Source organism: Camellia sinensis, chromosome 5 (genome assembly GCF_055761805.1).
Source record: "Camellia sinensis isolate YWXY chromosome 5, ASM5576180v1, whole genome shotgun sequence".
Classification (NCBI taxonomy): Eukaryota; Viridiplantae; Streptophyta; class Magnoliopsida; order Ericales; family Theaceae; genus Camellia; species Camellia sinensis.
In genome coordinates, this window is record NC_138965.1 from 175334840 (window position 1) to 175406928 (window position 72089).

Here is a 72089-nt window from a genome sequence, read left to right on the forward strand (position 1 = left end):
TTAGTATCACCGGTTGGTAATTTTTCTTTAAAACTTCACATTTTACGTGGCAGTAGTAAAATAGCTAGTTTTGAGAATGGAGAAAAGAAAAAAAGAAAAAAAAAAAAAAACGATATCAGGAAATTCTTACAGTTTGATAATCTGATACAAAAACTATAATTGAGGAAAACAGAATAGAAAATGATGATAGGAATCACATGGGTTTTGAACTGGAGTGCTGATCATGATTCTATTGCCATGAATGTAGCATACAGAGAGAGAGAGAGAATTACAAGGTTGCTTGACATGCAAGGAAAATGAGCAGTGTACTTGATGGACCACCACCACCCTTGTAATTAAATATAATTCTCTATCATATAAAAAAAAAAAATTCAACTAGACTTCAACAAGAAGCACCCAAATAAATTAGTTCATCTAAAAACCGAATTCAGGACCAAAAATACATGTATTGTCAACTTTTAAATGTATTAATTTAAATTATAAATATAGGTCATTTCAGTTTCTCTTTTGGTCTTGGCCTTGTATGTAGTTTTTAACTTGGATACAACTAATGCTAGGGGACACTCATACAATCATATGCAGTGTATACATGAAAGACTTAGACCCCACCACCACGTGGCCCCACCTAGAAGACTTTTCTTACATCCAAAAAAATAACAGCAATATTACACATTCATGATCTATATTTATTGGAGGTGTGACCAACATTTCACACTTATTTTATATAATATTTTTTAAAACAGTAGAAGCAGGATACCCTCCGCTCCATCAATTTGAGAAGACTGTGGGTTCACAACAAGTGCATCGTGATCCAAAAATTTTATCTTGTAGAGCTAATTAAATAGATTGTTTATGTATAATATTAGATTGATTAGATCTCAAGAGTCATATGATTAGAGTACATTTTTTTTATAAAATTTGATTGTCCATTTTTCATCAAATGTGATCCCCAATATGAATATTGATGCCTCATTAACTTAATTTTTTTAACTATCTACTTGGTTGAAACAATTGAACTAACTCAGTCGGCCACTCTACCGTTATATATTTTTATCTGTGAGATCAAAGGGTCAATTATTGTTATATGAAAAGATTGATAATTTCTTTCCCTTTATGGGACATTTTGTTGTATTTGCTCATTTGGTTTTTCTTTCTCCGTTATGAGACTGGTTGTTGAGTTTCTATAGTTATTAGACTATTGTTGTTTAGTTGTAATTATCTTCTTATTATAAATAATTTCTTGTTGATTGACCCCTAAAAAAAATTTCTTGATGAATGTTACAAAATAAACTATTTTAATCAGTGAAATGGGTTCGATTTTAATCCGCAATCCTTCAACTAGACCCTCCAACTCAATTAATAGACGGAGGAGAAGTCTGTCCAAAAAGTAATCCCATCAGATGATGATTAAACATTCATGTTTATAGCATACTTTTTGAATGGTCAAGAATAAATGATGAAGGGTCCAGGAAAATGTTTGTTGATTAACTTATGGCCATGATTGCTCATGTGTCTTTTTTATACCCTTTCTCGTTCGAGTGTAAAGAATTGCATGCTATCATTCATTGTAGAGAATAATATCTTAGGAGTGGACCATCGATCTATATATGTGAATCATGAAATGAATCAGATGGCTAAAAAAACCATTCAATTTGTGAACATACCTTTGATTAGATTTCTTCTTTTGTCCAAAGGAATGAGAGAATCAAATGGGTTGAGACTATATATATCTATGGGGGCCGAATATTGGGAGACGTAAAGAGGCCGAATGATTGGACCTGAAGAGTCGAAATATATGCATCGCATTCGGGCCCATCTTACACTTAAACCCTACCCTATTCGGCCAAATAGCCAGTTGAGTATGGGGCCGAGTGGAACGTGGTTTGCTACAAAAGTAGCCGAGTAAATAGTTATACGGCAAATCGAAAGTGGGCCCAGCCCCGAGGCCCAAGAAAGAAAATATATAAATAGAAGAATATCTGCCAGAAAGAGGTATGTGAAAATCAATACGCTTAACTTAAAATACAAGTAATCCAGAGAGTAGAGACTGACTTGTCCGTCGGAGTGCTAATTCCGGTACCCCCGACCGGAGTGTTTATTCCTTTTCAGATTGTTAGCTGAGGATCTCGAGCGCTCTAGTGGATCAAAAGAGTATTTCCAAACTACCTTCCCTACAATATCCAAATTAGTTGGCCCTTGACCAATATATATTAATAGTGTTTGTATGATAGTATTATTAAATGATAAATGACAAATTATACTAGTAGTCTCTATAATATTTTTTATGTTAATTTGATTCATGCATTTCTAATAATATTTAAAAAATATTAATTTTTCACAAGAAATCAAGGGGAAAATAGTTTATTTAAAAGAAAATGACTCATTTCAAATTGGACGTCAATCCTTTAATTATTTTGAAAAGAGTGAATGAACTATTTTATTCCTTAGGCCTCGTTTGGCAAGTGGTTGTTTTAGTCAAAAAATCAAAAAGTTATTAAAAAAATCAAAAAGCCAACAACCCATACCAAAAAGTCAAAGATTTCATTTTCCCTCTACTTTTTGCATATCTTTTCGTAAAAAGTCAAAAAGTCATTACAAACATTCTAGTTTTTTTTACATCACATTTTAGTCAAAAAGTTACTAAAAAAACTTGTTCCCAAACAAAGCCTTAATTTCAGTCAAATATCTAAAAATGTATCAATTGGACTAACTGACCCAATCACTACAAGAAATGTCACTTTTGGCTACCAAAATATTGGTCGCCAAAAGTCACTTATTTAGTCGTCAAAATGAATTAGCGACCAAAATTTTTCGTCGCTAAGCTCGTCGCCTTTACCCTGTCGGCGATAGTATTGGCGACTAAAATCTGTTTGGTCGCCGAAAGTGTACACATTTGGCTACTAAATTGGCTTTAGTCGCCAAAAGGTATGTTTCCCCTACTAAAATAATTGGTCGCCGATAATCACCATTTGGCTACGACTTTGAGTTTAGTCGGCAAAAGGTCTGTTTCTGCCACTAAAGAATTGGTCGCAGAATTAGGCTTTTTGGCTACCAACCTGTGGTGGTCGGGGAAGGTTCACTTTTAGCTACAAAAAAATTGGTCGCCGAAAGTGCATATTTGGCTACTACTTTGAGTTTAGTCGGCAAAAGGTCTGTTTCTGCCACTAAAGTATTAGTCACTAAAAGTGCTACCATAATTTAAGAATAACTATTATAGACCAAACATTTTTGTCACCAATAGAATACATATTTTTAGTGACTAAGCAATTTTTGTCATTGTTACTTTTGCCCACTAAAAGTTTTGTAGCCAAAAGCCTGCTCACATTTACTTCTTCATTTTTTGCCACCAAACGTTTTAGTCGCCAAATGACACCATATTTTTTCCGTGACTAAAACATTTAGTAGCCAATACTTTCTTTATCTCTTTCTCAATTTTTTTAGCTACTAATTATTTGGTCACAAAAAATTAATGGGTTATGTTTTTGCTACTAAATTCTTAGTCACCAAAACATTTGATTACATATTTAGCTACCAAAATATTTGGTGGCCAAATATGTTAACATTTTTTTTTTAATTAAAATATTTGGTGCACCTGTATCCATTATTAATCAGCATTCCTGTATCCATCAACAGTAAATATGTTATGAAGCATTCAATAACAATTACACACATTTCAGTTCCAACCATCCAAAAAATTAATATTGAACATCCACTTATATATATATATTACAAATTTCATAAGAACCAAGTCTAAGCCCACGTCAATAATTTAATTCAATACATAATACTGGAATAACCAAATTCTTTGTGCACCTACAACTTTTGTACCACAACAAAAATTATATTATGTACCACGTGCTATGTTAATTGCTACCACCAAAAAATTTTTTACAAACCACTATATATACGGATAGAGATATGAACAAAATGCCCTCCCGTACTTGTCAACAAAAACATATCCACATTTGTATGTCCAAAAACATCTGCAAAAAAGGGGGAAAAAATCATTAGTTCGGTGCATGTAATGGCACTTCTGGACGACATATATATATCGTAATAATTTCAAACATTAAAAGACAAAGACAGTGATATCTATTAACTAATGCAAGACATCCAAACATGAACCCATCACGAGTTCTTGTTCTAGCTTTTTTATCTCTAAATCTATCGAAGTAAATTTTAGTACTTAAATGTGAAAGTAAATTGTGTAGGTATTATGAAATTACCAAAATTTTGGGTGTACTTACCATTTAATCCAAAAATTATTTGGTATAAAAATGTAAGAAAACCCATCATTACAATTTGTCTGGTATCCATAAAACTCACTATGCTTATGCTTTTGTGACCTCCACGAAGCTTCCAGTTACGTTAGTTCAGTGTTTTTCTGACCTCCACGGATGGAAATTAATATGGTCTTTTTCTTCATAAAAGATTCTAATTTTCTCAATATAATCATTGAAATTTTGGAAACACTTTCCTTAAAGAATAAACTAATTAGTGGGTTTATAGATGTAGATATGCTTCTGTTTGTGAATGAGTAATGCCTTGGGTTCTTTATAGGCTTATGGGGACGAGCTATATAAGATTATGCTTAACTATTCTTCCATTACACTATCTAATTTTGATACGTACCTTCAATACTTAGCTTCTTTAGTCCTAAGTTCCCTATTCTGTTGCTGAGGAATTATCCTCCCTTCAGCCAAATCTTGAGGCCATGTTATGTATATGAACTATCTATTGTTCAACTGTTGCACATTTTGTAGTGGTGATAGTTAAACTTATCAAATACACAATTGCGCCTAAACCTTAGCTGAACTTTACAAATCCTTTGTTCCAATTTCCAAAGGACTACGTCAACAGGATATATCATTCGTCACATTTAGTTCTTGTCCTACTTACATATTGTGGACACCTACATGTCACATTTATCACCGGGAACCTTCCTATTACGGAAAAACAGTGGCTCGGGGGCTGTTTTGCATTTTCGGCCCCCGAACCCCTTTTTTCGACAAAGTTTATGACATTTTCAACTCTAATTCCCAAAGTAGCTGTCCTATTTATGTACCGTCTGTCCATAGATGTCACATTTATCACCGGGAAGCTTCCCGTTACCAGAAAATAAAATTTTGGGGGCTGCTTTGCATTTTCGCCCCTCGAACCACTATTTTCGACTAAGTTTATGACATTTTGAACTCTAATTCCCAACGTAGGCGTGCTATTTACGTACCGTCTGTCCCTACATGTCACATTTATCACCGGGAAGCTTCCCGTTACCAGAAAATAAAATTTTGGGGGCTGCTTTGCATTTTCGCCCCTCGAATCCCTATTTTCGACTAAGTTTATGACATTTTCAACTCTAATTCCCAACGTAGGCGTGCTATTTACGTACCGTCTGTCCCTACATGTCACATTTATCACCGGGAAGCTTCCCGTTATCAGAAAACAGTGTTTTGGGGGATGCTTTGTATTTTCGCCCCCCGAACCCCTTTTTCCGACTAAGTTTATGACATTTTCAACTCTAATTCCCAACGTAGGCGTGCTATTTACGTACCGTCTGTCCCTACATGTCACATTTATTACCGGGAAGCTTCCCGTTATGGGAAAATAGTGTTTCGGGGGCTATTTCGCATTTTCGCCCCCCAAACCCCTTTTTTCGTCTAAGTTTATGACTTTTTCAACTCTAACTCCCAACGTATGTGTCTTATTTACGTACCGTCTGTCCCAACGTGTCACTTTTGTCACCGGGAAGGTTACTATTACTTTTAAACACATATTCGAGTTACTATTCAAAATACCACTGTTGAAGTTTACATGTTACTGTAAACGAAGATTGAAATTCGCTATGTTTTTTTAACATGTTTCTACTATAGTTAATCTTAATCAAGTACATATTTTAAATACAAGTTCATTGTTAAGAAAACTCAATACCAAACTCTAGTAACTACACAAGAAATCATTAACCCCAAATAACTCACAAATTGATGACATTTTCAACTCTTCAAGCGAACATATTTAAACAAAGTAAGTGTGACATTAATGAAATTGTTCTTACCAAAAAACAAACGTCGGATGCCCAACTTAGATTCCCAAGAGTTGTGACAGTTTGGTGACTACGTTATTGAGATGCTCGACCTTTGTATTTGTCTCGTCCCTTGCCTTTTGTCCCTCCTCCCGCTCTTTCAACATCTCATTGGATAATTGAATGCGCTCCTCTCGTTCTTTCAACAACTCATTGTAACATCTCTCGCGCTCCTCTCGCTCTTTCATTAACTCGTCATGATCCTTTTGCCGCTCCTCACGAAGTGCCTCCACCTCAGCTCGCATTGCCTCCATGTCCTTATCGTGTGCTCGTGTTGCAAATATGGTAGACGGTTGTGGGCCACTCCCAAATCCAAGCAAGTACCTTTTCTTCTGTCCAAGCACTTGCCTTGAAATATCCTCTTGTGTCAATGGCGTCCCCGACTCGATGACAGCCGCTTGTACATTGACCATCTCTTGCTGTCATTTCAAATAAATAAGGGTTAAAAAACTTTGGCAACATATATGTATTATTGGGTACTAAGTACAAGAAAATATTGAATACATATATTTCCTTGTCACATACTTACATGCAGCTCACGGCATTTCGGATGGATCCAGTCATTCTTTTTCTTTGAAGTGTGGCTGTCCTCATAGAACTTTGGGAAATCCAACTCTCCATCTTTTGCTACCTGTTAACACATCAATGTATAAATCAATGACACTTTATGCACCAAACAGACAAATTTCCATGAACAGATTTTTAAACAAATTGCTGGACAGATTGGGAGACAGATTTGGAGACAAATTTTAAGACAGATTTTCTGCCAGATTTGAAGCCAGATTCGTATTCAATTTTAAAAATAAATTAAAATTGCTCTAAACACCAAACATGTAGGTTATTACCTAAATGGGATTGAATATGTGTACTTGTTGCAGTCCCTCATTGATTTTTAAATATGCGATATTGATATTTTAAGGATGAGCCCCAACCTAGCCTTAATGGGGAGTACGGTGCTAGGACTTTCATGGTGAATCATTTTGATCGGCACTATTGTGGCAAGTGTGGCTTCACCTATGTTTATCATAAGTCTGGTGGTGATTAATCCTTTGATTTCAACTTTGAATTACTGTTTGTGTTTTTGTTTTAGTGCAGAAGGTTATGGATTTGTGTTAAAGTTTGAATTTTGATGGCTTATTTCTATTCTACTGCTTTAGTTGTTAAACATGAGATGGATTTTTCTTAAATTAAACGAATCTTTGACATATGGTGTGGTATTATTTCTACTGGCCTTTTTTTGGTTTGTTGATGATTTATGCCCAAACTTTGTTTTCATCTATTTGATGCATATGTGTGAGTTGTCCTGAAACTTATGAAAAAAACTAATGAGAATGAAGTGGGTGTTTCTAAACTTTTTATGACAAATCAATTGATTAGATACTGATATCAAATGAATATTATTGTGGTTTTAGATTATACAACACACAATTCTTTAATAGATGTATCAAAAAAATGAATCCTCTACGCTGACACACTTTTCCTTTTCCAAATCCTTCAACCAACATAGTGGCAGTGAATTATAGGTGGAAATTGGTAGTATGACAACAGTTGGAAGTCCTATTTTGTATTTAAATAAATAAAAAAAAACCTAGAGAAAATATTTAGATGATCTTTTCCTTACTAGACTAATGATTGGGTGTTATTCTTAAGTATGAGATGATCTTTTCCTTATGGGCCAATTAAGTATAAGATATTTAGACTGTAGTACTTAGCGCCAAAGTTTGTCTTTCTCACTAAGAATTTTCCATCCCAGATTAATGAGAAGGGATGCATTGTCATCTTTAGCTTTTCTAATACCTAGTCCCCCTTCAACTTTTCTTTTACACACATTATCCCAACACACCAAATGAACTTTCTTCCTGCTATCAGTGTCCCTCTAGAGAAAATTTATGTTCAATCTGTCAATATCATTACAAAGGCTCCTACGAAGTTCCATAGTTTGCATGTTGTAACTGGGAATAATTGAGGTCACAGATTGAATGAGAGTGGTACTGCCAGCAAGAGATAGATTTCTAGCTTTCCACCCTGAGAGTCTACTCTTCATCTTTTCTATGATCTCATTGAACATTGGCTTGTTAACTCTCAATTGGAGAAGTAGGGATCCCAGGTATTTACCAAGATCTTACGTCAGGGGGATCCTACTTTGAAAGCTTAGGTCATAGCTTTATGTCTAGGAAGGTTAGAAGAGGCAAAAAGTTTAGATTTAGCATGGTTGACTTTCTGCCCAGACACATCACAAAATTCAATGAGAACATCCATGATAATTTCACAGTTGGGTTGATCAGCTTTGGCAAAGAGTATGAGGTCATCAGCAAAGAACAAGTGAGAAAGTGGGGGACTATTTCTAGAGGCTTTAATGCCCTTCCAAGTGCGATCTTTAACTTTCGAAGTGATCATGTTTGAGAGTCTTTCCATATAGAGTACAAAGAGGTAAGGTAAGGTAAGATTGGGTCACCTTCCCTTACGCCCCTTTCATTATGGATACCATTAATCACTTCTCCATTCCAAAGTATGGAGGAGTGGCTATTAGTAAAGGCGCTCATAATCAAATTAACCCAATCCTCATTGATTTTAAATTCAAACAGATTATGTCCACCAGATTTACATGAGCTATGTTACTAGAGATTATCAAACAGAATTTCTCAAACAGATTATGTCCAACAGATTTTGGCACATAGCCACTTATAATCACTTCAGATTATGTGTATTATAACATGTGTATGTACAGGAATATCTGTTTTTTGTGAATGTATTAACTTAAATCTAAAACACATAGCTACAAGACTAATGATCTTAAGTGAAAAACAGAGTATAGTTTAGATCTTGGGCTGTATATATAGTTCAGATTGTGTATGAATTAGTGTAGACAAATTTAGTAAAACTATTGTGTCTACTGTATTATAGTGTAGCATAGTGTACACAGATTTATAAATCTAAACTATACACAATATGTATTATAGTTTAGACAGATTTTTAGAGTATAGTTTACATTTTGTAGTATAGTGCAGTATATATTGTTCAGATTGGCTTTGATTTTTGCTGATCTGTTGGTTCTGAGTGGACTGCACTAATTTTGGTTTTCAGCTGCTGATCTGTCTGTTTTCCTTATCTGTTTTGAGGTATCCTTGGAAGGCTTCAGTTTGGTTCTGAGTGGATGCAGGGTTGGGCTCTGGAAATGAGATGGGTGAGGCTTGCAATCAGCTAGGCTGCTTCTTCATTCTGCTTCTGCGTTGAGCTGGTATTGTTTTGCATTCTATCAGATCTCAGCAGAGGTGTGGTCTACAGCAACAGAGAAACTATCTGCTTTTTTTGGCTTTTTCTCTGTTTTGTATACTCGTTGGCTTCTCACCAACTAGGAGGTTGGAGCTTGTTTTTAGCTCCAAGCTCCTCTTTATTGATGTAAATTTTCCTCTTCCATCAATAAAGTTTTTTTTGCCGTTCAAAAAAAAATATATATATATTGTTCAGATTGTGTATTATAGTGTAGACAGATTTATATATACTGTATTGTAGTGTTGACAGCTTGTGTATTATAGTGTATTATAGTGTAAACATAGTATAGTTTAGATTTTGTGAGACAGATTTCGAAAGAAAGACAGAGTATAGTGTAGGCAGATTTAGAATGCAAACATGTGGCAAGGGTAGATTTAACAGATTTTTTCCAGACGGATTTTTTGCAGACAGTACATGTTTACTAACAGAGTTTAAAAAAAAAAAAAATATATATATATATATATATATGTGTGTGTGTGTGTGTGTGTAGGAGAACATAACATTTTTCAAATCCAAACAACATATAATGGATTCAAGTTTAAAAAAAATCGAACTCACCATAGCAGCCATTGCGATAGGAAATGAGCGAGACCCATTGGTATGATTGTACGGCAATTGACTCCTATTACTCTTGCCAGCTTTTGACCGTTTCTAAAAATAAGTCAAGCAGATAAACAATATTTTTTGTCAATATTAAGGCATATCACATTTTCACATAGATGTATGTACTCTATCTAGTCTATTATTTTACCTGGTGAGATGCATCTTGCCATGCCACATCGATCAAATGCTTCCAATTATCTAAACTCACCCCTACGGGCGGATGACCATAGATCTCATCACGTGGAAGTCCTTCTAACAATTCGAACTCTTGCTTCAAGGTGTACCTCCAATCTTTGTACAACCCATAGGCCTTCTTATTCACAATCTCCTGTGCTTGTAAGTCATTGTGGAAATCGTCTCCAATTTGAAACTTGTCCTACATGCAAAACAAATTGAAATAGTAATCATTACATATTAGTCTTTCTTATTACTCACATAATACAATTACATATTGTGGACAAGTAATATTAGTTACAAGAACTCCTTGGATGACGGCAGCTTTAGTAGTCTCATCAAGATCCAGCCATGACTTCACATCTTTCAAAGGGCACAAGGTTCTAATTTGAATTCCTAACTCGTTAGTTGCTGGAGTGGCATACTTGCCAGTCATTGCATTCAACCCACGATCGATGTGAACATAACATTTTTCCCCTTTGTTGGCTCTAATTATTTTTTGTATGCCCTTGCCAAGTGTCGGTCCACGTACACGTAGGGGCTTCGAAGTCCCTGTTAACAACATAACATCATGAAAATTGCCTAAAATTTGGCTACAAAAAAACAATGGCAATGGCATGTGGTAATTGACAAATTTTATACACTTCATTCTTACCTACGCCACTCGGCTGCGTTTCGGATGGGGCTTGTGTCTCATCAGAATCATCCATTGGTTGGCTAGTGACATGATGAGATGGTCCCACATTTGATCGGACGGGTACAACAGGAGACGGAGCAACGGGTGATCCTAAAGGAATAGCAGCTGGCGAGTCTGTTTCTGGCTGCGTGAGTGTCTTCTTCCGAAGCCGACCAGTCTTTAAGCCATGAACCATTTTCCAATCTGCAATAACATAAGTAACACTATATACATGAACTAGACAAAAATAAGTCCGCTTGATTATTGCAGACAAAAATAATACATGAACTAGACAAAAATAACACAATAACAAAAATAATACATGAACTACACCATTTTCCATTTTCCATTTTCCTATATACATGAACTACACAAAAATAAGTCCGCTTGGTTCATGCATATAGCAATAAAGAACTGTTTGTAGTTCAAGCACGTGTCCGTTAGTGGTTCATCAGAGGTGCTTGAGCTCTGCACCCAGCTTTGATGACAGTGGGAAATTTTACTGCCCTTTTTGTGCATATTCTCATGCAATTTTGAAGTACTTTGAAGTCAAGAAAAAGGCGTCTTTAGCTAGGAAAGATCTCGCTGCTTTCATTGGATTGGAGAATGGACATCGGGCAAACAAACTTTGTAAGAGATTTCTTAGATCAGAGCAAAATCAGTTGAGACGAGATGACAACGTGAATGGAAACAATCAAACAAACTACAATGGAAACCATGTAGATGAAGTCAATAGTTCTCAATACAGAGAAAATGTAGAAGCTAAGAAACAAGCAGAACCTTCAGTATCAGGCTTTAATGGCAATCTATCTTGTCGAGAAGGTGGTGTGACCGTAAATGATGGAACACTTGCGGAGACACAACAGATTGATGAACGCTCTGGTTCTAAGCTTCATGAAGATAATCCATCTTGCAGAGATGCAGAGATTGTCGATGTGACCAAGATACTTGCTGGAGATAGAAAGCAACAGGAAGTTTTACAACAACCGATTACTGATTCAACCCAAAAAGCTGCATGTCCACCGAATGCTGACGCAGAGGAAAGTTCTGAAGAAGAAAATGATTAGTATTAAATTGGTATTAAAATGATTAGTTCTGAAGAAGAAAATGATTAGTATTAAATTGGTATTAAAGTTCTGAAGAAGAAAATGATTAGTATTAAAATGCTGCATGTCCACCGAATGCTGCATGAAAAACGTACAAATCTCGGGCTCTATCAAATTAGTATTAAATTGATTATATACCATGTGTTGCTTACTGTTGCTTGGCACCAAAGGACACGAGAAACCGTTGCAAAAGCACTTCAAATAGGATATCGTCCTACAAATCAACAGTAGACAAGTGTTTAAATGGATGTAATGGACATATTTTGTGTATTCTATTATGTAATTTGAATGTAGTGTTTGAACGAATCTGTTTTATTATGGATTGAACAATCATAACCTGGAGCATTTTATTATGAATCTGTTTGAATGGATCTGGAGCATGACAGATTGAGCTTTTAGGCAGATGCACAGAATGGATTTGTTTGAATGGATCTGTTAAAAATCTGGAGCATAACAGAATGAGCATTCAGGCAGATTCACAGAAGGGATTTGTTTGAATGGATCTGTTCAAAATCTGGAGCATAACAGATTGAGCATTCAGGCAGATTCACAGAATGGATCTGTTTGAATGGAGCATTCAAGCATACAAAATCTGGAGCATTCAAGCATTCAAATTCACAGACATACAAAATCTGTTATGCTTGAATGCTCATTCAACATACAGATTCAGCATTCAAAATCTGGCCCATTCAAAGACATTCAAAACCTGGAGCATTCAAGCAGATTCATAGACATACAAAACCTAGAGCATTCAGGCAGATTCATAGATTCATAGACATACATTCAAAACCTGGAATATTACCATAAAATATACCACTTAAACTCAGATTTGTACCACCTAAACTCAGATTTTACCATAGACTTTTATACCACTTAAACTCAGATTTGTTTTCTTAACAAGAGAAGAATGTCAAAGCCATAGGCTTTTTGACGCTCACAAATCATAATAGCGAGGGAGGGCCAATTGGAGAAGATGATGGACGAAGGAGGCTGCAATGGTTGACGACAAGGCTATAAAGGTGACGGAGCATTTTACAAATAGCATACTTACCGTGGGAAGTTAAAACTCCAAAATCCTATACATGCAAGTTTAAGTACTACTAGTCCTGCACTAACAGTGGCCACAAACATATATTATAATATGTGACCTAAAGCAGCTAATAATTAATATCCATTAAAAAAAAAAAAAACCAACCTGAATGACAATCCTGTGCTACAGGATTACCATTACGGGTAACTCCACAGAGTAGACCAGCAAGCTCTAGCAAGCAGCCTGGTTTTGGGTAGTTGGCAATGATGTATTTACCGACAATGAGAAAAGCGAGTGCAAACACCATAGAAAAGAAATTTTTAATTAACAAAGTTAAAATCCCTCATCTTGTTGGACAGTATAGGTTTGTAGGAAAGACTTGGATGTGAAACAAAAGTAAGAGGATGTCAACTTCGGGTACAAATCAATTGAGCCAAAGAGTTGTTTGGTGCAGAAAATCCCTATTCGTAAGTCCAAGATAAGCATCCCTTGTACAGTAATATGATTATATAAGTATATTTCAAATTACCACGTTGTCATGCAAAATGAAATGTTCCATTCTTCACACCTAACTGTTGGTATTAATATAAAAAACTACCCATGGTACATATCAGTGGTTCACCCCTAACTGTTAGTGTTAACATAAAAAATACCCAAGCTACATAATAGCAGCTGATCAGAGGATGACTGGATCTTCACTAGCAAACAATTTCCTTTAGCAATCAATATGCCTTAGTTAGTTGAAGAATTTATGTTAGAAAAGCAAACTAACCTCACATTGCCTACAACAGAAAACATTATTGTCATGTAAGATTGATGATCCACCATTTAACCAATAGAAAAATGCATTGCTACAGTCCAAACCAAATTAAAATTAAGGCTTGTATCCTATTCAAGTGAGATAGACTACATAAATCATTTTTCACTATTCTACTCTATCAATGTTTGTATACTTGATTAATTATACAAATTCACATGGATTACATAATATGCCAAAAGTACTCTTTCACTTGAGCTAACATATGTTAAAAAATTCCATATGTTACAAAATGGGTAATACTAGAATGAAGATGCCAAAAGTACTCTTTGCCCTAGTTTATGTAGCAAATGGGTTGATTCACCCCAAGCATTGCCCTAATTTTTCATTTGAAACACATTTCAATAACAATGCCCTAATTGAGGGCATTTCGTACTTCATATTCTGTGTGTTTTGACACACACACACACACACATATATATATATATATATATATATATGTATGTATGTGTGTGTGTGTAAACAGAGACAGATAGAAACTGAGGCAAATCGAGAGGGAGATACAGAGAGAGGGAGAGACAGATGCGAAATTCAAACATACCTGGGAGGGAGTTCGGGGGATGATCCAGTTCGGGGGAGTTCGGGCGATGGAGACTATTCCTGTACAGAAAAGGGCAGAGGCGTGAGTGTACATATGATTTGGGAAAATAATCCAGTATATATGGAATCAATGTTATGAATATATGATTCGTGTGTGTGTGTAAACAGAGAGAGAGAGAGAGAAAGAGGGAAACCGAAAGGCCGTGTGAGATGTTTAAGAAATGGAGAGGGAGATACAGAGAGAGAGAGGGAGATACCTGTACAGCAACTCTTGCGATGGAGACAGAGCAGTGATAGAGGCAGGAGTGCGAGAGGGAGGGAACTGGGATCCTTTTGCAATGCAAATAGAAGAAGTAATATTCCCTCCACAATTTCGTGGGACGTTTGGCGACCAAAATGAAATTAGTCGCCGAAACTAATTAATTCTAAAGCAACCTTTTGGCGACCAAAATTTTGGTCGCGAAAGGTATAAAAGTGAAAATTTTTTTTTTTTCTTTTCATTCGACAAAACAAATCGAAAAATTATAATTTTGTTCTAAAATTTCAAAAAAAATTCGGTAAAGATAAAAAATAACAAAAACAAATAGTAAATAAAAATAGTAAAATCGAACCAATGAGCAAATCGAACCGTAACATAACAAATATATTAAAATTATATTTAAATAAAAATATAAGTAATAAAATTTTAAATTATAAATATTAAATTATCTTAAATATTTGTCCTAATATTTTTTTCAAAATACAAAATTTAAAATTTTTTTCAAATACATAATTTAAAAATTTTCCCTATAATTCAATATTGTAAATATTTTTTTAAAAGACTAATACTATACAAATAGAAAAATTTATTGTGAATTTCTTATTTTAAAATAAATTAATATAAAAAACAAATTTATTTATAATAATCATATTATCGCATTATTGTCAAAATTTATTTATTAATTTTAAATTTTTTTTTTTGGGTGGTATGAATTAGAATAGAGATGAGATTGAGAAGTTTTTTTTCTTCCACAGGACTAATAAAAAAATAAAAGAAATCAAACACAAACTCAAACACAGGGAAGCCTTCAAATTGGTCCCAGATTTGAAACGGTCAACTGTGATCAAGATTTTGTCTGCTTTTGTCTTTCCAACTCTGTAATTCACTTCTTTCCAATACATAGGTCGATTGATATATACATATATACATATATATATATATATATACACATTTCCAGAGACACATGATTTTCATTTTTCTTCTTTTTTCTCTTCTCCAGGATCCCCAAATTCCTCATATATATACACACACATTTGCAGAGATATATTAATAGTGAAACTCACAACTGTTATGTTGCTGATAAAATCCACCCTTGTTCTGAGAGGCTTTATGAAATGCTGCATGAACTCTTTCTACTGATGAAGGGAGACACTAATTTTACAAATTTTGAATATTTTATGTAATCAGTACACTGCATTGTGCCTAAGTTATGTGGTGGTGCAACGGACGGAGTGAATTCAAATATAAGAATATTTGAGATTAAAGAAAATTGACTTATTATCTTCTTTAATTCAAGCTGTCATCATCAAAATTAAGGTCAATTAACTGTCATAATATTATCATCAGGATTGCCTCTAGTCTATAAAAGTGGATCAGGCATGCAGTGTTGCTATAGACTAAATTTGTTTTGGTAGTCAAAACTGGTCGCCAAAAATGTGTTTTCTTGTAGTGTTGTTATATAACTATTTTCCCAACTTTGAAAATATTTGTAGAAATGGTGTGGTGCAACCACAGTAGTAGTAGTTGTGGTGGTGGTGATGTGATGATAGTTATGAGGTGGTTTGATGATGTGATGCGGTGATGGTGATAGGATAGTGGTGACATAGACGGTGGTAGCATTGGGAATGATAGTGAATCTTCATCTACTAAGGCCTCTTTTGTGAAGACTAAAAAAATCAAAAATTCAGTTTTTAATCTATTTTCGGTCGCATCATTCTCTTTATTTTTAATCTACTAAGGCCTCACGGTAGTAGTAGTTGTGGTGGTGGTGATGTGATGATAAAAGTCAGATAAAGAAGAGAGATAGAGAGAGAGAGACAGGGATAGAGTGATGAGCGAGAGAGAGAGATAGACAACGTGGCTGCTAAAAGTGTATTTTCTTATAGTGGATTGATAAATCGAGAAGGAGCTCGATAAATTAAATTCATCAGACTGACCTGTAATTATGCCTTTAAATTTTTGCAATGTAAAACTATCGACAAACAGCCAATAACAAGTTGCCCATTTTAGCATACCTTTCGCGTGAGGGCCCAATTATTAAAAGATGTGTTCAACCATCAAATGAAAGCTGTCTACTTCTTCCATCTAAAAATAATAATCTATTTTCAGAATTTAATTTCTTTTTATAATACAATTATTACATTTTAAAAATATTAATTTTTCAAAATTACCTTTTGATAGTGTATTTTTTTAGACATATCAATTGTCATAATTGTACTTTTTGTATTATTAATGGACTAGCGTATGCCCGTGCCTGAAGGCACGGTATAAATAATGTTAGGACTATAATATAATTATAATCGCAACACTATTTAAATTTAAGATTAAAATACAATTATAAAAATATATTTAATAGACTATACTCTACAATTCCAAACAAATCAAATATTAAAAAAATTAAATATCAAATAATGCACACCTTTCAATAATTTTTTTGTTGGTAAACCATAACAGTAATAATTTTTCTCTGAATTTTATTTGTCATTTTTTTTAGTCTGTTGCAATTTGTTTCAACAATTTAAAAAAATTTAAAAAAAGAGGAGGAATTTGCTTGAATCTGAGCCTTGAACACATATATGAGCTCAAATCTTTTTTTTTTCTTTTATAAAAATTAAAAAAAAAATAAAAAAAGGCCTCAGATCTATCTTACTCTCTTTCTCTCTTATCTGTTGAAAATATCTAAGCAGCAAATAAAAAAATGATAAAAGAGAGGACCTCTCCTGTGAAGCAATTCATCAAGCATTTAGTAGACAAAGGAGAATAAGGTATATGTTGATCCAACTTACCAATTACCAATATTGCTTAACTAAACAAATTAAAATCACAAATCTAACAGAGAAGCAGCAATAAATTGTAAGCAACGTAAAATTAATTTTTATTGATACAATAGTCAAAAATAAACAATTTCTCTAAAAAGAATATTACTATATAACATTCTAATAATTTAATATAAGACTTATTCCACACTATATAAACAACGTAAAATTTATTATTTAAACTAATATATTAATTATTTGATTTTTTTTTTTAAAGATAAGGATAAATGGATTTATTTTTTTCCCACAATTTACATTACTTATTTATTCATATGTATAAAAACTTATTATTTCATATTTTCTCAATCATATATTATTTTCAATTTTTATTTTCGAGTCATTAAATTTCTAATTGATGCATATTTAAAAAATACAGGTTAATATATCTTACATAATTACAAAAATGTAAAAATAAATAAATATAGAAGTAAAAAAATCAAAATAAAAAATCTAATGGCCTTCCAATAAATTACAATTTTTGATAGAGAATGAAAGATTAAGAAATCATTTGACAATAATAAACAATTCAAACAATCTCTCATTTATTACACCTAAAATTAAAATTAATCTTTACTTGAATGGAGAAATTATTATACTAATATAATTGATGATTTGACAAATATTTTTCTGATACAGTAGAAGAGGCATGATCCACCATAAAGCTACATGACTCTGATAAGTCAAGATCAATGTTTTCAACTCCATTTGTGATTGCAGAACTGATCCACTGATCAATGTGAAGAGCAGAATCCTTGATCAAGGGAAATTGGACAGCAAAAGAGCCCACTTTTGTGCCTTTGCATCATTGGTGCATAAAGTGATTGACCCGCTTTATAAACTTACACCTCTGCAGTTTCCTATCCAACTCGGATTGACAATTAGATATGCTATTGGAGTAAACAATGCTCCCAAGTATATTAGCAGAATCAAAATAGAGGTCAGCATGATCAATCCAAATGAACTGCCATCGTTCTGATAGGACGCTAGTTCTCACAGCCTCTTTCAATGGCAGCATAGAAATGATTTTGGAAAGAATCCCATCTGGTAGTTGAATTTGGACACACATAAGTTAAAAAAATAAGCATACATCTGTAATTTTACTTAAGCATACATCTGTAAAAAAATCAATATCAGTACAGATTTGGGTTTTGAATTTGGACACACAAAAATTACAGATGCTTGCTTAACACATATATTACTTAAGCCAAATTCAAATACCCAAATCTTTTTATAACATATGTTTGTCATTATAAAAATTCAAAATTCCCAAAGCATGTTTTACTTCTTAAAAATGGATTCTGCACTCCATTTTTACTTCTTTAAGCATGTTTTTTATAAACAGATGTTTTTTACTTCTTATAAAATGGAGTATTTTTGTTCGAAAAAATCTGCTCATTATAGAGATATTACATTCCGTCATATTACTTCTTATGGATTGATGCTCATTATAAAGATGATTTGGGATTAGTAATATTTTATAAAGATTCAAAAACAGATTCAAATATTACTTATCACCACCTTTATCTGCATAAGCAATCAACAATGAGAACAAAGAACAAAGAGAACAATGGCAATACCAGAAAACCCGAACCAGAAAACCCAGAAAACACAGCAGCACAAACCCAGCAGCACAAACCCATGAAATGGACAGCTCAAGAAAACCCAACTGTCGATTCAGTTAAAAAATGGAACAACCTCTCAGACCCATTCAAACAAACACTTAATGGGTGTGAAGCCCTGGACTGAAAAAGAAGATTAGAATCAAAATGATAAAAAGAAAATCTGAAAGCAAGAAGAGATAGCAAGAATTAATCAGAACTAACCCATGAAATGGACAGCTCAAGAAAACCCAACTGTCGATTTAGTTAAAAAATGGAACAACCTCTCAAACCCATTCAAACAAACACTTATTGGGTGTGAAGCCCTGGACTGAAAAAGAAGATTAGAATAAGAGAAAGAGAAGCAAAATGATAATCAGAAAATCTGAAAGCAAGAACAGATAGCAAGAATTAATCAGAAGTGATAATTGAAGATCGCAAGAACAATTGAAAAGTGATAATCAAACAACAGAGCAATTAAAGCAATGGGTACGGAGAGAAAATAATAATTAAAAAATTTGAAAAATCAAACAACAGAGTGATAGAGACCACATTTATTTATGATCGCAAGAACAATTGAAAAGTGATAATCAAACAATAGAGCAATTGAAAAGTGATCTTACCTGGAGAGCAGAAGAAGAAGAACAGGACTGGAGAGCAGAGAGATAAAAGAGGGAATGGGGTGGGTGAGAACAAAGAGGGGAATAGATAAAGATTAATAGAGTGATCTTAAAGATAGAAGGAGATGAGACGTGGGTGAGTAGAATGGAGATGAGACGTGGGTGAGCAGGTACTTTAGTGTTTGGGCGGGAAGGGGATTGATATAAACTTAAGGGGGTTATTTGAGCCGTCCATGTGAATATACAAATGAATCATGACCCTTAAAATGTCCTAGTAGGACAAATGTCTCTAGGATAAATTCAAAATCCGTTCTACTTTATTATATAGATTTAAAAAAATGACAAAATAAGAAATTCATATTATTTTAATAATTAATTTTTTCAAAAAATTTATATTTTGAGATAATAAAAAAAAAGATATTAATATTTTTGGATGGTGGGTGTACAACCTCTTAATAAAAATAAAAAAAAATAATTAATTTTCTTATTTTCATTCGGCTACCAAACAATTTAGTAGCCGAAAGTAGAGGTACAGCGACTAAAAGAAATTTTGTCGCGGAAAGTTGACATTTGGCGACCAAAAGTTTGGTCGGGAAAGATTAAAAATCAATTTTTTTATTTTCATTCGGCTACCAAACAATTTAGTAGCCGAAAGTAGATATACAGCGACTAAAATAAATTTTGTCGCGGAAAGTTGACATTTGGCGACCAAAAGTTTGGTCGGGAAAGATTAAAAATCAATTTTTTTATTTTCATTCGGCTACCAAACAATTTAGTAGCCGAAAGTAGATATACAGCGACTAAAATAAATTTTGTCGCGGAAAGTTGACATTTGGCGACCAAAAGTTTGGTCGGGAAAGATTAAAAATCAATTTTTTTATTTTCATTCGGCTACCAAACAATTTAGTAGCTAAAGGTACCTCTACGGCTACTATATTTTTGTTTAGTCGCCAATTGTCATATGTTTAGCTACTAAAAATTGTTTTAGTCACCAATTGTAATATCTTTAGCTACTAAATTTTTTTTAGTAGCCAATAATCAACATTCCCCTACTAAAAAAAATTAGTAGCTAAAAATCTGACTTTTGCCGACTAATATTATTTTTGGTAGCCAATTCCGTGACTTTTGGCGACTAAATTAGTTTTGGTAGCTAAAAGTGGTCGGCAAAAATGCTTTTTCTTGTAGTGAATGTAAAAAAAATTTAAAAATAAAATTTAGAACTATAAAAATCAAATTAACACAAAAGATAAATTAAAATGACTACTGCTATAATTTGCTCAATAATAAATTATTACTTTGGATGGTAAACCACAATAAACTTAAACCTTTTGAAAAATACTTTTACCATGTAATTTTGAATGTTTATAAAAAAAAAAAAAAAAGTTTGCATTTTGGTCCCTTCAAAATATATATAATTTTACTTCAAGCTTTCCAAAATCTAAATTATTTTTGTTTTGCTATCCTAAATTTTGAAAATTGTCATTATTTTTATGCAATTTTTAGTAATTATAAAATAAATTAGTATTTTAGTCACCCCAAACCTTTGAAAAATCTCATTTCTTTCATGTCATTTTAAAATTTTTGTAAAATAAATTAATATTTTCATTTGCAAAATCTATATAATCTTACTTCAATATCTCTAAAATCTAAATAATTTTGTTTTAACCCCCCTTTTGCACAATTTATGTGCCTGCCACTGCTAGCAAGTGATTGGATGTTCATCTCCATGCCAACCTAGTTTGGATCGTTTTGTCTTACTTTGATACTCTCTGCACTCATCATTTTCTTTCTTTATTAATGTAACATCCTAAATTTTCATCAATAAAGCTCCTTTTTCTTTTGCTAATCCCAAAAAAAAAAAAGTTATTACAAAAAACATTGAAAGACTAATTTCAGTTATATCGTGAGTCGTCAAAAAAATGCCTTTTCAAAAAGTCCAAAGAAGTAACTTTACTGAATTTTATTTAATTTTTTTTAAAATGCCACACATAAATAAATGCACTTTTAAAAATTAAAAAAAAAAAATTGTGCCAAAAATTTTACTTTTTGATATCAAATTTTTGTATTCAAAATTATAGTAATTTATTATTAGATGTCCAATTTTATAGCTAAAAATACAATAACAACACTTTTAACAACTAAAATATTTCAACCATAAAAACTGATATCGTTTCTAAATATTTGTCTCTAAAAAATCTTAATTTCTATTTTTATATCATTACCTCATAAATTGTGGTAGCCTAGCAAGGTATTCTTTGCATAAAGTGTCACTAGTCTCGTGTCAATTCCATCTTTTGCCTCAAATAATTTGCTTTTTTATTCCTTTTTATTTTTTGTGCTAAGTTTGAATGGTTTTCCTCTATCTCTCTTTTTTATTTTTTCAAATTAAAACTAGAACAACAAAAGTTAGCAATTGATATAGGGACAAATGATGTACTGCTCAAAATAAGAAAATGTCAAAATAGTATTTTGGAATGGTCTGCTTTTTCTTGATGCATATTTGTCCAAGGTGTGTCCACAAAGAAAGACCTATTTATGTTATTATATGTATTCATGGATTAGACTTCAGAAAGCTCTTGGAAATTACCTTAGCATTCTATGTAATAATACAAGGACAAGAACATTTCATGAAGCCCTTGAAAATTGCTTGATTTTGTACTATACAATTGTAACTATCACTCCACAATCCTAATGTTTTATGCCATGTGACCTGTGTTTATGTTTGCCACAAACTTGTACATATGCGTTTGCATACATTTGTTTTTGATTGGCATGGATATTTAAAGGCTGAAGCCCTTGTCTCTTACTTGTTCTTTCAAATCTACTCTCTAGGGAAAGAGGCAGGCGCTTCTAACTTTTGTCTCCCTTCCATTTCTTCTTGGATTGTTTTTTCATTACTATTTTTTCTCTAGATAGATCTGATTCTTCTTTCATGTTTATCACCATACTAGCCACGATCATTCCTTCTATCTTCATCATCAGCCTGCCACTCAAGAAGTTTTTAGATTTAAACTCTAATTTAATTCATCACCAAGGTCCGATGTTGCTATAACACGTTTTTTTTTTTTTTTTTTTTTTTTTTTTTTTTTTTTTTTTAATGTTAGGCGACCACCTCATATCTAGAATAATTTATTTTGTAACATAAAGGCAGAGATTACGACACTACAGCTATCAATTATGACGATGGACAAATCGTGAAGATGTTTGGTGGTGTGATTGTTTTGGTTTTTTTTTATTTATTTGTAATAATGCTTCTCTATATGGAGGCTTCCTCCCTTAGTATAGATTTTCTCCTCCCTACATGGAGGTTTATTTTTCTCCTTGCATGGAGACTCTATTTATCCCTTTTGGAATCCATCTTGTATTTCGATGTATATTATTAAATAACCTATTGTTAAATATGTAATGTATTAAGTTCATACTTTTCAATAAATAAATAAGATATTTAAAGGCCTCGTTTGATTCGGTGTAACTTTTCACAAGTTAAAAGATAATAATTAAAATGCGTAAAATTAATAATATCCCCTCTTAGCTTTTTAAAAACAAATTTTAATTAGTTTTTCCCATAAATTTTAAACAGAAACAACAACTAATACTCACAGAGACTCTTAAAATAACAATATATAAGGTATTACCCTAACCATCCTTGATGTTTAGAAAAAAAATATAATAAATCCATCCAAATTGGCATAATTACATTAACCCCTCTTTTAGTAAGACAAAAACGATTGAAATTAATGCAAATTGTGTGTAAATAAGGGATAAATAAGAGAAAAATATTCATTTCAGTGTAAAAGATATAACAATAGTTTTCTATCCTTATGACTATCGAATTATTGATAAAAAAAGGGAGGCAAAGTGTTAAATGGATTAAAATCTCGAAAAAAACCCAATATAATTATGTTAGATTTGTTAAACTCAATGCATTTTTTTAAAACATCAAGGGAGATTAGTATAATTTATCCACACACACATATATATATATATATATATTTAAGATTAAAAAAAAATGTAATACAACCTAACAATTGTTATAAGCTTTTATTACAGACTAATATGGCATATAGTAATTAATAAAACTTTGGTATCTGAAATGAGACTTCACTACAGTAATATAATATATAGTAATTGGCTAAGTAATTTTTCAAATGCAATAAGCTTGATGGGGTTCATAGGGAAAGAAAGAAAGACAAGCAGGAGAGAGAGAGAGAGAGAGACAGTTGAAGGGCATGGAGCCAAAGTTGACATGTTTCAAAGGGGCAAGAAAGTAAGTAGGTAGCGTAGAAGTATGTATAAACTTTTTTGGGTCATGTGGGTTGGGTTGGGTTGGGTATGACCCCTCCTAAAATGCTATAAAGTAAAATTCATGTTAGGTTTATCTAATTTTGGCCCTCTTTGCTTCCTATTTACTCCATCTTCTTCTTCTTCAATTTTATTCGGTAAAAATGGTTGGTGTTGGTAACTGAATTGTGTATAATCCCAACAATTATAGGATTTTGAGGGGAAAAAACTACTAATCCAAAAATAAAATGAAAAACATGTTTTATCCACAATCAGTGATTGAAATTTAATTTGTGTATCATGATATTAAAATAAACAAAAATATTGATACTTCCAAATAAAATTTAGATAAAATTCTGAATACACAATATTACTACTTTGTGTTTTAGATGTGTATTACTGCTTTGTTGATCATATTTTGCTTTGTTAGTGTAATGACTATTTATTTTCACCATCTTATCCTATTCTATAACATTCTATCAGAGATTTACACTACAGATAGAATCCATTACACTAGCATTGTGTTGACAAATAAAATAATAAATATAATATAATATACTAATATTATAACATCATTAAAATAAATAGTTATATATACATACATATTTCATCTTGGAATGGACCGTAAGATCCATGATATCATGTGAATGCGATCGTTTGAACAAAACATATGATTGATTATTAAGTGTGAAAAAATAAATTTAAAAAGGACAATTACACCCAAGTGGTAGTCCCAAAAAAAAAGAAAATTTAAAAAAAAAAAATACATGATCATAAAAAAATTATAATTATAATTATTAGAAGTTATAAAATTTCTTACTGATTTATAATTATTTTTTCAAAACTCCACTAATGTTATAGGTCCCCCCCCCAACCCAACACACACACACACACACACACACACACACAAAAGGAAAGAAAAATTACTACTCAGGTGAGATTTTCAGAAATTATTATGCATTCATGAAATAATTTATAATTTTAATTATTAATATTTATAATATTTACCATTTTTTTTGTAAATATTTTTTCTCATGACCAGGTAATTCCCCCGCAAAAAAATCCAGCTTCCTCAATAGCTGTCTTATCAGATCAAATGTCACGCAGTTTCAGATTAGGCTCCAAGGCATGCTGGAATCACTAACCAATTTTCTCAATGTGGCATAAAATATGCTTCGGGAAATTGCTAGGTAAATTTATAAAAATAAATAAATAAATAAAAAGTAAAAAATTATGAAAAACAAAAATTGAAAGCAAGAATATGAATCAATCGTCATCAAACAGAAACAGAATCTGCAATACTTCCCAGCAAACATGGAAATCAACAATTACACCATCGAACAAAAACCCATTTGTCATAAACAGAAAGGAAGGTGGGAAAAAAAAAATACAAGGCATACAAAAAAGAAATTGTGCCTCCAAATATTGCCTGCCTGAGTCATCAAATTATTTTTAAACTAAGTAAATTTTCTTTTTTTTTATTTTCCACAGAATTGGCCATAAGACAACTCAAAGGTTTGCTGCACGGGCCCAACAAATCAATGAGAATAAGGGGAGTGCCCGCCTAGCATGACGCAATTTCATTTTGAACAAAACTTGCTGCTGACTGAGTCGTAGCTTGGGACATGAATTACTGCCAAACAAGGATAGAAAATATTGAGGAATTCTATCACAAAATATCTGACAATTGTCAGTAAAAAAGTGTTCTCGTGAAACAGGGAATTTACCATCTCCGTAAGATGCCATTGTAAGAGGGGTAGAAATTAGCTTTTGAGCAATGGAGGCAATATCCTTCAGTGAAACTTCATCCACAGCCCTCAAGAAATGCTCCACAGGTTTCCTAAAAATCACAATTTAAAACTTAGAAGAAAGAGAACACAAGTCAAGTCTTTTGCAGTTCTTTTTTTTTTTCCCCACTCCAGAAATTTAACATCAGACTACTTTAGAAGTACAAAATGCAGATGCGCAAGCAAGACTGAAATATGTAGAGCATCCCTCAGTTAATCTACCATGGATCCTACTGAAAGTAAATCATGTTATCCTGATCACTTGATACGGAACAAAATCAGGATTGAGGTGTTAAAGCCTAAGTGCCCAGAAGATTTTCATATAATGTGATACAAAAGGAGAGACCCATATGTGAACCCACACCTTTATGTCATATCTATATCCCATTCTATAAAAAATCTTCCGTGTTACTAGCACAGCTGTTCTGTCACTCTAGGAAGACCGCCACAATTTCTTTAAAGCCAATCCCAAATAACAAGGCCAGCAATCTTTTCCATCTAAACCAAATTATAATTCCACTAGATTATGTTTGGAAAATATGGTGACAAAATTTTAGCAACACCACCAGATTCAATGAGGTGTGCCAGTCCTTGCATCAACTTCTAGATGGCAATACAACAATCAAAATTCACATTCTGTGAGAATGGGGAACAGTGGACAAAAAGATTCTCCAGATGTTTTTTGGTTCATTATTAAAACCACAATAACAAAACTTAGTTCCACGAAGTGGAAGCAGGAGCGGGGGCGAGAGCAGGAGCGGGGGCGAGAGCAGGAGCGAGGAAGCATGAGCATTTTTTAGGTTGGGAGCGTCTCAGGGAGTGGTAATATATATATATATATATATATTTTAATACACATTAGAATTTTTTTTATAAATATTTTGATTTTAATACACATTAATTATTTTATTTATTTATTATATTTTTTAAATAATGTGTTATTGTTAATTTATTTTTTTTATTTTAATTGATATATATATTATAAATAAAAAATTATAATAAATAAGGAATAATAAATTATGTTCAAATAAATAAAAAGAAATGTTAGATATTTTATTTTATAATTTTTTTATTATATGATAAATTATATATATTAATATGATCAATTAAAACATAGAGACGAAGAGAAAGAGAGAACAACAAACAGATTGAGAGATGAAGAGGGAGAGAAGCAAAGACGAAGAGAGGGAGAGAAGCACAGAGATAGAGAGAGAGAGACGAAGACGATTGAGGGAGTGACGAAGATGATCGAAGCCCTCAGAGACGAAGACGATCGTGATCGATAGTGAGAGAAGAGAGTAACAAAGGCAATCAAAGCCTTAATATCAGCCTTAATCCAATCCAACTACAAAGCTGCTACCACTGGTCCGCTGTAAGTTTCTCTCAACAACCACTCTTCTTTCTCCTCTCATGTCGACGTCGAAGGCTAGGGTTTCTCTCTCTATCTCTCTCCTCCCTTTATGATCCCATCTTCGACTGAATCGCGTTTCTCTCTCCACAGAAACGCGATTCTTACACGTTTCTTTCTAGGAAGCGCGTAATCGCGATTCTTACTCAAAATCGCCACCTAGTTGCACGATTCCTGCAACTAAGTAACAAAAATAAGAAAGTCCAGTCAAATCATGAGAAAGCAACTGCAATGATTTCTCAAGGTTGTGACAACAAGTGTGGGCTTGACTACAGTTTAGCATGACAGACAATCCGATGTCTTTCAATCAATTAGCAGACGAGAAAGCGCATATCCCATCAGATCATACTCTCTTTACAAAACATGCAGGTCCACCCAGTATCCAGAAACAGATTTTGTTCATATTATACTCTCTGAACACTTCTAAATACACCATTGGATTCCATAAACATGCAGATACAAACACAGTAAGAGATCATTTCGCATAGATGCATACTGCCAGGGTAACCTAATCCACAAGTCACTACAGAGAATTAAAAGCCATGACTCAAGCATTACCTCTCTCCATATGTCAAAATTTGTCTACCAATATCTTCTGATGCGACCACCTACATGATAAAACCCAATTGTAAGCCCATTAGAAAACATGCCTGATTCATTTTAAAATAGAGTCCAGCACAAAAACATTTAAAAAAAAAAAACAATTAAAGTTCATCAGATGTAGGAAAGAAGTTGCTTACTCTGGATTCGAGGTTCATAAGAATGGCAGACCTTGTTGACTGTTTGGCACGATCTAGCTGTACCTGGTCAACTGCCGGCCAGTAGAAGGGAAGGATGAAAAATAGAGGGAAAGAGTTGAGATGGGCGAGGCATGAATCACTAATACGCTCCTATGAATATTTTTTAATGCAAGTGGTAGTAATAAGCTCCTAAGAAAATTGAAATTGCTTTATCTTTGTTTTTGTTCTATTATTTTTGCTTTTTCAGCATATAACTAAAGAACCCCTATGAACAATCTAGCAATGAACCCCAAAACCAAAGAAGAGAAATGCTACAAGCAAATTAAAGGTATGACAGCAGACCTTCTCCAGGTGTGGCAACTGCAATAAGTTCTTTAACAGCTATATCAATGGCCTTTGGTACAAAATCAGAGCCCTAAAACAAAAAAATGCAACCACCCTCAGCTTTAAACGAGAATATTGATGAAGAGATGACAAAAATTAAGACCTAATCTTCCATGAGTGAACTAGCCAAGTGAGTAAAATGCCCATAATACTTCCTGTCCCAAAATTAGTGTCGTGTTTGAAAAGCAAAAATCAACAGTAAATGCAAGTCGCTTCATCTTTTTGGCATTACTCAAAATTACCAGATCATCAAAGTTGAGAAATAATGATTGCTTTGTGTTTATGGAATTTATAATATATTTTGTTAACCAGTAATATAAAAAAGTAAAATAATTATTGCTATGAGTTTTCTACTGTGGACATTCATTTTGGGACAGCCAACAATGGAAAGTAAGACTCAATTTGGGACAGACTAAATTATCCATGACTTAAAAACCCATTGGAAGATTATTTCAGCTTCCATGCATGTTAAATGAAGCCCACAATTATGTAAAACATCAGTGATAGGTATATTGCGTCAGAGCAGAAGTGCTTACAGTGGTAGCTTGAATTCCAAATATGCCAGTATTGTTGTACATGCTGTTGAATGCAGAGAATGACTGAATTTGTGGATACTCGTTCAAAACACGAAGATCTACTCATCATATCAGTGCAAACATATAAATCCCAGAGTTGGAAGAATACGTATGACAAGAGATATCTGTGTACCAGTGTGCTGTGCAAGCAATTATATAATGTGATATGTGTACGTAGACATAAACATACATTTGCGAGTATCTCAAGCTTACTAATAGACCCATTCGATAACAAATGTCTGTTATGTACACTTACATAGCCTTGAGTACATCCCTTTTCCAGGACCGCCAGCTGAGAAAGATCCACCTCCTCCCATTAACATCTATAAGAAATATTGATGTATTATTGCTTCCAAAGTTGGCATCCCAAAATAACAAGAACTCTAAAGGAAAATTAACATGGAAAAAAATATAACCAGAATGACTCGCACTAGCATATCCACTCACTATGGGGGATTATACAGTTGCAGCAAGCTGAATCACAATGGAAAACCAATCCTGGGAATTTAATACCTGAAGAACAGTCAAAGTCATAGCTTCCTTCTCCTTCTTCCAGCCACCAGGAGCTTCAAAGGCAAGGGCAAAATGAGTTTTCTGGTCATACACAAATACAAGAAAATAATGTCAGAAAATCAAAAGCATCATATCCTACATGACTATAAATCCTAGATAATTATGTCAAAGAGTCAAAAACTAACAAATCCTAGAAGATAAACTGTGCAAAAACAACATATGAATGTCTATCATATACATACCCCTGGATCAGATTGACAGCGATAATCACCTCCGACGTAGACAGATTTTGGCTCCTGAGGACGAGGTATGCTGGGTAAGTCAGACAGAAGTGGTTCTGCAATTTTCATCAGCTCCTCATGTTCAACACCAGAAGCTGCAAGGACCATTCGAGCAGCAGTATAATTTTCCTGAAACTCTCAAAGGAAGACAAAATTAAGAAAGGCAAAACACCCAGGGAAAAAAACAACCAAGAAATAATGAAGAAATTTCTTTTGATGATAATAGCATTTAAAAATAATAAATACAGTGTAAAGTATATGTAAAGTTTCCTCCAACTCACAGCCACAAATTCCTCCAAAATGGTGCTATCCAATCTGCTAATTGCAGACTCTGAAGTCAAAAGAGGATTTCCCAATGCACCAGAATAACCAGCAGAGTGAATTGCCTCTAAAAGTAGGCCTTGTGGATTGGTTGATGCTTCTGCAATCTCAGCTTTCACCTTCAGAAGCTGTTGAAGGTAAAATTTCATTTCAGCACAAGCATAACACCAGAAATGACAAGAAAGATGAGTGGGAAAATTAAGAAACTTACTTGTTCGTTGACCTCCCAATCCAGGAAAACAGGGTTCCTCACACAGTCAATGAGCAGTTCTACCATTTCAGGAACATAAGTCTTCAGAGCATCGTAGGTGTATCCCATCTGCTCCCGAGAAGCTGATGCTGACACATTGCCACCAATTGCTTCCACTTCCCGCACAACACGCAAGTAACTTCTGTTTGTTGTGCTCTTAAAGGCCATACGTTCCAGGAGGTGTGTAGCCCCAAATGAATGTGGCGTCTCATAGATTGAACCACAATCAACATACAATCCAATAGAGGCAGAAGGAGTCTGTCCAGTCAACCAATTAAACAACTTTGTGACAAGAGAAACTTAAAACATACAAAAGGATCAACGAGAAGAACGTATGACCTACACATACCGGAGATGTTTCGGAGGCGATTTTGACACCATTGGGGAGGGTTGTTATCTTGGTTTTACCCGGTTCAGCATGGTCAGGCAATGGAGGTGGAAGGGTAACACCTTTAAGTGGGACTTGTAGAGGGGGAAGTGAACTAGAACTCTCCCCTGTCAGCCAGCTAAAGAGACCTCCTGAAGAAGACTTTGTAACAACAGCACTTGAACTTGCAGACCTGGTTAGTGACCTATTGACCGCACGACTCTGATTTTACAGTTCAATATCAAAACACATTTCCATTTGATATGTATACCAATAAATTATTATATAACAAGATAAAATTAAAATAGCTCCATCAATGCTAATCTAACAATCTAAAAGTAACCCAAATTAGCTATCTCATAAAAATAAATAAATAAACAAAATCCCTTTCAAAACAGCAACATAAACACGATTCTCACAATTCAGAGCAATTTTTAAGTGGTAGACGAAATAGGGACAAGGCGAGTTGAGTGCATTGCTAAATCGATGAAATTAATGTACAGAAGACACCCCAACCGTTTAGATTCCTACCATTCTCATCACAAACCGTTTTCTTTCCAATCAACCAAACAGAAAGAAAACAAAAAAAATGCCTTGAATTTTGAGTGTTGGGCATTTTAATCTCTAAATGTGTAGAACCCAACCGAGCTAAAAATCAGTGAAATCTATTGTTTCCGAAAACATAAATGGAATATGAAAAAAAAAGAAGTTAAATTCTTTTCGTTTCAAACATTTTCTCAGCAAAAACTATAAACCAAACAGACAGGAAATCAATAGGCTTCAGTCATTAAATTTCAATGAGTACCAAATCAAAATAATACGAATCAAATCAGACACTCAATCACACATGCGTGTATAAGCATATATATATGTATATATTTATGGAAATCGAACTAGGGTTATGGAGGAACAGACCTTGAGAGCCCTGAGACGCGAAGCTGCTGTTCTGTACATTGTGATCGATGAGATTGAAGAAGAAACCCTAGAAAGATAGTAAGTGTCTTTTGTGTTTCTCTCTTTAGACCTAGTTGTTTGGTTTGTGAGATTAGCAGCTTGAGGAGAGAGAGTCGAGAACGGCGAACAATTACCCCAGCACGTGCGAGTGTAGTCCTAGCACGTGCATGTTCTCTTTGACCAGGATTGTGATGATGTGGTGGGTAATCTGATCCGTTGATGTTGGATATCTCGTACGTGATTGATTATCGGCCGTGGGATCAATGAGTGAAACTCTGCCGCTTTTCATGGTTGTTCGGAGAAATTGTTTTAGACTTGAAAAAACTAGAGAAATGAGTTAAATTTTTTATAGAGCAATATTAAAAACTCATACTTATAGGTTTATAAATTCAAAAATGTTACCGGCCCGAAAATTTTGAATTCGTTTGGAAAGAAAAGTTAGGTTGAGTTTGGGATTATTTTAATTACAAAAAGATAAAATAAATTTTTTAATTTAATAAGACAAAATATTACATCTAACTCATAATTATTATATTATTTCTTTCACAAAAAGTCATAAAAATCAAAAAACTATTCCCAAATAAGACTTTTTAGCTCTAGGCTAAAATAGTCAAAAAGTCAACAACTTCCCAAACGAACCTTTATCAAAAAATTTATTAAATGCTTCACATAGAGGTAGGACCCACATTGTGTGGGTTCCACACATATGTAAGACATTGATAGAATTTTTTGTAAAATTTTTGAAATTTCTAACATTACTCTTATAAATTTACTTATAACGATATGGTAAAAGAGTTAAGCTTTACAATATTAAATGTATAATAAATTAAAAGTTAACACATATTATATTCCATTATTATGGCTACTATTGTGGGGGGGAAAAAAAAAAGGTTTTATACATTTTCTTTTTTATAGTGATCTTTTAACTCTTTTTTTTTAAAAAACTAAAATAATGAATTCCCAAAACAATGTACTCTTAGACCTCTTTTGGATAGTGTTAAAAAAGTCAGTTTATAGACTTATTGATTTGTTTAAGTCATATCCCCTTTTTATTTTCCAACATTATTTTTCATAATAACCAAAAATATCAGCTTATAAGCATCAATAAAATCTATAGTAAATTATAATTACATCCTATCCCATGATATAAAACTTAGGTAATTCTCTTAAACCACATTTTCATCTCATACATTTCATTTTTTTATTATAATTTTATCCTTACATCAAATTATTAAAATAGACACAAATCCTAAAATTTTTAATCCTAACTCTTAACACCCATCTCTTCTGTAACCTCTCTTACTAACGACAATGCCACTCGTTTCACCACTACAATACTACTGCCACCTCATCTTACATTCTCTCAACCCCCATAACTATCTTGAAACCCTTATCAAATCACTATGTTCCCTGGCACTTATCTTAATTTTGACGCCTCCAACCCTCACCACTTACCTTACAAACCACTACATAACCTCTTTCATCTGTTGCCCACCATATATCTCTACTACAACCACCTTATACCATCGTCATTGCTGCTTTTTCTTCTCTAATCCACACACCCCCTTTACCTTTACACACATTTACAAAACTCTAGCCACCAATCTTTTGCAACCCCGTAGACAGGTGTGTGAAAGAGAAAGAAAGAGAAAAAGAAAGAAGGGTTACGATGGCAAAGGAGTTAGGAAAAAAGGATCGCGATTTTTGAAGTAATTGGGAACGAAGGGTCCTTGTGGTAAGAGGAGCCAAAAGGTAGTTGGGGAGGTTGTAATGGGGGAACAAGGGTTGCCGATAGAGCCTCGGCTAGAGGTTAGAGGTCAAAAGTGGCGGCAGTGGCTACGGTAGGTAGCAGCTGGAGATGGGATAAAGTTAGGATTTAGAAGGTTGGGATGTAAGAAATGAGATGAAGAATTTTAATTATCTTAAAATCGATAATTGATACTTTTAATTTATTGTTTTAATTATCAATACTCCACTAACTAAACTAATGCTGAGTTGTATATAATTTTTATTTATTTTTATTTTAAATATTCATTTAAGAATCGATTATTTTAGTTGATTTTTTTAACTTTTTTATAAAAATAAAAATAAAAATAAAGAGAATGATGTGATAAATTATAGTAATTTTTTGACTTTTGACTAAAAACTCAACTCTTTGAATGGATATTAGACTATTTGGTACATTTTTTCTTTTTATAAAAAATAATTTACATAAATATAGTTAAAAAAAACAAAAACAAATTATGTCAATGTTGGGACTGAAGTTTTTTTATTTTTTCTATCAAGATTGTAAGATATTAATTTATTAAAAACATTAGGAAAAATTACCCGTAAGTCCTTTTTGAAAAATTTGTATTCTATTTAATCCCAAAACCTTTTAGATAAATCCAAAATTCCTATACCCATTTATCTTCTCATCTTTTCCTACACCTTGCTTCTTCTCTTTATCTCTCTTTCTCTGATATCAGCGGCGACGACGACGACGACAATGACGATGACCACGCATTTCTTCTTTTCTTTCTCTTTCTAATCTATAGTCACCGATGACCAGAGACCAGCGACTAGCGACCACCATTGATTGGGGTTCACGGACAACCACCAGACACCAACTTATTGCTTCGTGCTCACCAATGGTGAAAGTGAAGAGTTTCCGATAAAGAAGATGAGTAGATATATTCAAATCTGATGTAGAACTACTCAGATTTATATCAAATCTGAATAGATTTATGTTAGATCTGGCTAGATTTAAACCAAAATATAGTTGTTAGAGTACAAACATATTTTTTTATTTGTCTCTTTCTTTCGATATCTCAATTTTAATACGTGTTCTACACTACACACTTTTATTTTCTTATTATAATGGAAAAAAATTTCAAGTTTTGAATAAATTATTTTCGAGTTTTAATTACAGACGATGAAAACTGTAAAATTTTATAGTTTCAGTTTTTTTTTTATTTTTATGCTGAAATGAATCATTCTTTATAACTGTAAAATTTTGCAGTTTCATAACTTGTTTTAAAACTGTAAAATTTTACAGTTTCATAACATGTTTTTCAGTTTGATTAATAAGGATAAATACTTAGCAAATCATACTTTGAGATTGTAACATTTTACAGTTTTAAAACTTACTTTTCAGTTTGATCAATATTGAAAATTATTTGCTTAAACCCTACAAAAATTGAAAATAACATTTTTTTTTCCTATTGTTGTTGTTTGTTGTTCTTAGATTTTTTTCTCTTCTTTCAGTGTATCAATATTTAGCACATTTTGCTATGATTTTTCACTTTAATTTCTCAGTTTATTCTTTTTTTTCCGGCAATATTCTAGATATTCCGGTGAGTCTCCGACGATGTTCTTAACGTCTAGCGAATAATTTAAATATTTTGACAACTTCCGGTGACGTTTAGAACATTCCAGTAATACTCTTGCGATTTTTCAATGATATTCCAACGACTTCCATGTGATGTTGAACATTCTGGTGAGTCTCCAATGACTGTCTAACAGAAGTTTGACAATAGTGGAATGTAATAGGATCCTCAAATTTTTATTTAAAAAAAAAAAAAAGATTTTTTGGTAACAATTAAAAAATATATAAGACTAATTGGTATAAGTGTTTTGTTTTGAGATTGGATGGATTTTAAATTTTATGTATGGAACTTATCATGTAAATTCCCCATAACATTAAAAATTACAAATAAAAAAGTGATTATTATTCTATAAATTCGAACTCTTGATCTTTCCTTGACACAACCTAAGGTGTGTGACTGTAAGGTGTGACTGTAAGATAGTTAAGCTAAGCCCAAATTCTCCCCGATATATTATCAACCTAAGGTGTTGGGATCGAAGTCTATTTTTCAACTTCCCCCAGTATATTATTAATTTTTGGTATGGTCATGTGTAGACACCCCATTTTTGACCACCCGCAAGGCTCGAGCGCTTTACCCGATACACTTGATAGTGAAAGTGATGTTGTACGTAGTTCGAGGTCTCAACAAAAGGGCTATGTTTAAGCTCCAAAATAATCTCAAACCTTCCATATTCACACTGTTTGTACCTCAGAAATCCAGTTTTACACATTTTGCCACCCTATGCTGAGTCTGAAGCAAAGAAACAAGGGATCACATTGAGGCCTGATCGTGTCTCATTGAAAGCCGACCATGCCTTGGTAGCGAGAAATACTATTCTGTTGTCCTTTTTTGAATATATTTATGACCTATTTTGCTCAAATTCTATAAAAACGGAGTTGTATCTCTGTTTTGAGGGTTGAAGAATTTCTAAAAAGCTTATACATCTTCTTGAGAGCTCTTTCTTCTTGTGCAAGCAACCTTTGAGCAAGCTTACCACCTTTAACCTATATTCATACCCATACACCACATACACCTCCACACCTTAGCCTTAAAACCTTGGTTGAGCCTTGAACATCACAATTCAAGCTTAAGAGTGTGTTTGGACTTAGTTTGATTCACAAACAAAGAGCTTACCTTTTTTCAAGAGGTATAAGCTTACTATTTTCTCTCTTTCTTTCATTTCTATCATTTACTATCAAGTTCTTGTATTTTTGTATTGTTTTGATCCTCTTTCAAGTGTCTAAGCTTGGGTTTAGATAGCTACCAAAGGATAGAGAGAGTTAACACTCTTTCTTACACCTTCACCTATAGCTTAAACCCTTATTTTTACACCCTTTCTTTTGCTTTCTAAATTGATTTTCAGAGTTTAAAAGAGGCTAAAAATCATGCTTTGAGGTTTCACAATGTCACGACCCAAACCCGCTCCTATAGGTTTAGCGTCGTAACCAGCCAGAAATCTGTGATTATCGAAGGCCTGTTTAACAATACTGACAATAATACAATATAACAGGGCTGGCGGAAGCCAATCAATAATAACATACATCGTCCAATGAGCTGTGAGGGCCTGAATGGAGATAAACTTTCATGTACATAGCCATATTCATAATCATTTATGCCCATAAGCATATATACACAAGACAAAACATAAGTTAGGGAATCAATCCCATCATCTGGAACAGTATTAACATTAGTCTTAAAACATTCTTTTCACTTAACAAACTCAAAAGGGTGAAGTCGAGCCACCCAAAAACGCCTTGACACATGCTAGTTCGAAACCTCACAATGAGGGACAATAGCTTGACAAAACAAGGGTTCGGGTCGACGCCTCTAGCTTTGATCTGGTGCCTGGCCACCCATATATATAATAAACTATGAGCTAAAGCCCAGTGAATAACAAATGTGTAAAGAGGTTAAGAATGATGTCCTTTACAGTCTTTGAAACAATCGATTAGCATTAGAACAATTCAATCACTATCATTTGTCAATCAATCGTTCAATTCAATCGATTCAATCAATCATATTCTTATAGGTCATACGTGGTACATCCAATAGCAACAATACACTAGGTTTTAAAAGACCGAACAATCAATTCATGGCCATCAAACAATAACACTAGTTCCAAGATTTGGAACTGACAGAGATCTCTGTAACAATAGCAATATCAATGACAATAACGATAACACTAAGCTATGGATGCCACAAATACAATTCAAAAGAGGATCATCATTCAATCGATAAAAAGTAACCGTTTAGAAACAATGTAATTTATCATTCAGAAAAGAAATACAATTTGAACATATCTTTACAACATTGTTATTCACAGTGGGCTCCTCGGTACACGTACTAATGGTTTGACATCCGACCTAAACAAATAAAGTCAAGCACAACACAATTAGAATTACACTCTACAATCTATTTAATTCGGTTACTTGTTTGTCTTTCGGTTTCTCTCATTTGATTCTAATTTTTCATTCGGTTATTCCTATTTATTTTTCTTCCATTCCTTTTAAATATGGATGACTAGTATTAGGAATAAATTAGATTATTAACCTCCAATTAAAATATGTTTAGCTATGTATTAACCAAACTAATTAAATATAAATAATCTAATCATAAACCAGTCCTTATTAAGTTCACTAATTACACAATCAAGCCTAAATTAGGCTTATACACATTAAATTACAATTATTCAGTCATGTTTAAATTACTGAATCAAAAACTCATAAATATGCACATTTTGCAATTTCAACTCCATTTTCAAGCAAATCAAGGCCTAAATAATTAATCTTCACATTTATTTCCATAATTTTAAGCCTAACTCAATTTCAATTGAATTTAATTAATTCTCAATTAAGGCTTAATTTGAATACATCTAATTTTATGAACCTAAATCAAATTTTTAATTGAATTCTTATAAGGCTCTAAATATCAAATTAAACCCATTCTTCTATTTTTTAAACTCAATTTCATGAAACATCCATTTATATGTAATCCACTCCCAAAACTCAATTAATCATGCTGGAATTTGGGTTAACAACATCAAATAGAAATCAAACTTGAAATCAACTCCCAAATCTTCCAATTTGAAGAAAGATTAAAACTTCAATGAAATTATAAAACATAAATCATGTGTTGTGAAGCTTCAATTGTAAAACCCATAAAGAAATCCTTTGGTAACTTTAGAAATTCATGAGACTCATGCAATAAATTATTTATAAAACGATAATATCATGTATATAAACAAGATCAAGCCATGCATGTTGAGTTTTAAGGATTAAATCATCTAATTTCTCATTATTATTTTTTTAATATTATTTATGGTTATATATTCTCAACCCCAATTTCTCTTCATGAATTCTTAATTACTCATGAATTCCCCCTTCAAGTTTGAAAACCATGCAAGAAAATAAATGTTATGATCATGAAATTCAAGAAAACCATGCCATGCATGGTGAATTTGAGAGTTCATTTCCTTCAATTCTTGCCATGTGTGCTTATAAATGCTTTCTAGGGTCAAATACAATACAAGATAACTCATCCTCATTCAACTTCAATTCCATGAGATCATGGGTGTATCAACCCTATTTCAAGGAATGAGAAGAAGATTCTTACCTTAGATGGTTAATTGGAGAAGATTTGCTTGATTTCCCTTCAATTTTCTTTGATTCTTCTTCTCCCTCTCTTTATTCCTCTGTTTCCCTAGCACTCTCTTTTCCTCTCCAGATTTTCTTTCATTCTCTTTCTTCTTGTTGAGTCAAAGAGGCTCATATTCATATATATATATATATATATATAATATTTATTAAATCAAATTAATTAATTCTGAATCAGATTTTTATAAAACTTCATATTAAGTCCTAAAAATCATGCTAATTCTAATTATGTATTCCATTATGGTTTTTGAAGCCTCTAAGGCCTTCAATTTGTAGTGTAAAGTTGCAATTAAACCACCCAAACACACCTTAATGAATCAGACGAAATAAATTTTCAATTAAACTTCCCAAATGACTCTAAAAAGTCCAATTAGCATATCCATGTATTCAATTTCAGTTTCTGAATCCATTTAGACCGTCAATTTCAGTATCTATATGGCTTAATACAATAATGAAACCCAAACACATCTTAACGAATCAGATAAAATCAATTTTCAATTAAACTTCCCAAATGACTCTAAAAATTCCAATTAGCATATCCATGTAGTCAATTTCAGTTTCTGAATCCATTTAGACCATCAATTTCAGTATCTAGCCATAATCACAATAGATAATTTCCCAATTTGGACAGAGATGCACAATTAAGTTATGTAATCATTCATTAACACATAATTCAATTAATATAATCACGACTTGCATTTTAGGGCTGTTACACAAAAGTTGAGGGGTTAGGCACCCCTCTTTGTTCTTGCTTACTAGTCTTATTTTCTTTGTTAGTTGTTTAGCTTTTTGGGCTCTTTTCATGCACTTTGAGCCACTATTTTTCACCTATTATGAGCTATTTTAGGGTTGTCCTAGGTTGTTTAATTGGTTCAAGCTTTGATTAGTTCATTTATTGTGTCACAAGTTCTTATATGTAGCTTGTTGCATGTGGTTCTAACTTTTCTTTAATTAATTTACATGTTTAAGAATCTCATTTTAACAAGCAATCTATCATCCATTTCTTTCATTTGAGAGTTGTTTCAACCGATTGACAGTTATTCAAAACATGAACTAAAGATCTATGCTCAATGGCTTAATCTCTACGGAGGTTCATTGTCAACGGCATAGTCTCTTTTCCATGTTGAGAATCACTTCCCGTTTGACATGTTTCTCACTTAGTGGACATAATCTTTAGTGGACGTAGCCATCATCTTGGACAAATGGGTTAAAGAATGGCAAAGACTAATGAAAATTGCTTAAAATGAACCAACCAACATAATGAAATGGATTATATTGCTTGGGCTTGGCCGAACATTATGCCAAGTCTATTGTGTCAAGAGTCGTCAACAACCCTTGAAGCATCTTTACTCCCCCTTTTGAGCTTACTCCATAATAAAGGAGATGGGTAGTTGTTATTTATTGCATTCATTAAATTTTGTCCAAATTGTGGCTAAAATCATCAAGCAAGAAAATTGCTCATTGATAGTTTTGGAAGCATGACAGAGAAGTGTGAGAAGGACAAACAGAGCTCAGAAAACTCTGTCTGCATTGTTTTCACTTCAGAGCACAAAAACAGGATTTTGCATAAAATTAAGGCATATATGGCCTTATTTGGGCCCGGTCAGGTTTCATTAGGGCCTGGCCGGCCATCAATGTTTGGTAAGGCAGTGTGTTTTGTAGAAGTAGAGAGCAGTGATTGGGGTGGAACAAAGTAACCTGGGCAGACAGAGGAACTTCTAGGCATCGCACATGCAATCGTCGTGCCTCATGGTTGTTTGAATTAGTATTATAATTAATTATTGATTATCGTAATTAATATTGTTGTAGCAATATGTCGTTAGATGGTTAGCTTATTTTGTTGTAATAAATTAGCTAGTTAGTTAATTATGGCTTAGCTAGTTAGTTACTTATTCATTCATTTGGCTTTGTAATAATTAGTTTAATTCGGATTCTCAGACATTGATTTGCACCGTCTCATGCGAGGGCAAATACGTAATAACATGTATGTCTTCCAACCCCACGTCTTTCTCTCTTTTACTTATTTGCTTATGATGGTTAGTATAGAATATCATTTTTCAAATTAGCATCTTTATGCTTTGCATCCTTTGTCTTGCATGCATCTAAGGTTCGGCTCATCATACTAACCAAATGTTTAAATTCATTGCTTGAATACGTGATTCATCACATGTCTTGAATGGAATCATATGTCACGTCTATAGCTGAGCCTATTAAAATTACATAACTTGTATGTGTTGCATTTAGTCATATTGCATTAGTTAGGAGCATGCATATTTTCTAATTATTTTGCTTTGTTTTGGCTCGGAGTACTTGGTGAGTAATTTCGAGTTTTAGCATCTTGCATCGAATGTTTGTGTTGCCATGCCAAGCATATTTCCATGAGGCTAAGTGCTTAAATGATATACCTATTTGAATGCCGATGGATGAAGGCTAATTACTTAAATTGGGACAAATTGATTAATGTACAAACTTACCTTTTCAAGTGACAAATATCAAAAACAATTTTCCAACAAACACGAAATCAAAATGTTCTAATCTTTGCAAATTAGTCTATACTTATGTGCGTCACATAGTAATGTTAGTCTAATAAAACTGGAACAATAGCATATAATGTAAATAAGAATCACATCATGATTAGTAGAGAATGATCTTTGATCGGGCGAGTGGGATGCTCAATTCACGACCTTCCCCTCTCATACCTAAGTTCCCGAGCCGAGACACTTTGGTGATGACGGACTAATGGCCTTCGACACGAGTCTCAAGTTTCCTAAATTTTCCAAAAAAAAAATATTTAGGTGGCGACTTTGTAATCTGGTAAAGCAATCCATTTTTAGCATTTGATTCAAACATCAATTTTTCAAAAAGAATTATTGGATTTGGACTCTTTTGAGTTTTCACTGTTTCACATTGCACTTGTGAAATCAGATTCAGAACCACGAGAGTCCGAACTGTAGGGCTAGTCGTATCCGAAAGGAACACGAAAAGTAAGCTACAGTTTCTACCGACTCTGCTGGGGACTTAGAGAACTTGACTTGAAATTCATGATGTGAAATTTTATCTACACTTATATGTTCTTTGTATTGCATTTGCATGATTACTTTAAGTTACTGTGTTTTCCATCTACTATTCCTGGACAGTTTTCCAGAGGCTTGCCCAAAAGGCTTGCCAAAAGGCCAACCGGTCATGGGCTCTGCCATGTTAGAAACACAACCCTTGGATCTGGATTACCGCTGTACTGCTTGATCCTCCTTTCATTTCTCGGTATTAGGTGTGAGAAGTATATTAGGCAATCTTGTTGAGATACTCTTTTGACCATTTGACCTAGTTTCATATAGTGAGGCTATAATGACTATTCCAACTTAGGACAGGATGCCACCCATTTGCAGGATGTTGTGAAACTCATTGTTTGAAATAGTACAGCCTAGATCATGTCAAAAATCTAGGACAAGGTAACCCTACCCCCTTCATAGGGGTGTTTTGGCACTTTTACTTGGTATGTGCTTTTACAGTGAGACTGTACAGGATGGTTCATATCAGTATGAATTTAAGAATAGAGTTTAGTGGGGATTACAGTTCAGCTGTGTGTTATGACTATTGCCAGCCGGCCATCAATGTTTGGTAAGGTAGTGTGTTTTGGCCATCAATGTTTGACACAAAATACAACACAGAACGCGGAGGAATTTGCTGCCATGATGGCGGCTTTCTAGAGAACCATGGATACTATAAACCAAAGGATGATTGCACAGGATGAAATTATTGCCGATCTACGATGTACATCTGGGGCATCTACATCAAACGTGCATTTGATCTCGACTGCTCAGCTAAACCCAGATCTATCCCCACTAGTAGAAAATCCCCAAATCCCAAATCTTCAAGAAATGTTTCCCCCGACTCTGGCTTATAGGCTTCCGGTTCAATCCCCCGCAGGAATTTTTCCTTTTGATATCAATGAAATTGATCCAACTTTGATCAACATTGCTAGATTGGAGAAAGCATTGAAAAAATCCCAACGCTTCAATTCCATTCCAAATATTGAAAACGGGTACATTGAGGCTTTAGTCCGATTATCAGAGAAATTTAAGATGCCCCACATCAACAGATTTGATGGGAATGGGGATCCGGTTGTGCATGTCCAGTTGTTTTTAGATGTATCGAGGTCCATGGGTTTATCTAGGGCACATAAGCTTTCCTTGTTTGGGAGAACCCTATCTGATGTAGTGGCTATTTGGTACGATAAGTTGGAAGACTCAACAAAGCAGAATTGGTATGAGCTATTTGAGGCATTTGTCAATCAATATTCATATAACACCCAAACAGAGGTAACCATCAGTGTGCTGGAAGTTACTACCCAGAACCCCAAAGAATCATTCATTGATTTTGTCACCCGGTGGAGAGCCAAGGCAGCTCGAATGACAAATAGACCTACCAAAAGAGAGCAAGTCAGGCTAAGGGTCCAGAACCTTGAGCCAAACATGCTGCAGAGAATGATAGTGGCACCGTTATCCACCTTTGCTTCCTTACATGAGTTGGGGGTCCAGATTAAGAGTGCATTCAAAAAGGGCATCATCCACAGAACAAGTGAACCTACCAGAAGGCCATTCTCCCAGAATACCAATACTAGTAATAGCACTATTTCGCAGCCTGCAGATGTCAGTACTGTTATTTCAACGGCCAAGATGGCTGATCCCTTTGCTACTGCCACAACCTCATAACCTCCACAAAATACCGGCCACCCTGAAATCGAAGAGTTTTTACTCCCCTCCACATGAGCCCAGCCCGCACCCTTAAACTATTAATGGAAAAGGGACATCTCAAGCCTCTCGATCCTCGTCCACTTCCGAACCCATTGCCACCCAAACATGACCCTACACAGCATTGTATCTTCCACCAACAATATGGCCATCCCACGGACCTGTGCTACCGTTTACGTCATAAGATCCAGGATTTCATCGACAACAAAGTCATCGCCCCACCCGCTAAACCAAATGTAACAACCAACCCACTTTCTGCACATAACCAAATTCCCCCTCCTAGAAAAATTAACCACATCCATACACTACCACCCACCTTAGAACATACATTACCTCATCCCACCTACCAAAATCGGAGGTGGTTATTCCAAAAGGCACAGACATGTACATGATGGATCTAATACCACAAACCCAATTCAGACCCGCGGCAGTAGAAATGGAGAAAGAGGACTGAAGATAGGGTCGTCTGATACTGTGTCATAAAGAAGGGGGTCTCGCTCGCAGAGGAGTACGATTCCAATTTATACATTGTGGTCGTCGATCAGCCAAAGCGAATAGTCATCTTGCTAGACTTTCCTAGAATTAATGCTATTAGGGAGAACCAGTTAGGATAGAATCAAAACAATTGGCCGGAACAGGGCCTAAATGACTTGGCTGAATTGGTAGAAGACCTAGCTGAGCTAGAAGAGGATCTAGACAACCTCTACTTCTTTGAAGAAAAGGATACAAGCAGTGTACAACTAGGATGGTGGGATCCGAGCTAGCTGGAAACAAGCAATGAATGGTTGAGTGAGGAAGAGTCAAATGTGGAGGAACAGATAAGAGAGAATGGGAAGAAAGAGAAAATTAGTGCTAGTAGCAAGGCTGAGGCTGCACCTTTGACTGAGAAGGAGCAGGCGTTGGAATAATTTCAAAGGGAAATGATAGAAGAGATCTAGACAAAGATAGCTCTGGAGTAGGAAAAAGAAAAAGAGAAAGAAGAACCCGGGATAATGGTGAGTGATGTCCAAACTACCAAAAAGGTCTAATAGAAGCCCAGCGACCGGAAAAGGATATTGAGGAAGCTTAGAAAATATCAGGATTCAGAAACCAAGACTGTGGTGGAGAAAGAATGGTATGATGATGGGGCACGTGATGTTAACATACTCCAGATAGAACCTGATACTAGCCTGGCGATGACTACGGGAAAGTGGGGAAGACAGCAACCTAAGTCATGCGTACACTGACGAAGGTTGGAAAGTTGATACCCCGGATGACACTTAGTATACTGATAAGATCAATCACATGACCCAGAGTGGTCAATACTTCAAACCCGCAGCATTAGATCAGCCAGAGACCTTTGGAAAGGAGGCTGAAAGAGCAATAGAGAAAGACGTTGAAGAAAACCTGGTCTTAAAATAACTCAAGAAGATTTAGGCAGATATATCAATCCGGGGGCTGATAATGGCTTCTCGGGAGCATAGGCAAACATTGCTGGAGGCAATGAACCAGACCAAATTACCTATCGATACCACTACTGACCAATTGGTATCGTTGGTTACATCTGGGGACGTTTCGCTAGTGATATCTTTTACAAATAAAGAGTTACCACCTGAGGGTGCCAACCACAACCGACTCTTACACGTAACCCTGGAAAGTCGGAAAAAGTGGATTCCGGTGGTGTTAGTAGATACCGGGTCAGCAATCAATGTATGTCCAATAAGGACTGCATATGCCATCTGTTTGAGGCCGGTTGACTTTACACCTACGACTCAGGTCGTCCGGGCTTACAACAATATAAGTCAAGATGTTATAAGAACGTCAAAAGCCATATCATAATCAGTCTGTCTGAGCATGAGATAGAATTCCATGTCATGGACGTCCTGGCCACTTTTAATCTACTACTGGGAAGACCCAGGCCTTGGCTACATCAGATGAGGGTTGTATCATCAACAGTCCATCAGTTAGTGAAGTAACCCTTCATAGGTGGGATTGCCATTGTATATGGTAATTCTGGGATCCATTCTCCCCAGGGAACCACTGCGCCATTATTAGAAATCATACATAAAGAGAAAGATGTGTTCCTTTCTAACTTCTCTCTGGTAGAAGCCCGGTTGGTCCAAACCATCATGGCGGAGAGCGGTCGAAACTACGTGAATGCACAATTCATCTACATGATGAATAAACAGGGGCATATGCCAATATCAAGACTAGGCTGAAATGGTAGGCCAGGCACCGTCGCCAAGGAGATGAGTCACAACCCCTATGCTTTCAGGCAGGGACACAAACTTACGACTGTAGGTTGGCAAAGAAAGGTGGAAGAGTTACGAGGAAAGTTAAAAGCAAAAAGGACTGAGAGGCAGTACGAGTTAGACCATAAACCAATACAGGGAACCTTAAACGGACGTTTTGTCCGCCAAGGGAAAGACTTCCCCTGTTATGGATTCCTAGAGCCTTGGTATGACTGGGAAACAAAAACAAGGTATCCGAGGTTCGAGATATTCTTCGGACACCAGTTACCAGAAGATGAAGATTAACAAGCAGACCTGAGCCCTTGCACAGATCAAGGTGGAACTACAAGCCTGGACATTGAAGAGGAAGAGCTATTGGGAAAAGCACTAGCTAACCTACTGGCAAGTTCTACTGCTGAAGCAAAGTCCGTCAACTTGGGGGATAGTTTTACTATCTCAATGATTGGGGATAACCCAGCAGCAGACTTCTCTAATCTTATCGTGGATGCATCTGAGGCTCCATGCCTGGTCTGAAAGTTTGAGCAAAGCGTCATCAATAGTTCTTGATCGGATAGTGAGTCCAAATCTGATTCCACTGAGTCTATGGAGTCAGGGTCAGATTTGAGTTCCTCTGAGTCTGGTACTTCCGGGAATGGTAACCCGGATACCAAAGTCCTGTCCAGGTCGTCTTTTAGCTTTTCTTTCGAGTCCACTGTAACCAAAGATCCAGACTTTTTGAATGGGAATGTTATGGACTTTGCCTACTTCTCTGTGCTTTTGGTTTGTTATACTGATCTTAATTTTCAAAATTTTGACATAAACGAAAAGGAAGAAATTTCTCGGGTTTTGAAAAATTTGATTGATCATGAGGAGTAGAGGCATGTTAAGCCCTGTACGGATGAAATCATTGCTATTAACGTGGGTATTGAGGAGGATCCTCGCTTGGTCCAGATCGGGTCCACGTTGTCTTCGAAGGAACATGAGCGTTTAATCGCTTTATTAAAAAAATTCAAAGATGTTTTCGTGTGGTCCTATGAAGACATGCTTGGAATCGATCCTGAGATTGTACAGCACCGGATCCCTCTTGACCCTAAAGTCCGACCGGTTAAGCAAAAATTGAGCAGAGTTCGCTCGGATTGGGCTTTGAAGATCAAGGAAGAAATTACCAAACAGATTGAACCAAGGTTCTTGCTTGTATCTGAGTATCCAATGTGGTTGGCCAATATTGCTCCAATCCCAAAAAAGGATGGCAGAATCAGGATCTGTGTTGACTTCAGGGATCTGAATAAGGCTAGTTCGAAGGATGAATTTCCACTGCCGCATATTGACGAATTGGTAGACTTCACCGCTGGCCACACGCTGTTGTCATTCATGGATGGATTTTTCGGGTACAACCAGATTCTGATGGCACCCGAGGATAGGGATAAGACCGCTGTCACTACTTCGTGAGGCACCTATTGCTATCGAGTCATGCCATTTGGGTTGAAGAATACTGGGGCCACTTATCAAAGGGCTGCAACCACCATTCTGTACGACATGATTCATAATGAGGTTGAGGTATATGTGAACGATATGATTGTCAAATCCAAAGACCGAGAGGGCCACTACACCGCACTAGAGAAATTCTTTCAACAGATCGGAGAGTATAGATTGAGGTTGAACCCACAAAAATGCACCTTCGGCATAACAACAGGAAAAACGCTAGGATTTCTTATCACACAGAGAGGAATTGAGGTAGATCCTTCCAAAATCAAGGCTATCTTAGAAATGCTACTACTAAGGACTGAAAAGGAGGTGCGTGACTTTCTGGGTAAAGTGCAATTCATAAGGCTGTTTATTTCAAAACTAACCTTGACTTGTGAACCAATATTTGGTCTCTTGAAGAAAGGAAAACAATTCCAATGGGAAGAACGTTGTTAGTTCGCTTTTGAACAGGTCAAACAGTACCTGCAAAATCCGCATGTGTTATCACTGCCAAAATTAGAAAAACTATTGATTTTGTACCTGTCAGTGACGAATTCAGCCATAGGGTGTATGTTGGCTCAGGAGTCAGAGGCCAAGGTAGAGAAAGCCATTTACTACTTGAGTAAGAAAATGCTGGATTACGAGACCCGTTACACTCTTCTCGAGAAAGCTTGCCTTGCCTTGGTATGGGCTACCCGGAAGTTGTAGCACTACCTGTTAGCTCACTCGGTAATTCTGGTTTCGAGATTAGATCCAATCAAATATCTCTTTGAGAAACCAGCGCTTCCGGCTAAGCTAACCCGTTGGTTGCTTCTTCTCTCTAAATTTGATCTCAAATATGTTACACGCAAGTCGATTAAAGGGAGAGCTGTAGAGGAATTCATAGCAAATCACCCAGTAGAGGGGGATGAAATGGCGGAGTACTTTTTCCCAGATGAAGATATTCTGTAATAGAGGAGAAAACGTGGGCAATGTACTTTTATGGAGCAGCAAATCAACACGGTTATGGGATTAGTGTGTTGCTGATAGCACCCGATGACTCCCATATACCCTTAGCCTTCAAACTCTGGTTCAAAGTATTCAACAATGAAGCAGAGTATGAGGCGTATATTGCTGGTTTAGAAGCCGCCCTGGAACTAGGGTAAAAAGGTTGGACGTCATCGGGGATTCGAACTTGGTTGTGTCTCAAGCCAACGGAGATTAGCTGGTTAAAAATGAGAAAATGAAGGTTTATCATCCGGCCTTGGATATGCTAATTTTGAGGTTTGAAAAGCTAATGTTTACCCGTCTACTAAGGGAGAACAGCTGGTTTCCTAACGCACTAGCAACTGTATCTTCTATGGTAGACATTCCATTGGGAGTCAGGATGCGTTCGATCATTATTGAACAGAAGTACACACCGGCCTATAAAACCATTGTCGCGATAGATAAGGCTTCAGACAAGAACCCCTGGTACTACGATATTTGGAACTTCCTAGAAAATGAGGTGTATCCACTAGGAGCAAATGCCAAGGATGAAAAAGGAATACGGCGTCTGGTCGTCCAATTTATCATCTGTGAGGGCAAGTTGTACCAAAGATTCTATTTGGGAATGCATAAGCTATATGTTGAGGAAGAAGAAGCAAAGCACTTTATAGAGGCCATTTACGGAGGTGAGTTCGGAGCCCACATGAACGGTGTGATGTTGGCCCGAAAAATCCTTAGACAAGGCTATTACTACTCAACCATGGAAGAGGATTGTATTGGTTTTGTGCAGCGATGCCACAAGTGCCAGATTCATGCCAATCCCATGAACATTCCACCGTCGAAGCTCTATAACATGACTTTACCATGGCCATTCTCTGTTTGGGAGATAGATGTTGTCAGTGTAGTTACGCCAAAGAGGTCAAACATACATGAATTTATCTTGGTGGTGATCGATTACTTCACCAAATGGGTGGAGGCCCAGTCCTACTCTGTGCTAAAGGCGTCTCATGTGGCTAAGTTTATCAAGAATAATATCATCTGCAGGTACGAAGTCCCGAACGAGATCATTTCAGATAATGGCTCGCACTTCAAGAAATAGGTACTGGATTTGCTTGAGAAATACAGCGTGATTTTCCACAAGTCTTTAATATACAGACCGTAGGCCAATGGAGCTGTTGAGGCCGCCAACCAAAATATTAAGAGAATTCTGCAGAAGATGGTGGAGACTTACAACGACTGGCTAGATAAATTGTTGTTTGCACTTTGGGGCTACCGAACGTCAATTTGGACATCTACAAGGGCAAACCCTTATTCTCTCGTCTATGGGATGGAGGTTGTTCTACCAATTGAAATTGAAGTCCCGTCACTGCGAGTTATGGCCGAGTGTCAGATAGCGGAGGCGGACTGGAAACAGAGCAGTTTTGAGGAGTTAATGTTGTTTGATAAGAGAAGGCTGAAGGCTTTGTATCATGTCCAGCGCTACCAACGCAGAATTGCCAGGGCTTTTAACAAGAAAGTTAAGTCTAGGAATCTCAATGAGGGAGACATGGTACTGAAAGACAACTGGGCTCCCATCCATGACCCTAGGGGTAAGTTCAGACCCAATTGGACCGGTCCTTATATCATCAAGTCAATCTGGTCTGAAGGGGCAATTATTCTTATGGACTTGGATGGCCTAGAGTTCTTATAACCGATCAATATGGACAAGTTGAAGAAATACTACCCCTGAGAGGCTCGCTAGGCCGAAAACCCGAAAAGGTGACCTAGGCAAAAGTTAGAGCATGAAAAAATAGAAACAAAGAAAAACTGAGCTCGCAAGGTTGAAAACCCTAGAGGGCAACTTTGGCAAAACTTAGAGCGTAAAAGGAGAGAGTTAATACTCAAGTAAACCTTAGCCGAACTACGTAAGGCCTGATTCCCATTTTTTGGGATACGTAGACAACTTCACCTTGAAGTTCAGCCGTAACTATCTTCGACTCAACTGTCTATTTTCCTAATCAGATCATCTCTGTTCATCATCTGTTAGTTCGATTGTGATCTTCATTTTAGGAAGAAAAATTGGTTACAATACAGAGCAGTAGTGATATGCAATCAGGGGCAGTTGTGATCTTTTAATTCGGGATTGTACATCTCAAGAATCGATTTGTGTGTGTCAGGTGGTGATCGTGTAAAAGAAACTTTGATCTAAATCAAAGAGAGAGAATATACTTGTGTTGAAATCAATAAAATTAAAGTTATGAGTACACATCAGACCCAATTGGACCGGTCCTTATATCATCAAGTCAATCTGGTCTGAAGGGGCAATTATTCTTATGGACTTGGATGGCCTAGAGTTCTTATAACCGATCAATATGGACAAGTTGAAAAAATACTGCCCCTGAGAGGCTCGCTAGGCTGAAAACCCGAAAGGGCGACCTAGGGAAAAGTTAGAGCATGAAAAAATAGAAACAAAGAAAAACTGAGCTTGCAAGGTTGAAAACCCTAGAGGGCAACTTTGGCAAAAGTTAGAGCGTAAAATGAGAGAGTTAATACTCAAGTAAACCTTAGCCGAACTACGTAAGGCCTAATTCCCATTTTTTGGGATACGTATACAACTTCACCTTGAAGTTCAGCCATAACTATCTTCGACTCAACTGTCTATTTTCCTAATCAGGTCATCTATGTTCGTCATCTGTTAGTTCGGTTGTGATCTTCATTTTGGGAAGAAAAACTGGCTACAATACAGAGCAGTAGTGATATGCAATCAGGGGCAGTTGTGATCTTTTGATTCGGGATTGTACATCTCAAGAATCGATTTTGTGTGTGTCAGGTGGTGATCGTTTCTGAAAATTGTTTTGAAAAGTTTATGTAAAATTTGATTTTGTTCAAAATTTTACCCTTTTACAACTTGGGCCATTTTTGGAACTGAAAGGAAAATTTTTAGTACTCACAACTTTAATTTTATTGATTTCAACACAAGTATATTCTCCCTCTTTGATTTAGATCAAAGTTTCTTTTACATCTTAAAACTTGAAAAGAAAATATCAAAGCAGTAAAACTAGGGGCACAGCTAAGTCAGGTGGCTCTATGTATTCTTGTCTCCTTCGTGGAGGATTTTGTTGCCAAAGGCAGCCTAACATCTGCCTCCTCTTCAAGCCAGGCCAAACACTTCTCAAATAGGGTGTAACTGAAACTAATGGCAGGGGCCAGAATCTCTCTCGTCCTCTAGGCCACGAGACACCGGGGCATGTACGAGGCATGAATTGGAAATGAAGTTGTGTACTCCACTCCTTCATTTGGACAAGTCTAATCGTGTCCAAACTGGCGTCTGAATCGGAGAGGGAAATAAAATATGCATTGTGTGAGGCTAATTAACTCTACACCCGACTGTCGAGACATGCAATAACTCATGTCGGTCAGATCAAGCAAAGGGCAATGCCAAGCTATGTCAGCTGCGAACTGGCTACACATCCAGTCACACCATAACCCCTCAGAGGGGAAATTTACTAGCCGTTGGCAAAAGAAGTAAGCTCTAGCCAAGTATTCAAGGTAAAGGCCCAATACTTGTAGTTTTCCAATAAGCCATACCTGGGGAGGGATGAAAAATAAGAGAGGTTAAATAATAGAGAAGTGTATGGTGAGGGAAAAGTAAGAAAGAGGTTTCGAGAGAAAAACAGAGATTGAGTGTCGAGTGATGTGAGAATTATAAATTAGAAAGGTGGAAAACAATACTTGGAGAAGTAACGGACTCCTTGCAAAGTGGGTAGTCTCTCGCCGATGAAAGGCATCTAAACCCATCAAGGTTTCAGCCAAGGCTAGGCCCATGCAACTCTTACCCTCTTTCAAACATTGGGCCACTTCGATCAACTGGATGCTAGCTTCGCTGAAACTAAGGGCAAGGAGGAATTGTGCAAGTAGACAAACAAAGAGCATGTTGTCGGTGGCCTCACCAAAGAAGGTCACTCCTATCTCCAATAGCGGAAAATTGATGAACTAAACCAGGGATGTCTAGCTCCCCATCATATGCCAAAGACCGAGCCTCGTGTAATGTTAGCCTACACATCCGTTCCAAAGCTTGGGCATAGCCAAAACGAGGCTGCAATATGATTTCTTCGTCATGTCGAGACTCTATCAAAGCTCGAAATTCCTCGAGTGTCGAACACACCTCTTGTGAAACAAAGTGAAATACATGTGTAATTGGATTCTAATATCGAACTGCAACATGAAGAAAGAGAAAGCAAAGAGAAGTGCGGCTCAAAGGAAAAAGGGCGTTTAGGCCAAAACTGCAAAAGTTCACCTTTTCCGAGCTGTCCAAAGTGGCTACCTAGTCTTGGAGCCTATTATTGGACAATGTTTCCATCTTGAGAGCAAAACACCAAAGACTTGCTATTCTGCCAGAAAAACAGCATAGGAGCACCATTTATAGAGGTTGAGAAGGAGCAGTGCATGACAGTTGGATAGCACTGACCGATCTCATGTTTAGGCCCGGTCGTGCCTCAGTGAAGCCCCACCATGCCTATTTGGGCCCGACCGGATTTAAATGGGGCCCCAGATCAATACAACTTCAAAGAAGGCTGGCCTTTGTCCTGGTGTACCATGGTTGTGTTTTAAATCTTGTTTTGTTTGTACCAAATGTTTTTAGTATTTTCAAGTTGTTTTCATTTTGTTTTCCTGTTATCGAGTTGTATTTTACATTTTTTCCGGTTGTAGGTTGCTATCCGACTCAAGAATGAATGCAAGAGCAGATATTCGTTCTTTTAAGTCTTGTGTGAAGTTACCATACAAAGGTTACGTCATTCATCACATGTCATTCATTACATATTGTGCAAGGAGATCATTCAAAAAACTTGTCTTTTTATAAACTAGCAGGTCCAACCCCGATCATTGTTTTACAATGCAGCAAAATAAAAGGAAATCCTTAAAACAAAAGGGTCTATCTGATGCTAGTCTTTAACTACAAAGCAAAACAAAAACAAAAATAGAAATCATCATCGTCATCAGCAACCCATCCTCACTGTTTTCCTCTTCGGCTGCGGAGGAGGTGCATCGTTGTCAACACTGGGGCTACTAGACTGCATGTTAACCGCCTCTCCCTCCTCCTCAGAAGTCGTGTACTCCTCGAAGGACTCCTCGGGAGGTGAGCACTGTATCACTCTGCCTCTCCCCTGGTCAGCTCCTATCCTGCCCCTCACTGGGCCCCGTCTTCATCTCCTAGCTGGAGGAGGTCCTGTTAGTGCAACTGGTGCTAGCTCAAGCTAAAGAAGAAAAAGATAGAGAGAGTACGGCTATCTGAAGAGGCCAATAAAGTTATGAGCAAAATTGTAATGCCTGTAAACTAGGGGCAAAGCATACCTCAATCCTGTGAATGGCCAGAGCAGTTTGCCTCCTCTGCACCATGAGGAGCAGTCAGTCAATCGTCGAAAGAAGGTCATCAACATATGCCCTAGGTACCTATAGAAGAAAAAGCATTTGAGAACAGTGGACAAAAATAATAGAGGGCAGTGAAAACGTAAAGTAACACAATGGGCAGAAACAGGAAGAAGTGTGTACCTGCTCGACACTAGGAGCCATTACCAATTTGCTTTCCCTCTTCTCAATGTGCTCAAGGAGGATTTGCTCAATCACCCCGTCTGGCTGCATGTATACGACCTCAATCGGAATCACAAGAAACCCAGGAGCGGGAGCGGCAGCAGGAGCACCTTCAGTAGCGGCAATAGCAGCAGTAATCTCTGGAATTACACGGGCCACGCCATGGGTAAGAAGCTCCATCACCCGAGTCTGCAAGAAAGTGGTGAAGTTGTTGGGCTTATGATGTTGATCACCATTCTCTCCCAACATCAAGAAGTCGATCTGAGGACCGTCGTGAAGATTGTCCACTACCCTCATGTCGGGAGGAGAAGGATGTGGAATGTCCGGATCCGCTACCCCTCGTGTCTGGCGGATGATCCTCTCCCCTAGGAAATAAGCTCGGCCAAAGGGGCCCTCAAACAGAATCTGCATAGTAGAGGCATGCCATGCAGCAACGTAGGTTGCCCTCGCTGCCTAAGGGATACCCACCCAAGGATGCCAATCAACCTGTGGAAGCAGATGTCAGATGTCAAGGATCTAAATAGTATGGAAACACAGTATGGAAACAACGGTATAAGAAGCAACAGTATGAGAATAACAGTGCAGTGTAGAAACAGTTCAATGTGGAAATAGTGCAGTATGAGAATAGCAGTAATATGAAAATAGTAGTATGGAAATGTAGAGACTAGTATTTTGTTACTTGATCTGCGGTGATGATGTCAAAGAAATGGTGAAAGTAAGGGAAGTCTCGGTCTACGTGGCGGCGTTGCTCGAATCGGGAGTTGTAGTACCAGGAGTGGGATACTGACAACTCAATTGGACTCACCGGGATCAGAGCTAGAGAGGTAAAATATGTGTAAACCCATAGCTGCAAGTAGAAAAAGATAGATGAAGTAAATGAGCAAATGAACAGAAAATGAAATGCAAAACTAAACAGAATGTAAAGCTGCACATAAAAAGTAAGTATGAGGTGTACCTCCCAAACTCTCCAGTAGCCACCCAGTGAACCCGCTTTGCGACAGGATATGGAGCTAATATAACAGTACAAGGTGGCCAGGCTGGTGCCACCCCAGTCATACTCTGTCACCTGTGGTAGGTGCACCAGTGCCCCCAGAAGATATAACCTCACGGTATTTTTCCTATTCGCAAACAGGATAGTACCGATGAGATGCATAAGGAAGCTGCGGGTGTACTGGGCGACCTCATATGGGGGAGTGGGCTAGAAATCGGAGAAGTGATCAAAAAACCAATTGTACCTCACCATCCCGTGGCTGGTAGTGTTTGGGATTGCCCCGAGAAGCTGATGTTGTATGGCTCTCCACAGCGTCATATCAGGATCACATGGGATCAGGCTGCCAACCCCGACCCACAGGCCAGTGAGCATCAAAAAATTGTACGGGTCAAAGTCAGCTCCCCGATCAATCAGAAGTGAAACGAGTCCATAATGTCCTACCATCTCTCTACCAGGGCCTCGTATAGTAGCTACTTAGCCCTCATCTGTATGAGCCCTGAACAGAAGGGCCCAAAGCCAGCAGCATCAGCTAGTGTGCGAACCTCTATGGAAAGTCTCTCATACCAGCGTGTAAGAAATAATGTATAGAGAAAGAGAGAGAATAAATTGTATGTATTATTATTGATTGATATATTGATGTCTATTACAATGATTCATGATTCCTATATATAGAAGAGGGTGAGTGTGTAGTAGGTAAGGAGTAGGTGAAGTGGAGGTGGTAGTGGTGTAGTGGGTTAGGTTTAGTGGAGTAGGTGAGGTGGTAGTGGTGTAGTGGGTTAGGTTTAGTGGAGTAGGTGACGTGGTAGTGGTGTAGTGGGTTAGGTTTAGTGGAGTAGGTTTAAGTGGGTGAAGTAGGTGGAGAGTAGGTGGATTTTAACAGCCCCCCGCAAACTCAAGGGGGATAGGAACTAACCAACTTGAGTTTGGAGAGAGTAACAAAACAAGAAAATACATAAAAAGAAAAGAGGATAAGAGACACTGTATGGTCGTGTCAGACCATTGGTGAAGACACTGGATGGTGGTGTCATAACGTTGTAGAGGACACTGTATGGGGGTGTCATAACCATGTAGAGGACACTGTATGGTGGTGTCATAACGGTGTAGAGGACACTGGATGGCGGTGTCAGACCGATGTAGAAGACAGTTTATGGGGTCATGTCGGACCGTTGTAGCAGACAATGTGGTGACAGTTGTTGTGACAGTTTACGGAGTCTTGCTGGACCCTTGTAGAAACTAACCGGAATCAATGTCGGGACAGTTTACAGAGTCTTGTCGGACCCATGTAGAAACTAACCGGAATCAATGTCGGGACAGTTTACAGAGTCTTGTCGGACCCATGTAGAAACTAACCGGAATCAATGTCGGGACAGTTTACAGAGTCTTGTCGGACCCTTGGAAAAGCTAACCGGAATCAAATGTCGGGACAGTTTACAGAGTCTTGTCGGACCCCTAAAAAGTCGCACCCTCAAAAGGTGTGCCCAATCTTTCAGAAAGGCGTGCCATCAAAAGGCGTGCCCAATCCATAAAAAGGCGTGCCATCAAAAGGCGTGCCCAATCCATAAAAAGACGTGCCATCAAAAGGCGAGCCCAAGTCATAAAAAGATGTGCCGGACATGATGGCGAGGCACGTGAGTGCCTGGACTGGCGCGCCCGTTTGTCGTCTGGTGTCAAGTGGCGCGCGATACGCGTGGCTGCCTCGCTATTTAACCAAGGTTGATGCTGAGGCTGAGGCAGACAAAAAAACTTCTGAAAATCCTCTGAAAACAACTCTTCCTTTGCTGAGAAAGAAACTCTGTAATACTCTGTAACCAACCCGTCTCTGAAACACTCAGCAACATGGCCTCTTCTTCCCGTCCAGCTACCCAGAACATGGCCTCCTCTTCCCGTGGTCTGCTCACGCTCTTTCCAGAACTGAACGAGTCCACAAGAGAAATAACTGGTGCGGTGGCCAGTGAACCTCAACCAAACACCTCTGGTTTTGCTCCGTTGAACTTTCCGATGCGGTCGGTGGAGCAAAAAATGGCGGTGCAGTCGGATGTGGAGGCCAATCAGTATACCTTGAAGTCATGTGTGGAAACCATGATTGCGGTTACAAATTTGTCGAACCGGCTGCAGAGTAGGACAAATGAGGTGCAGCAGTTAAACGCCCAACTGGCTCTGCTCCAACGCATGTATAAGGATGCGCGAGCAGAGATAAGTGTGCTAAAGGCGGAAAACAAGGAGCTGAAGCGGAAGGCCAGTTTTATGTTCCGATTTGGAGGGCCGCCATATGCTGCAGTGGAGGAGCAGGGAGTAGTGATCATGCCCAGTGGAGTGGGAAACACGGAGGCAACACCGGCAAGGGCCGCCCAAGACGGTGGCAAGAAGAAAAGACCGGCGGAATAGGCGAGAAGAAAAATCCCACTGTTCCGATTTGTGTTGGTTGTGTTTTGGTTTGTTTTGTGTTTTTTTATTTTTAGTTTATTTATTTATTTATTTATTTTATGGTGTAAAATGCTGATCGGGGTTGATCCCCGGCATGAAGAAATGACAAGTTTGTAAAATGTTGTTTTTTTTTTTTTTTTTTTTTGTTTTTGTTTTTGTTTTGGGAGTGTTTTGTTGAAAAAATAAAAATAAAATGAAAGAAAACAAGGGAGAAAGAAAATAGATAAAAAATATTTATAGATGGATTATATGAAAAACATCAGTGCGATTGTTTCAAAATAAAGTGGGGTATTTAAAAAAGAGGAAAAGTGACTTGGAAAAAATAAATAAAAATAAGTGATTTTTGAAATCAAATGGAGGAGAGAGAGGGACAAACCCATGTGATAAAGTGGAGAGAGAGTCGGTGAGTGGGGTGCAAAAGGTGAAGGAGAAATGATGGATTGAAAATGGTTTGGGTCAAAAGTGGACACTGTTAGTGGGGAACATGAGTGCATTGATTATTTGATATAATAATAATAATAATAAAAATAAAAAGTTAGAACAGTTGGAGAGAATGAGTGGAGTATGGTAAGGGTTTCATCCAAAGCCAAAATTCCTGCAGCGAATCACTTCGCAAATCCTAGCATGAGCTTTTTCTCTTTCCAGGCTTATTCATGAATTTCCTGGTGATTTCAAGAGCCTCTGGTGGCATTGTGGCAGAGAACACCCCAACCTGGATTTTGGGTGGCAGCAACTGAGAACACCCCAACCTGGATTTTGGGTGGCAGCAACTGGAAAATATCATAGATCTGATTTTTAAAAACCTCGTGACAGCATTTCATCAGCTTCATCCAAGACAAACATTTTGATGTAAACAGGGCGAAGTGATTGTCTCCGCAACATGTCAAACACACGACCAGGAGTACCAACAACAACATGAACCCCACTGGAGAGAATGCGCTGATCTTCGCGCACACTAGTCCCTCCAACACAAGCATGAACCTTCACACTTTGCTGGGCAAGTTCAAGAGTGGGTGGAAGAACCAAAGCTTGGCACTCAACCAAGCTATAATCTAGCTGCTGCAGAATTCCAGAGCAGAATGTTGCAGTGTTTCCAGTTCCAGACTGTCTCGTCATATGAGGTGAAGAATTCTTCTCCATCAGCCTCACACATGACTACAGTTGCACAAATCTTTGTTGATTTTATCAGCGGAATAGGTTGAGGTCCGGCGGGCGGCTAAGGTGAGGTTGCCGCCCGCCGGGGAAGCGAAAATACTAGGTTTTAAACCAGCTCTGATACCATGTAAGAAATAATGTATAGAGAAAGAGAGAGAATAAATTGTATGTATTATTATTGATTGATATATTGATGTCTATTACAATGATTCATGATTCCTATATATAGAAGAGGGTAAGTGTGTAGTAGGTAAGGAGTAGGTGAAGTGGAGGTGGTAGTGGTGTAGTGGGTTAGGTTTAGTGGAGTAGGTGAGGTGGTAGTGGTGTAGTGGGTTAGGTTTAGTGGAGTAGGTGAGGTGGTAGTGGTGTAGTGGGTTAGGTTTAGTGGAGTAGGTTTAAGTGGGTGAAGTAGGTGGAGAGTAGGTGGATTTTAACATAGCGCCGGGGGTTGGATATGGATCCATAGCTGCCAATCCTCCTAGTTATCACCTGTAAATGGGGAGTGTATAAGTGGTCTGCTTATGAGATTCGACATATGTACAAAACGAAGGGAAGGTTGCTTATCATGGAGGCATTGGCGGACAAGTGCTCCACGGGCACTTGCAGCAGTATGTCCTTATCTATCTCTGGGATGAGGCCCTCAAATCTCAAAATACTGCTTGGGGACGGAGCATGTGTACGTGGTCAGTAGGTGGCCACATCAAACGGCCTATCAATAAGGAGAAGCAACACGGGAACGTCCTCGGCCTCTATATTTGCACCTAAGATGGCCCTAATACCAATGGCAGGGTTCAGGATGGGAACCTCATCACTAGCCATCGAGAGAAAGTGAAAAAAGTGAAGAAAAAGTGAGGGGATAAGTGAAAATGGGTGAAAATCCCAAAATCCAAACCCTAGGAGAGAGAAAGTAAGAGGTTGTGGAAAATCAAAGGGGGAAAGAAGGAAAGTGTGGGCAAATGTGAGGAAAAGGAAAAGAAACCCCAAAACTCCACCAAATTAAATTTTGTTCGGTCCAAAGTGTAGAAGAGGGAAAGGGTTTCAAGGAAAAAATTGCAAAGGTTGTTGGGTAACTCAAGGGGAGGGAAAATCTAGAGCAAAGAGAAGCCTAAAGAGAGGGGGGGGGGAGGAGTTGCAACCTTGGATGTGTGCAAAATGGTGGTTGGAATATGTTTAAAACAACTGTGTTGTGCGGTTTTCCCGATTTTGCCCCTATCGCTATCGAGGCCTGACCGACTTTATTGAAGCTCGACCGTGCTTCATTGAGGCCCGGCCGGCTCTCAGTGTGATTTTAGTCAGTTTGTATTTTACTTTATTTCTTGTATTATGGAGTTTTAATCTGAAAAAATAAGCAAAAACAAATAAAAAAGCAGTGAAGAAGAAGAGAAAAAAACAAAGAGATCAAAAAAACAAAAATATAAAAAGAGAATAAAAGGAATAGAAGCCAAAATATAAAAAGAAAACAAAGAGATCAAAAAAGAAAAAATATAAAAAAAGAAGGAAGGGAATAAACGCAAAAATATAAAAATGAAAGTGAGGGAAAAAATCAAAATAAAGAAGGAAGGGAATAGAAGCAAAAATATAAAAAGAGAGGAAAGGGAAAAGAGAGGAATTTTTGTTCATTCTGTTTTGTTCTATTGCATGACTTCATGATTTGTCGTTCTGTTATTTCGTAACACACGATATTGTGTGTGTAGTTCATTAAGAGGAATTCTAGATAAAATCATTCGTGCCACAGTAAAATTGTCATCTATTTTACCATCAAATTAGAACGCGGTGTGTTGTGTTCAAATTAAAGCCCATTATTTTAACACATTGGCAAATTGGCTTTCACTTTACTACATTGTTTTGATTGTTTTGATTTTACGCGTCTATGTGTAGAATTCGTGTTCACTTCTTTGTCACTTCGCTAATTCACGTTTAGGCGTGGTGTCTTGACTTGAGTTATCTCTGTGGGCCTTCCCGATAATGAGATAATTTCGCTTTAGAGTTTGCCTGCTTCTGAATTTGGCTGCTTATGTATTATTCTGACCTCCTCCACTCACGTGTGACGCGAGAGGATTGTTCACACCACCTTTCCTCTTCTCACGTGCGACGCGTTAGGATTGTTTACCCTAGTTAAAAACAGCATGTGTGCCTGTTTGTTCACACCATTTCTCCTCTTATCACATGCGACGCGTTAGGATTGTTTACCCCGGTTAAAAACAACAGGTGCGCCTGTTTGTTCATACCACCTTTCCTCCTTTAGCGTATGACGCATTAGGATTGTTTACCTCGATTAAAAACAACAAATGCGCCAGTTTGTTCACACCACTTTTCTTCCTCTCGCGTGCGACGCGTGAGGATTATTTATCTCGGTTAAAAATAACAAGTGTGCCTATTTGTTCACACCACCTTTCCTCCTCTTGCGTGCAACACGTGAGGATTGTTCATCTCAGTTAAAAACATCAGGTGTTCCTGGTGTTCACACATTTCCTCCTCACGCGTACGACGCGTTAGGACTGTCTAAATCAGTTAAAAACAGCAGGTGTGCTTGTCTGTTCACACCACCTCTCCTTCTATCACGTGAGACACGTTAGGATTGTTTACTTTGGTTAAAAACATCAGGTGCACCTGTTTGTTTACACCACCCTTCCTCCTCTCGCGTTAGACGTGTCAGGATCTCGGTTAAAAACCTCGGGTGCGCTCGATGGTTACATTGCCTGTCACCCTTCCTATGCAAGGCGTAGTTAGGTCTGCATTTTCTTACATCCTTTCTACATAAGACGTAGTTTGGTTTGTGCTTTCTTTGTCCTTTCCACGTGAGACGTGCCTGTTTATTCACTTATTTCCATATGAGACACAGCGGGGTTTATTTTGCTCTGATTTACATTTTCATTCAAACGTTGCGTTCTTGTTTAGATTGTAGCGTTGTTTCATTGCTTCATTTACATTCGAATGTTTCATTGTATTGTTTCATTGCATGATCATAAGTTATTTGTTACATTTCATTTTTGCACTTTGCCCTTTAGTTCAATCTTTGCATTTACGTCTTGATTTCTTGTACAAGCCTTGCGGCCTCGTCAAATAGGTCGTCTCTAGGCTTTGACATTCACTCACGTCACTTTATGACTTCGAATTTTGTCAAAGAGGGGCAACTGTAGACATTCCATTTTTGATCGCCGACAAGGCTTGAGCGCTTTACTCGGTACGCTCGATGATGAAAGTGGTGTTGTGCGTAGTTCAAGGTCTTAACGAAGGGGCTATGTTTAAGCTTTGAAATAATCCCAAACCTTCCATATTTACATTGTTTATACCTTAGAAATCCATTTTTACATATTTTGCCACCCTATACTGAGTCTGAAGCAGAGAAACAAGCGATCACATTGGGGCCTGGCCGTGCCTCATTGAGAGTCGGCCGTGCCTTGGTAACGAGAAACACTATTCTGGGCGAGAGCCCGCTAGCTGTCCTTTTTTGAAGATATTTATGACCTCTTTTGCTCAAATTCTATAAAAACGAAGTTGTATCTCTGTTTTGAGGGTTCTAAAAAGCTTATACACCTTCTTGAGAGCTCCTTCTTATTATGCAAGCAACCTTTGAGCAATTTTACCACCTTTAACCTATATCCATACACCACATACACCTTCACACCTTAGCCTTGAAACCTTAGTTGAGCCTTGAGTATCACAGTTCAAGCTTGAGAGTGTGTTTGGACTTAATTTGATTCACAAACAAAGAGCTTACCTTTTTCAAGAGGTATAAGCTTACTATTTTCTCTCTTGTTTTCATTTCTATCATTTACTATCAAGTTCTTATATTTTTGTATTGTTTTGATCCCCTTTCAAGTGTCTAAGCTTGGGTTTGGATAGCTACCAAAGGGTAAAGAGAGTTAACACTCTCTCTTACACCTCCACCTATAGCCCAAACCCTTGTTTTTACACCATTTTCTTTGCTTTCTAAATTGATTTTTAGAGTTTAAAAGAGGCTAAAAATCATGCTTTGAGGTTTCAAAAGTGGAAGGGTTAGCCACCCCTCCTTGTTCTTGCTTACTAGTCTTATTTTCTTTGTTGGTTGTTTAGATTTTTGGGCTCTTTTCATGCACTTTGAGCCATTGTTTTTCACCTATTATGAGCTGTTTTAAGGCTATCCTAGGTTGCTTAATTGGTTCAAGCTTTGATTAGTTCATTTATTGTATCACAAGTCCTTATACGTAACTTGTTGCATGTTATTCTAGCTTTTCTTTAATTAATTTCCATGTTTAAGAATCTCATTTTAACAATCAATCTATCATCCATTTCTTTCATTTGAGAGTTGTTTCAACCGGTTGACAGTTATTCAAAACATAAGCTAAAGATCTGTGCTTAATGACTTAATCTCTACAGAGGTTCATTGTCAACGACATAGTCTCTTTTCCATGTTGAGAATCATTTCCCGTTTGACATGTTTCTCACTTGGTGGACGTAATCTTTGGTGGACATAACCATCATTTTGGACAAATGGGTTAAAGAATGGCAAAGACTAATGAAAATTGCTTAAAATGAACCAACAGAATGAAAATGGATTATATTGCTTGGGCTCAGCCGAACGTTCTGCCAAGTCTATTGTGTCAAGAGCCATCACACGTCAATTCATGGTGTTTTGACGACCCTTGAAGCATCTTTACTACCCTCTTTGAGCTTACTCCATGATAAAGTGGAGGGATGGTTTCTATTCATTGCATTCATTGAATTTTGTCCAAATTGTGGCCGAAATCATCAAGCAAGCAAATTGCTCATTGTTGGTTTTGGAACCATGACAGAGAAGTGTGAGAGGGACAAACAGAGCTTAGAAAACTCTGTCTACATTGTTTTTACCCCAGAGTACAAAAACAGGATTTTGCATAAATTAAGACGCGACTGGCCTTATTTGGGCCCGGCCGGGCTTCATTGGGGGCTGGTCGACCATCAATGTTTGGTAAGGCAGTGTTTTTTGTAGAAGCAGAGGGCAGTGACTGGGTGGAACAGAGTAACCAGGGCAGACAGAGGAATTTCTGGGCATCACACATGCAATTGTCGTGCCTCATGGTTGTTTGAATTAGTATTATAATTAATTATTGATTATCGTAATTGATATTGTTGTAGCAATATGTCGTTAGATGGTTAGCTTATTTTGTTGTAATAAATTAGCTAGTTAGTTAATTATGGCTTAGCTAGTTAGTTACTTATTCATTCATTGGGTTTTGTAATAATTAGTTTAATTCGGACTCTCGGACATTGATTCGCACCCTCTCATGCAAGGGCAAATATGTAATAACGTGTATGTCTTTTAACCCCGTGTCTTTCTCTCTTTTACTTATTTGCTTATGATGGTTAGTATAGAACATCATTTTTCAAATTAGCATCTTTATGCTTTGTATCAATTGTCTTGCATACATCCAAGGTTCGACTCATCATACTAACCAAATGTTTAAATTCATTGCTTGAATACGTGATTCACCACATGTCTTGAATGGAATCATATGCCACGTCCATAGCCGAGCCTATTAAAATTACATAACTTGTATGTGTTGCATTTAGCCATATTGCATTAGTTGAGAGCATGCATATTTTCTAATTATTTTGCTTTGTTTTGGCTCGGAGTACTAGGTGAGTAATTTCAAGTTTTACCATCTTACATCGAATGTTTGTGTTGCCATGCCAAGAATATTTCCATGAGGCTAGGTGCTTAAATGATATACCTGTTTGAATGTTGATGGGTCAAGGCTAATTGCTTAAATTGTGACAAATTGATTGTGGGAGCCGAATAATGGCAGAATCAGAAGGTGCGTACCTTAGAAGACTGATATTAATCGGCTGTATCCTACGGGAATGGGAAGCCGAATATAATATATGTGCCGAATAAGTGTAGATCCTTAGAGCCGGATAAGAGAAAGGACAATGATTAAAAAGTAGGCCTTGGCCCCGAGGATCAAAAGGAACAGGTATAAATACAGGAACAATGGATTGAGAAAGGTATGTAAGAATCACTTCACTTAACTTAGTAAAGAAGCTATCCTGAGCATCTGAACTGACTTGTCCGTCGGAGTGCTAATTTCGGCACCCCCGACCGGAGTGTTTGTATCTTTTCAGGTGACTAGCTGAGGATCACTAGCGTCTCCCAGGATCTGAAGAGTATTTCCAAACCACTTCTCCACAATTGGCGCCGTCTATGGGAATACTCAAATACATCCACAGCAGGTGTGACTGAAGATCCTCCGATTGCCACTGACAAGATCGCACAGGGAGATGACCTCACTCCAGCAAATATGCTCGGAAAGGAAACCATCACTGCAAGACGCACCTTGAACTTCGACTCACCAACGACTTCAGCGCAAGAGACAATGCAAGCGATTATGGAACAAGCAAAGCAGAATGAACAAAGGCCGGAGAACATGATCGCTGAAAATGAACGTCTCCGTCAAGATTTGGCCTTGGAAGTAGCAAAATCCAGAGAAGCCGTGCGCCAAGATCCCAAACGACCTCCGAGGGCAGGTGGACAACGACCTCGAGCTCGACCAAAGGATACCGATAGCGACTCCAACTCATTACCCATGGAGCTCAACAAGAAGGGACGATCCAAAACTTCCAGCTCCTCCGAAAAGAGTCTACATACAAGGAACAAGCGCAGAAGAAGTAGTTCAGATGAAGAGGACCAGCACGATCCTTTTGTCCGACGGATTGCAAGGGCGGCCCTGCCCAAGAAGTTCAAAGCTCCGTCATTCACTCTTTACGACGGAAAATCAGACCCCACTGATCATATCCGTCACTACAAGCAGGCCATGACATTGCATACAGACAACGAAGCCCTCATGTGCCGAATATTCCCCAGCAGCCTGGGTCCATTAGCTGTCATGTGGTATTACAAGCTGGAGCCGGCTTCGATCAAAAGCTTCCATCAGTTACAGAAATCCTTCAGGGCCAGGTTCATCACCAACGAGGTACAGCCGAAACAGGCCGACTCTTTCTAGGCTATGCAGATCCAGTCAGGAGAAACGCTCGGAGCATATTCAGCGCGCTATTGGAAGTGCTTCAACCTCATCGACGACACTTGCAACGATTCCATGGCCATCACCGCCTTCAAAATGGGACTACATCCTGATAGTGCTCTTCGCAGTTCCCTGACCAAAAGACCCCCCAAAACAGTCTGGGCGTTGATGAAGATAGTTGAAGAGTATTGCAAAGTGGAAGATAATGCCTTGAGAATAAAAGCCGGACAAATGTCCAGCAAAACGGCCCCCCTTGAAATTGCTCAACTGATAAGTTCCGTGCCACCTCCGAGCCCTGAGCCACGACAACGTGCTAAACGAGACAAAAGGCGAGACTCTTGCCGATCAAGTGATCAATGCTCCCACCGGACGAATGAACAACTGCAAGTCGACAGCAGGCGCTCGAGGCATGCCGACAAGAAGTACACAAAGTTGTCAGAACCAATCACTGCAATAATGACCAAAGTCTAACACCTTTCATTCTTCAAATGGTCGTCAAAGATGGTGGGGCCACCCGACACGCAAATAAGGGATAGGCGGTGCGAGTATCACAAAGATCACGGCCATGAAACCGAGAGCTATTACGCATTAAAGGATCACCTGGAAGAACTGGTGCAAGACGGCCGACTGTAACAGTACGTGAGAAAGGGAAAGCCAATCAAGGCATTGGCCTTGAAACAGGACTCACCTCCACTTGGCGTGATCCATATAATCTACAGCCTGCCTGCATCCCCAACCGTGCACACAATTCAATCACATCCAATCCCCCAAAAGTAATGTATTTCAACCGAATGGCCCAGAGAAGCTCCGACAATTACTTTCAATGACTCCGATCTTAGCAGCACAACAGCCTCCCACATCGATCCGTTGGTCATCAAATTACGCGTAAATCAGTTCACCATTGAACGCATTCTCGTAGACCCAGGGAGTACTTCAGAGGTTATGTATTACAAAACTTTCATCAAACTCGGCTTCAACGAGTCAGATCTGTCTCCGGCGCCTCACCCATTGTTCGGCTTTAATACGAATCCTGAGTACCCGTTAGGGAATATCATATTACCTGTTCGAGCGGGCTCTAGAACGGTCAAAGTAGAATTCCTGGTTGTAAAGCTCCCTTCGCCGTATAATGTCATCATGGGGCAAACCTGGTTACATATTATGAAGGCCGTTCCAAGCACTTATCATCAGCTTGTGCGCTTCCCGACAGCCCATGGCATGAAGAAACCCGTGGCACCCCGCAATCGGCACAAGCAGAGATTTTATGAAAACCCTATCACTGACCCGACCTGTGGGCTTTGATACTTGTATATATATCATTTATGCAATGCAAACCATTTTTCTTCGTCGCTCAATTCATTTCTCAAAGCCCCCTTTCGTGCATAACACCTTAGGGCCGACTAAGACTCTGGATTCGGAGCGCCCTTCATGGATATCACGATTGGCCAAACTAAGTCTCCGGATTCAGAGCCCCCTTTGGTGCATGACACCTTAGGGCCGACTAAGACTCTGAATTCGGATATCACGATTGGCCAAACTAAGTCTCCGGATTCGGAGCCCTCTTTAGTGCATGACACCTTAGGGCTGACTAAGACTCCGGATTCAGAGCGCCCTTCTTGGATATCATGATTGGCCAAACTAAGTCTCCGGATTCGGAGCCCCCTTTGGTGCATAACACCTTAGGGCCGATTAAAGTTTCTGGATTTGGAGCCTCCTTTGGTGCATGACACCTTAGGGCCGACTAAGACTCCGGATTCGGAGCGCCCTTCGTGGATATCACGATTGGTCAAACTATGTCTCCGGATTCGGAGCCCCCTTTGGTGCATGACACCTTAGGGCCGACTAAGACTCCGGATTCGGAGCGGTCTTCGTGGATATCACGATTGGCCAAACTAAGTCTCCGGATTCGGAGCCCCCTTTGGTGCATGACACCTTAGGGCCAATTAAAGTCTCCGGATTCGGAGGCCCCCTTTTGGTACATGACACCTTAGGGCTGACTAAGACTCCGGATTCGGAGTGCCCTTCGTGGATATCACGATTGGCCAAACTAAGTCTCCAGATTCAGAGCCCCCTTTGGTGCATGACACCTTAGGGCCGACTACGACTCCGGATTCTGAGCGCCCTTCGTGGATATCACGATTGGCCAAACTAAGTCTCCGGATTCAGAGCCCCCTTTGGTGCATGACACGTTAGGGCCGACTAAGACTCCGGATTCGGAGCGCCGTTCGTGGATATCACGATTGACCAAACTAAGTCTCCGGATTCTGAGCCCCCTTTGGTGCATGACACCTTAGGGCCGATTAAAGTCTCCGGATTCGGAGCCTCCTTTGGTGCATGACACCTTAGGGCCGACTAAGACTCCGGATTCGGAGCGCCCTTCGTGGATATCGCAATTGGCCAAACTAAGTCTCCGAATTCAGAGCCCCCTTTGGTGCATGACACCTTAGGGCCAACTAAGACTCCGGATTCGGAGCGCCTTTCTTGGATATCACGATTGGCTAAACTAAGTCTCCGGATTCGGAGCCCCCTTTGGTGCATGACACCTTAGGGCCGACAAAGACTCCAGATTCAGAGCGCCCTTCGTGGATATCACGATTGGCCAAACTAAATCTCCGGATTCGGAGCCCCCTTTGGTGCATAACACCTTAGGGCCGACTAAGACTCCGGATTCGGAGCGCCCTTCGTGGATATCACGATTGGCCAAACTAAGTCTCCGGATTCGAAGCCCCCTTTGGTGCATGACACCCTAGGGCCGATTAAAGTCTCCGAATTCGGAGCCTCCTTTGGTGCATGACACCTTAGGGTCGACTAAGACTCCGGATTCGGAGCGCCCTTCGTGGATATCACGATTGGCCAAACTAAATCTCCGGATTCGAAGCCCCTTTTGGTGCATGACACCTTAGGGTTGACTAAGACTCCGGATTCAGAGCGCCCTTCGTGGATATCATGATTGGCCAAACTAAGTCTCCGGATTCGTAGCCCCCTGTAAACACCCCATTTTTGACCGTCCTCAAGAATTGGACGTCACCATTGGAACACTTGGTGATTACCCTTGTTTGTGTTCGTCTTGAGTTCTCGGAGGTCTCGGTCGCGCGCCTTGCCTTAGAATCTCTCGACTCGATCGTGTTGTGTCTGGTTTTGCACCAAACACTTGTGTTTTTCCTTGGAGAGGCAGGGAATGCCTTGTGAGGCATCCTCACACATCACCGGCCATGGATTGAGGCCACCGACCAGTGATTTTATGCCATCGGCAATGTATATTGCCGGTCGGCACTATTTGTTGCCGGTCGGCCATTTATTTTGCCAAAATGGTAATTTTGAATGGCTGATCACTGTTCATCTACTTTTAGTAGATATTTTGTGCCAGCTGTGATAGCTGGCACCCACTCTGTTCCCCTCCATACACGTGTATGGAGGGATTTCCCTCTCGGATGGCTTGTATTTGAAGCCTTACAAGAGGGAGTTGCCTATAAGAAGAGGGCTCCTCTCTTGGCATTAGGGTTACAAAAAATTTCAGAGGGAGCTCTGGATTAGGGTTAGGGTTGATACATATTTCCTATCTCTATATCTCTCTCTTGTGTGTGTCTAGTGTGTGTTTGTCCATACTATTGCACACAAACACATAGTGTTACACCTTCTCTTGGTTGTTGAAGGACCAGAAGGCTGTTCTTGGTGTTCTTGACTGGATTTGAGCTCAAGGAGGCAACAAGATCATCATTTGTGAAGGAAGACTTCAAGGGTAAGAAACTAGTCATTTTTACCCAATTTTTGCACACTACTTTTACCTATCTTGCAACTTTTTTTTGGCTTTGCATATAATACATAAAAGTTCTGTTTTTAAGGCCTCTAAATAGTTTGTTAAGAGTGTTTTAAGCTTTAGGGTTGTTTGACCCCTCTTAAGCCTTGTTTGGCCCTTGTTTTGTGCTATTTTGTGTGAGCTTCGGGACTTTGGTGTTTGGGCCTCCTCACCACTGAAATCTTGAGGGATTTTAGTGGTAAGGATGGTGCCTTGAGGTCCCAAGAAGGAGAGGGCCACCCCCTCTCCTTGTTGTCCTTGAAAATGACCATTTTTGCCCCTTGAGGGAGCACCTACCTTAGGCTCTTGTTGACCATGCCTTAGCTGTTATTTATGCTTATTTTTCCATGAAATAGCATTGTTTTAAGTTGGTTTTGGCACACCATGCTTTCTTAGCATACATGCCTTGTAATGCCATTTTGTTGCCTTAACATGCATCTAGGTTTTAACCCTTTTTCAAGCATGCTTTAGGCCTAGCTTTGTGAAGCTTTCATGTTTATTTTGCCATGATTAAGGTCTGTCCTTAGTTGTTTGGGTCGACTTTGGCATGCATTGTATAGCCCCTTTGCATTTTGGCTTGTTGGTCTTAAGGGTGTGAGTGTATAGCATGCATTACTTGCTTTGATTTAGTGGGTTGGGACCATTTTCGATGTTATTTCAGTCCACTTAGTATGCTTATATGCTTGCATTTAATCCTCCTTCAATGTGTTTAAAGGTTGTTACCTTATGCCCCTTGTTTAGGCCTCGGAGTATGCTTGCACTTTTAGACCACTTAGATGCCATCTAAGTGCACCCTTGGCTTTGTTTAAGTCTGTATTTGACTTGTTTTAAGTCCCCTTAGCCTTATGAGGTTTGGTGGACTTGACCTTGGTTTAAGCCTCCTTGGCTTGTCTTAAGCACTTGGGCCATTATGGCATGTTTTGCTTGTCTTGTTTAAATTGATTTGGCATCATCTTGTAACATGATTTTAGAGCTTAATGCATGCTATATGTCCATGTTTGCATCCTCTTGAGTGTGCTTGAGAATTGCTCTTTAATGCTTGAAGTGTTGGAGATCATTTGCATGAATGTTTGTGTGCCTATTAGTCCTTCATTTTTGAGCACCTTGGCCACTGATTTTGGCTTGTTTGAGAATTGCCTAATCATGTTTAAGTCCATCTCTTTGCTTGTTCGCATGCTCACCTCGCATGGTTGCTTGCATACTTGCATGTGCACGTTGCATTGCCATGTTGCATCCTTAGCTCGCATGCCTAGGTTGCATTGCATTGTGCATGTATTGCCTCACCTCTTGAAGTGAGTCATGATAGAGGTAGAAGCCCCTTGGTTTGATTATGTGCATTGCATTACATTTGAAATGAAAAATGCACAACTTGGTCTTTTGGGCTATCACGCATTGAAATGCGCCCTTGATGGTCCGAGAACCAAGGATCATGTCCCTTTGAGTCATAAACATGATAAGGGATATGGTTGGTGCATACATTGCTTGAAATGCATTGCCATGCTGTGCCTTGCCCTCTGCTGCTGTCAATTGCAGGTTCTGCAGACATTATTGGCCGACCGGCAGTGTTCAGTGCCGACCGACCATAAATCCGTGGACGATAGCTTCATCAACATTCGATGATCACATCTTACTGCCGGTGGCCATTCTCCTCAGCCGGTGGTGTCTCCCAATGTCTAGGGAAGCAATTCTGAGACTTTGGCAGTTTTCAGAGGGGCAGAGCAGGGAAAGCCGAGGCAGCCTACGCATGGCAGTGGACTTCCGAACAAGACCCGAGCACGCGTGCATTGAGCCCTCTTCCCGAGGCCCTTTTTCTTGATTTCTTAAGTTAATTAATTTGTTTAATTAATTTAGTTGGTCTGTAATAATTAATTAGCTAAAATAGTTAATTCATTATTCGAATTGTATTATTCTTTTGGTCCCTCCGAGCAAGAGCGAATTTGTAATAAGTGTGGGTGAGTGTGTGCATGTCTTCCAACCCCCACTTCTTTCTCCCTTTTACTTACCTGCTTTGATGGTTAGTAATAGGTCATGTTTAATTTAGCATACCTTATGCTATGCATGCATGCATCATTCATCAGTATTGCATGCACCGGGCTCGGCGCATCATGCTAACTGCATTAGTATTTCAAATCTAACTTGAATACATGCTACTTGTGCATTTTCACATGTCATTCATAGAATAGCCGAGCCTACTCTAGTGACATTCCGTATGCATTGCATTAGACATTTAAACATGGACTTGGATCATGCATTGATTGCTAACGAGTTCTTTGTTTTGGCACGGGGTACGATGTAAGTATTTATGCTTTAGCATCCTTGCATGCGTGTGAGTGTTGCCATGATAGCATGATTACCATGAGGCTAGCTGCTTATGTGATATAACTGCTTGAATGCCTGTGGGTGAAGGTTGGATTGTTTGAGTTGGAATAGCTCATTGAAATCCGTGTTTTAGCCTACTTGCGTGTAGCAAATTCCAAAACATGTTTCCAATACAAACGGATACGCAATGCTTATTCCCAAATTAGGCAATCTAGTCTATACTTTTGTGTTGTGCGCATAACATAGTAATTCTAGGCTAATAACTGGGATAAGAACACATAACGTTTTCAAAAACGGATATCACGGTTAGTAGAGGCCGATCTTCGGATCGGGCGAGAGGGGGTGCTCATAGCTGACCTTCCCCAATCGTACCCAAGCTCCCGAGCCGAGGCAACTTTGGTGGTGACGGACACGTGGCCTTTGGCGCCGAGTCAGGGTTTCCTAAATTCCCCCTTAAAAAATATTTAGGTGGCGACTCTGTATCTGGCAAAGCAGTCCATGTTTGGCACTTCTTTTCAAAAATCTGTTTCTCAAAATGATTTGCCGGATTTGGACTCTTTGGTTCAGATTAAGAACTGTGACAATTTGAGAATCCTGAACTGTAGTGAGCCCAATAACGAATAGAACGGGACCTCATCCTCCCGGGGCGTTCGGGAACGTCTACAGTTTCTGGCGACTCCGCTGGGGATTTTAGAGAGCTTGACTCGAACTCATGATATCCTGTTTTGATTTCATTTATGTGTCTCTTTGCATTGCATGTGCATTGGTGCGCCTAGGACACCGTGTTTGCCATCTGCCATTCCTGAACGGTTTGCCGGAGGCTTGACTTTGTCAAAGCACGCCATAAGACTGACCGGTTGTGGGCTCTGACAGTATGGGAACACAAACCCTGGTTTTACCGGGGCACCCTTTTCGACTATTCGACCTAGTGCATATCGCAATCCATAGTGACCATTCCAAATTAGGACAGGTTACTTACCCGATGTTAGGTTGTTTGAAAATTGCTACGTGCATAG

General features: G+C 37.7%; 1 protein-coding gene and 1 long non-coding RNA gene across 2 annotated transcripts; one reads left to right on the plus strand and one right to left on the minus strand.

The window, feature by feature from the left end:
* Positions 1–25119: 25119 nt before the first annotated feature.
* Positions 25120–31812, minus strand: LOC114262524 (mitochondrial-processing peptidase subunit alpha). The gene is made up of 13 exons (XM_028202891.2): positions 31414–31812; positions 30481–30720; positions 30093–30389; positions 29842–30009; positions 29522–29689; positions 29280–29360; positions 29023–29089; positions 28728–28825; positions 28150–28222; positions 27808–27878; positions 27626–27675; positions 25600–25712; positions 25120–25505 (listed from the first exon to the last, which is right to left on the minus strand). The coding sequence occupies exons 1-13, from the start codon at positions 31450–31452 to the stop codon at positions 25453–25455; spliced, it is 1518 nt and encodes a 505-aa protein (XP_028058692.2). The 5' UTR covers positions 31453–31812; the 3' UTR covers positions 25120–25452.
* Positions 31813–54970: 23158 nt separating this feature from the next.
* LOC145790999 (uncharacterized) lies at positions 54971–58414 on the plus strand. Its single transcript, XR_014330527.1, has 3 exons — positions 54971–55182; positions 55225–58253; positions 58296–58414. It is a non-coding gene; the product is annotated as an uncharacterized LOC145790999 (long non-coding RNA).
* The last annotated feature ends 13675 nt before the right edge of the window (positions 58415–72089 follow it).

Bases quoted from the DNA above. Each gene is read 5' to 3' on its own strand.
- LOC114262524 (XM_028202891.2), bottom strand. From the start codon at position 31,452: ATGTACAGAACAGCAGCTTCGCGTCTCAGGGCTCTCAAG. The intron at 28,826-29,022 runs GTAAGTGTACAT...TATGATGAGTAG, and splicing joins AGGGATGTACTCAAGGCTAT to ATCTTCGTGTTTTGAACGAG. The intron at 25,713-27,625 runs GTAATGCTTGAG...TGTGATTTTTAG, and splicing joins ATTTTGACATATGGAGAGAG to GAAACCTGTGGAGCATTTCT.